This window comes from Vicia villosa, linkage group LG6 (genome assembly GCF_029867415.1).
Source record: "Vicia villosa cultivar HV-30 ecotype Madison, WI linkage group LG6, Vvil1.0, whole genome shotgun sequence".
Lineage (NCBI taxonomy): Eukaryota > Viridiplantae > Streptophyta > Magnoliopsida > Fabales > Fabaceae > Vicia > Vicia villosa.
In genome coordinates, this window is record NC_081185.1 from 108,543,305 (window position 1) to 108,615,393 (window position 72,089).

Here is a 72,089-nt window from a genome sequence, read left to right on the forward strand (position 1 = left end):
ATATTGGATTTTTTGTTACATTGCTTGCACCATGTTAATTTAGCATAAAATATTGCTGATGTGTCAACCTATTTTTTTTTTTTTATTTCAGATTTTGAGCTTTTAGGTTAATTTAATCAAAACTTGGTTTAACGGAAAAACATATTGGGAAGCTGCAAAGACTGTTTAGGGAAATGAACAGCCGCAATTGTATTCATGTGTTTTTTAGTAGTGAAAGGTCACATTGAAAGTTGGAGTGTGAAATTTGCAATCTTTAAAATTAATTCTTTCCACACAATTCAAACAACATCAACGCTCTTTCATTTTTTATTCCTCTTCTTCGCGAGTTTTCTTCTACTTTTTCAATCTCTTTGATGAGAAAGTACATGAAGAAACTCAAACCTAAAACTGATTCTTCATCATTTCCCAGTATTCCTAAATTAAAATCTTATACAGATCTACTCATTTTATCTCTTTCTTCATTCCGATTTCTTCGATCTGAATCACAATTTACGATTCGATCTTTCCTTTTCTCAATTTGTTGCTGCAATCTTCATATTGTGATTTCGATTTCGATTTTGTTTTTCAGCATTGCATTGAAATTAGGGTAAATTGATTTTCATTTGATAATTTTCAATCTTTCTCTTTTAACAGATCCGTGGGTGGTGTTGGCATCATATAGTGGAAATGGAACAGAAGGATGAAACTAAGCTCAATCGTGCAACTGATCCGTGGAAAACACGAACACTAGGTGCCGATTTTAAAAAACAAGTTTAAAAGGTTCATTGATATTGAAATCTTTTTGTTTTTTATTTTTGTATGATTTCACTTGGCTTGATATTAGTTATAAATATCTACATGATAATAGTTATGATGGATAATCCTTCAGATTCTACATGACTTATGTTGCTGATAATTCAGGTTGGTTTGTGAATAATATGTGTGTTAATGGACCTATAAATTAAGGTTTTGAGTTAGACACTTTTTGTTTGGACCATGTCAGTATTTGAGTTGGACACTTTTGGTTTGTGATAATGCTACTGTTGTGAAAAACGATACCAATAACAAAGTATAATAGGGAATTAGAGAGGAGAAGAAGAACACAAGAATTGGTTATAACTGCTATTCTTTCTCTTTCTCTTAAAACAAGATTACAAGTTTACAAGAATAACAAATAACCTCTCTCACCCTGAATTAGGATTTGCAGCTTAGCAATGATGAGAGACTAGTATGTTATTTATAATAAAACCTAACATACTAACTAATGGGCTTTTTCAGCAAGGCCCATTACACAAGCCAACTTAATAAACAAGCTAACTTAACAAATTAGGGTTTAAACACTAAAACCTAATTTAACATGCTAACAACCCTAGCATCTTCGACATCTGCATGCTAGACCCATCTTCGACTACAGCATGCACACTTCGACACCAGCATGTGAACAACCTTCGACTTCATGCTTAACTCTGTCGAACTGTCGAACCAAGAAGCTACCCTTTGGCCATACTAGAGTTCGATCTAATATCTCACAAATCTCCACCTTGGATCTAACTCTACTACATCAAGGAAACAAACTAGCTTTCTTCATGAAGCTTTATCAACTGCATACAGTGGAAAAACTTGCAACTCGGCAATGTCTTGGTGATCATATCAGCAGCATTGTCTTCAGTCAAAACCTTCAGCACTTGGACTTCTCCACGCTCGATTACTCCTCTAACGAAATGCAGCCTCACATCAATGTGCTTACTTCACTCATGATAGGCTGAATTCTTCGATAGGTGTATTGCACTCTGACTATCACATTTAACAGTGATACCTCGACCTTGAAGTTTCAGCTCCTTCGCAAAACCTTCAAGCCACAATGCTTCTTTCATAGCTTCGGTTAGGACAATATACTTCGCTTCAGTGGTTGATGGAGCAACAACCTTCTTAAGTGTTGCTTTCCAACTAATTGCAGTGCCAAACATAGTGAAAACATATCCAGAAATAGATTTTCTGGAATCCATACAACCTGCATAATCAGAGTCGACATATCCTTCTATTACTGCTTTACTATCTTCACCCAAGGCTCCACCATAAATTAGGACTCTATTCAGAGATCCATTTATGTACCTTAAAATCCACTTCAATGCTTGCCAGTGAGCCTTTCCAGGGTTCGCCATGTACCTGCTTACAAGACTTACTGCATATGCTATGTCGGGTCTAGTACAGACCATATCATACATCAAAGAACCAACTATATTAGCGTATGGGATGCTATTCATATAGGCTCTTTCGACATCAATACTGGGACACTGATCAATACTCAGCTTGAATTGAGGGTTTGTTGGAGTCACAACTGGCTTCGAATTCGACATACAAAAATTTTCGAGAATCTTTCGTAGATATGCCTCTTGAGATAAGCATAACTTTGACTTCTTTCTATCTCTTTGAATGTCAATTCCCAGAATCCTGGAAGCAGCTCCCAGATCCTTCATATCGAACTTCTTATTGAGTTCAGCCTTTACCCTCGTCACATCTTTAACATTGTTGCTTGCTATGAGAATATCATCCACATAAAGCAACAAAATAACAAATGAATTTCCAGGTCGAAATCTGAAGTATACACAGTGGTCGAAATGACTTCTAATGAAACCTATGCGTGCCATGAACTTGTCGAACCTCCTATTCCACTATCGAGGAGATTGTTTCAGCCCATAAAAAGATCTCTTTAACTTGCACACATAATCTCCCTTCCCCTTTTCGACATACCCTTCAGGTTGCCTCATCAGGATCGTTTCATCTAGATCACCATACAAGAGTGCAGTCTTCACATCCATCTGTTCCAGTTCAAGATCGAACTGTGCCACCATGGCAAGCAATATTCGAATGGACCTATGCTTCACAACAAGAGGAAACAAATCATTAAAGTCGACACCTTCTTTCTGAGTGAAACCCCTTGCAACTAACCTTGCCTTGTATCTTTTCGACGTCACTCCTTCAATTCCTTCCTTAACTTTGAAAATCCATTTACAGCTGACTAACCTTGCCCCAGTAGGTTTCTTGATCAGTTCCCAAGTGTGATTATCATGAAGAGATTTCATCTCATCATCCATGGCCTTCAGCCATTCAGTATTATTTCGACTCCTCATAACTTCCTTGTAGTCTCTAGGTTCTTTGTCTAGAACCTCACTTGCAGAGATTATGGCATAAGCTATAAGATCTGCATACCCAAGTCTCTGAGGTTCCTTGATGGCTCTTCTCAACCTATCTCTCGACAATAGGTAGTCATCGTCAATTTCCTCAACTTCCTCAACATCTTCTGCTTCTTCTTCGACTTCATCAGGGATATGCAATTCAGCATCAACATGCTCCACCTCAACAGGAATCTCTACTTGTTCCAGCTCTTCGTCAGATGTTTCTGTACTTCGACCAACATCATCAATTTCTTAAAAGCCATTTCAGCTTCATTGAAAACTACATCTCGACTGGTGATACACCTCCTGTGACCTGGCTCTAAGCACCATAGCCTATAAGCTTTGACCCCTTCAGGGTATCCCATGAACATGCATTTCAGAGCTCTAGGTTCGACCTTGTCTTGCCTAATGTGAGCATAGGCTTCGCAACCAAATACTCTCAGTTTGTCGAGATCTGGTGGATGTCCCGACCAAACTTCTTCAGGTGTCTTCATATCTAACGTTGTCGAAGGACATCTGTTTATCAGATATGTTGTTGTCGAAACAACCTCAGCCCAGAACACCTTCTTTAGTCCAGCACTAGTCAACATGCATCTGACTATGTCCAAAATAGTTCGATTAAACCTTTCAGCCAAACCATTTTGCTGTGGAGTACCTGCATTAGTTCTGTGCCTTGCAATACCAGAGGCAGCACAAAAACTGTCGAATGCCTCATTGCAAAATTCAAGGCCATTGTCGGTTCTCAACCTCTTGACCTTTCTGCCAGTTTGATTTTCAAAGAGAGTCTTCCAACTTTTGGAATTCTCAAAAGTTTCATCCTTAGTCTTCTGGATGAATACCCATAATTTTCTAGAATAATCATCTACTATGGATAGAAAATACCTTGCTCCTGAATGTGATGGACACCTTGCAGGCCCCCAAAGATCAGCATGGATGTAATCAAGGGATCCATGTGTTCTTTGTTTTCCTTTGTTGAACTTCACTCTGCAAGATTTTCCAAGTACACAGGGTTCACAAAACTTCAGCTTTTCGACTTTGTCTTCACCAAGCAGATTTTGTTTCCCTAATTCGACCAGACCCCTCTCACTGACATGGCTAAATCTCATGTGCCAGATTTCTGTCTTCGACAAAGGTTTCGTGGATGCAACATTTGTCGAACCACTTACAACTTCAGCCTCAAGGGTATACAAGCCTTGTTTCTTCACGCCTCTCAAGACTTCCTTCGAACCCTTCATGACTCTTAGGATACTTTTCTCTCCTTGGAAAACATATCCATTCTTGTCGAATTCACCAAGAGAAAGTAGATTTCTCTTCAAATCAGGAACATACCTGACTTCAGTCAACAACCTTATTGACTCATCATGGAGCTTGAACCTCACAAATCCAACACCTGCAATCTTACAAGCCTTGTTGTTTCCCAGCAATACTGATCCACCATCTTGATCACATAATTCCTCTGTCGTCCTCGGTTTTTTCGTGGGATACAAACTGACTCTTCTTTTATTTTTTGAGTTTTTGAAAATCAGAGAGTCGCCACCGACTTTTATTTTATCCAATTAAGGAAAGGTTTATAAAAGAAACAGAAAAATACCTTTAAGAGATTTTGGGTTCGGGGGTAGGTTATACAAAGGGAAGGTATTAGCACCCCTTTGTATCCATGGTTATCCATGGGCTCTTAATTGCTTAGCTCACTTGTTTGAATCATTTGTTTTTGTTAGACGCTGGCCTATAGATCTAGAGGGGGGGTGAATAGATCTCACTAAGTTTTTACAGATTTTTCTACAGACTCGAGCGAAAGCGGTTCTGAATCGACTTGCGTCTATTCTGGACCGCTATTGCAAAGGTCGTATGTGTTTCAAAACCAAAAAGTAAGTGGAATTGATGGTGAAGTAATATGATAGCTAACCAATACGTTTAACAACTGAAATCCAATTAACTTCTAGATTGACAACTTTGATTTGCAATGCAGTAAGATTGGATAAAGCAAAAACACAAACACTTGGTGATAGGTTCAAATTGATAGTGATTCAAGTTGTGGTGAATTGTGATGTTTGTGCAGAACTTTAATTCACAATTTTAACACTTGAATCATTGATCAATTTTGCACTTATAACCAATTATGAACAGAAAGTAAAAGAGAAAGTAAAAGCGACAAGAACACGATATTTGTTTAGGCAGTTCGTCGATCGTCCTCGCTACGACTACGTCTGCCCCCAATTCCAAATTGAAATTGGGTAATCTTTCATTTATGTTGAAAGTAGTATATACAAAGAAGATAACAAAGCGATAAACGATAAACCAATTATGTCGATCCTTTGAATCTTCTTCCCCCTTAATCTTGAGCCAGATCAAGGTTATCCAAGAGCTTCACTTTGATTCCCTTCTGCAGTGTCTTGATTCCTTGAACTCCCCGTTCCTCAATCGTTACACTCAGCCGAATCCTCAATGAACGCCTCTTGATAAAAACCCCCAAGAACCACCCGTCGTGGAGGACAAAACCCGCAGATTTTATTCACCAACAAACCCCACAAACCTTCACCCACTAGGAATCTTCAATTCCGTTCCATGGACGTTATCGAACTCATCACTAACCCGCAACGCAAGAATGATTATGTGTAATTGTGTTGGAGATGATGAAGAACGAAGATGAGAAGCGTTTGTGTATCTTTCAGTCGTTGGTATTTCTTGAATGATTACCCTTGCACAATATATATGATTGCATAACAGTTAGAACCAAGAAAAACTGATTTTTGAACTTTCTTTATCAGTTAGGTCGACCACTTGTAGTGCTTAGGTCGACCTAACAGAGCTTGCAGAATTTTGCTCCCAGTTAGGTCGACCTGTTGAAGGAGTAGGTCGACCAGAATCCTCTTCTGATGCATTCTGGGGACATTTTCACAGATTAGGTCGACCTAGTTGATGTGTAGGTCGACCTAACAGACTGATATGTAGAATTCATCAATTTAGGTCGACCTAAATGATGTGTGAGTCGACCTAGCAGGGACATATGAGTTTTTCTCCATTTTAGGTCGACCTGGGTTGATAGTAGGTCGACCTAACTGCTGTTTTTCTGCATTCTTCTTGTTCTGCTTGTGTTGAGGCAACCTATAAACATATAAACATAATGGGTTGACCTATGAGTGATCAATGCTTGCTTTTCTTTAAGTTTTGTGCTTCCGTCTTGTTGTTTGAATGCTTATTTGAGTTTGCCATGAATCAAAAACATCTTTGAGTGTAATCTTGTATTCACATACTCCCCCTTTTTGATGATGGCAAACCATTCGACTAAGCTTTGGTAGTAAATGATAAAGACTCAGCAGAGCTCCCCCGTACATCCAGCATCTATCTCTCAACAGGGCAATCTCTCAACAAAGCTCCCCCGTACATCCAGCATCTATCTCCCCCTTTGTCAACATCAAAAAGAGAAAACAGGAGAATAGACGAGTAACAAGAGAACCATGGATAATAATGCTAGCATGTATAGTATAGTAGGTAAAAGGTAGTTAATGGTAGAATGAGACACATATGTGAGCAGGAGCAGTTTTTATGCATGATGTCACTATAAGCATGTTAATTGATAGCATATTATAGTATCAATAATATTTTTGGAAATGAACAACAATTGCGTTACCGCTTTTTCAATATGACGCCTGGCTTGATGATGAACTACCTTTATGCTAAAAAATTGTTAGCAAGACAGATAGATATATACATAAAGTAAAGAAATAATATTAAGAGAAAACAAACGTAATTAGCCCAAATTAGAGATATCGAGTATCCCTAATTCCCTACGAATGTTGAAATATTGCTCCGTTGCTAGCGGTTTGGTGAAGATGTCAGCTAGTTGCTTCTTGCTTTCTACATGTTCAAAAGTAACGTCTCCTTTCTCTACATGATCTCGTAGAAAGTGATGCCTTATTTCAATATGTTTGGTACGTGAGTGTAAGACAGGATTTTTGCTCAAGTTTATGGCGCTTGTGTTGTCGCACATGATAGGTATGTGATCAAGCTTAATGCCAAAGTCAAGAAGTTGCTGCTTGAGCCATAATATTTGTGCACAGCAGCTTCCAGCAGCCACATATTCTGCCTCAGCAGTGGATAATGCAACCGATACTTGTTTCTTACTATGCCAACTTATTAATGAATTTGAGAATAAATGACACGTTCCACTAGTGCTTTTTCTATCGGATTTGCAGCCAGCAAAATCTGAATCGGAGAATCCTACCAAATGACACTCATTTCCTTTTGGATACCATAGACCATATGTAGTAGTTCCACGTAAGTATCGCAGAATTCTTTTGACAACTTTCAAGTGAGATTCTTTTGGACAAGATTGATATCTTGCACACATACACACACTGAACATAATGTCTGGTCTTGAGGCAGTAAGATATAATAGTGAACCTATCATACCTCGGTATAATTTCACGTCAACCTCTTTACCTTTCTCATCTTTGTCTAGATTTGTATTTGTTGCCATAGGTGTGTCAATTTCCTTTGCTTCACTCATTCCAAATCTTTTGAGCAGCTCCGTACAATATTTAGTTTGATTCACAAACGTTCCATGACTGAGTTGCTTGATTTGTAGGCCAAGGAAGAAATTTAGCTCACCCATGAGACTCATCTCAAATTCACTCTGCATAAGCTTAGAAAAGTCTTTGACAAGTTTTGCATTAGTGGACCCAAATATAATATCATCTACATAAATTTGGACTAAGAGAATATCCTTATCTTTTCTTTTAATAAAGAGAGTAGTATCAACTTTACCTCTAGAGTACCCTTGACTAAGGAGAAATTTGCTCAAACGTTCGTACCAAGCCCGAGGGGCTTGTTTAAGACCGTATAGAGCACGTTTCAGCTTATAAACATGAGTTGGATACATGTAATTCTCAAAGCCGGGTGGCTGAGCAACATAGACTTCTTCATTTATATAGCCATTTAGAAAGGCACTCTTAACATCCATTTGGAATAGTTTGAAGTCTTTGGAACAAGCATAAGCAAGTAAGAGGCGAATAGCTTCGAGACGTGCTACAGGAGCGTATGTCTCTTCATAATCAATACCTTCCTCTTGATTGTAACCTTGGGCAACTAATCTAGCTTTGTTTCTAGTAATAACACCGTTTTCATCAAGTTTGTTACGAAAAACCCATCTAGTGCCTATTACTTGATGATCTCCCGGATGAGGGACTAAGTCCCAAACATCATTCCGTTTAAATTGGTTTAATTCTTCTTGCATGGCCATTAGCCAATGCTCATCAAGTAATGCGTCCTTAGCGTTTTTCGGCTCAACTTGTGAAACAAAAGCAAAATGATGGCAGAAGTTACTTATCTTTGAGCGTGTTGTAACGCCCCTTGAGATGTCTCCTATTATATTGTCAATTGGATGGTCTTTTACGTTTGTCCAGGCCTTGGGAAGTTCTTCATTGTTTGAGATGCTTTCTTTTTCATTTTCATTGTGAGACTCATCTTTCTCTCTGTCAGCATCTTTCTTTACAATACTTTCATCCTCATCTTCCTTATCCTTGACAATGTCTTCAGTGGATGGGCCTGCACCATTAAATGAAAGACCTTTCTCGACATATTTTGCATAAGATTCATCAAAAGAAACGTGTACTGACTCTTCTACTATAAGTAATCTCTTATTATATATTCGATATGCTTTGCTAGATTGTGAGTAACCAAGGAATATGCCCTCATCAGCTTTAGCATCGAATTTGCCAAGATTATCCTTACCATTGTTCAAAACGAAACACTTGCAACCGAATACATGGAGATGAGATACATTTGGTTTTCTACCCTTTAGTAATTCATAGGGAGTTTTGTTCAGTATAGGACGTATTGTTATCCTATTCAAAACATAACATGCTGTACTAATCGCGTCAGCCCAGAAATACTTTGGTAGATTACCCTCATTCAGCATTGTTCTTGCCAGCTCCTCTAGAACTCGATTTTTACGTTCAACTACTCCGTTTTGTTGAGGTGTTCTAGGAGCTGAAAAGTTATGCTCAATTCCATGTTTATCACAGTATTTTTCAAAAAGAATGTTTTCAAATTCTCCACCGTGATCACTTCGAATTGCAACTATTTTGTTGTTCATTTTGTTTTGACATAATCTTGCAAATTGTGTAAAGGCTGGAAAAGATTGATCCTTACTAGGTAAAAAAATTGTCCAACAAAATCTCGAGTAATCATCGACAATGACAAAACCATAGGTGTTTCCACCTATGCTTTTAGTCCTTGAAGGGCCAAAGAGATCCATGTGAAGTAGTTCAAGAGGGCGTGATGTTGAAACCACGTTTTTAGATTTAAAAGAGATTTTTGTTTGCTTTCCCTTTTGACAAGCATCACATAGATGATCTTTTGAAAACTTCATTTTGGGTAAGCCGATTACTAAATCTTTTGAGACAACTTTATTTAGTAAGTCAAAATTTATGTGGGCGAGACGTCTATGCCAAAGCCATGAGTCATCGCCAAGAGCAACTAGACATTTGGTACTAGACTTAGATACCTCATCCAAGTTTAGCATGTAGATGTTGTTTACTCTTAATCCCTTAAACATAATGTCTCTTTTCTTAGTATGTTCAATTGTGCATCCAGAATTTGTAAACATTACTTTAAAATCTTTGTCGCACAATTGACTTATACTTAAAAGATTATGTTTAAGACCTTCTACTAGCAGCACATCAGTTATAGTAGTGGTAGAAGGGTTACCTACACTTCCTTTACCAAGTATGGCTCCCCGATTGTTATCTCCATAGGTGACATACCCCTTTTTCTTTGCTTGAAACTCAACGAAAAGAGATAGGTCTCCAGTCATGTGTCTTGAACATCCGCTATCAAGGAACCACAACCTTTCGGCAAAGTCAAGACACTTTTCCTGCAAGATTAATTTAAAGAGGGAGGTCCCCAATTTTCATTGGGTCCTTGGTAGTGAGTACACAATTTGTTGCACTTAGGCAACCATTGAAATACTCCTTTAGGAACTAAAATTCTCCTAAATTTGCATTTTTCAATGGTATGTCCCTTTTTGCAACAATAATGACAGGTAATATGATGAGAATATGGAGTTTTGCTAGTTGATACTTTTGGTACAAAAGTGTATTTACTATATAAAGGAGTATACGATCTTTTGAACTTGTTTGGATCAACTGCAAAAGTCACTTTTGGTTGTAGAGCCTTGTCTAACTTGGCTTTTAGATCTCTCACTTCTTTTTGCCAAATGTGACATGTCTCACAACCAAACCATGATGTAGGATCTAATTCAACTTTGTCCTTTTGAATGTCTAGCATAGATTGTTTTAAAGCTTCCATATCCCTTTCGGTTTTCTCAACTTTTGATTCAAGATATGAAAATATTTTCTTATTTGAGGCCAAAAGTTTGAAAGCTTTAATTGCATCTCTATGTAATTCTTCAAAAGCAAGTTTTAGTTGAGAATGAGATACCTTATCTACGAGTTCAGGTTTAAGATGACTTACAGCTTTCTTTTTCTTGTTTTGATGGGCCATGAAACATAGGTTTGCTGATTCTTCTTCATCGCTTGACGAGCTTTCACTAGATGAATCACTTTCCCATGCTATGTAAGCTCTTTTAGATTTGTTATGACCTTTGCTTTGGTTCTTCTCCTTTTCTTTCTTAAGGTATGGACAATCCGGTTTGTAGTGACCGGCTTTCCCACAATTGAAGCAAAGACCTTTGATCTTTCCTTTGTTGTCGTCATCTTGTTTGAACATGTTTGATTGCTTTCTATAGTTGATCAATCCTTTGTCGGAATGTTTTGCTCCATTTTTCTTTAGATATTTGTTGTATCTTCGCACAAACAGTCCCATTTCCTCATCATCGGAGTCTTCGTCACTACTTGTGTCACTATCCTTTGGCTCTCGTTTTGAGGTCTTGGAGCTCGAAGCTTTTAGAGCTATTGACTTCTTCTCTACCTCTTTCTCCATGTTCTTTTCTTTCTTTGTCCTCTTCTCATGCATGTCAAGGCATTTAAGATGCTGTTCATGTTCCTCTAGTTTACCAAAAAGAGTGGTAATGTCTAAAGTGTTGAGATCATTTGCTTCCTTAATTGTTGTAACTTTGGGCTGCCATTCCCTGTTCAAACACCTTAAGATTTTGTTAGTAGCAACTGCATTGGAAACAGGTCTATCAAGAGAATTTAATCGATTTTTCAGGTGAACGAATCTTTTCTGCATGCTTTCGATGGTTTCACCATCTTCCATGTGGAAAAGTTCGAACTCTTGAGTTAACGTATTGATCCTAGCTAGTTTGACATCATCCGTTCCCTCGTGGGCAACTTGCAATGTGTCCCACATAGCTTTAGCTGATCTACAATGGGAAACGCGATAGTATTCATCAACTCCTAGAGCTGAGATTAGAATGTTTCTCGCTTTCCAATCGTATGCATATTTCTTTTCATCTTCAGCATTCCAAGTATCTTCTGGTTTTGGAACAACTGCACCAGCTGCATTTGTCATAGTGATCTGAAATGGACCATTGACAATAGCTGTCCAGATGTTCCTATCAATTGCATTGATATGGACACACATACAATCCTTCCAATAGCCGTAGTTTTCTCCGTTGAAAACTGGAGCTCTATTATGAGCCCCTTTAGGTCCAGAAGCCATCTTTCCAATAAGTGTTTCACGTAGCACGGAATAAACCAGAGCTCTTGATGCCACTTGTTAGACGCTGGCCTATAGATCTAGAGGGGGGGTGAATAGATCTCACTAAGTTTTTACAGATTTTTCTACAGACTCGAGCGAAAGCGGTTCTGAATCGACTTGCGTCTATTCTGGACCGCTATTGCAAAGGTCGTATGTGTTTCAAAACCAAAAAGTAAGTGGAATTGATGGTGAAGTAATATGATAGCTAACCAATACGTTTAACAACTGAAATCCAATTAACTTCTAGATTGACAACTTTGATTTGCAATGCAGTAAGATTGGATAAAGCAAAAACACAAACACTTGGTGATAGGTTCAAATTGATAGTGATTCAAGTTGTGGTGAATTGTGATGTTTGTGCAGAACTTTAATTCACAATTTTAACACTTGAATCGTTGATCAATTTTGCACTTATAACCAATTATGAACAGAAAGTAAAAGAGAAAGTAAAAGCGACAAGAACACGATATTTGTTTAGGCAGTTCGTCGATCGTCCTCGCTACGACTACGTCTGCCCCCAATTCCAAATTGAAATTGGGTAATCTTTCATTTATGTTGAAAGTAGTATATACAAAGAAGATAACAAAGCGATAAACGATAAACCAATTATGTCGATCCTTTGAATCTTCTTCCCCCTTAATCTTGAGCCAGATCAAGGTTATCCAAGAGCTTCACTTTGATTCCCTTCTGCAGTGTCTTGATTCCTTGAACTCCCCGTTCCTCAATCGTTACACTCAGCCGAATCCTCAATGAACGCCTCTTGATAAAAACCCCCAAGAACCACCCGTCGTGGAGGACAAAACCCGCAGATTTTATTCACCAACAAACCCCACAAACCTTCACCCACTAGGAATCTTCAATTCCGTTCCATGGACGTTATCGAACTCATCACTAACCCGCAACGCAAGAATGATTATGTGTAATTGTGTTGGAGATGATGAAGAACGAAGATGAGAAGCGTTTGTGTATCTTTCAGTCGTTGGTATTTCTTGAATGATTACCCTTGCACAATATATATGATTGCATAACAGTTAGAACCAAGAAAAACTGATTTTTGAACTTTCTTTATCAGTTAGGTCGACCACTTGTAGTGCTTAGGTCGACCTAACAGAGCTTGCAGAATTTTGCTCCCAGTTAGGTCGACCTGTTGAAGGAGTAGGTCGACCAGAATCCTCTTCTGATGCATTCTGGGGACATTTTCACAGATTAGGTCGACCTAGTTGATGTGTAGGTCGACCTAACAGACTGATATGTAGAATTCATCAATTTAGGTCGACCTAAATGATGTGTGAGTCGACCTAGCAGGGACATATGAGTTTTTCTCCATTTTAGGTCGACCTGGGTTGATAGTAGGTCGACCTAACTGCTGTTTTTCTGCATTCTTCTTGTTCTGCTTGTGTTGAGGCAACCTATAAACATATAAACATAATGGGTTGACCTATGAGTGATCAATGCTTGCTTTTCTTTAAGTTTTGTGCTTCCGTCTTGTTGTTTGAATGCTTATTTGAGTTTGCCATGAATCAAAAACATCTTTGAGTGTAATCTTGTATTCACAGTTTTGCTTTGAAATGCTTGTTTGTGGTTTTAAATACCTTTGTAAATTAACTTTGTAATGATCCTTGTGCGGATGTATACAAAGTGTTCTATCTTTCGAAAGATGTTTTGAAAAAAAGATCTTTAACTTCGTAATGATCCTTGTTTGGACATATACAAAATGTTGTCTTTTTTGAAAGTTTTGTTTTGGAAAAACAGTGATATGTGAAACATTTGTTGTTTTGTTTGATTTGAGCAAGCAATTAGGAGATCTACCCTAAATTTATAAAGTCCTTTCCTATTTTCTTTTAGAAAATTTTCTTTGACTGAATACAGAAAGAATTTATTTGAATTGTATTTGAAACAGTAGAATTGATTTTGAGCAGAGCAACAGAGGGATTACCCTAAGAGGTGCAAGTGTGATTGTGTTTTATTTTCAGATATTTTTGTCTTTGAAATTAGTGATCTAGCGCTTCAGTTATTATTTTTGTCATACACGCAATTTTATATGTACAGAATTTAAAGTGCAGGAATGTAAAATGCGGAAAATAAAATCTACGCTATTACATCGATTGTGCGAGAAATGTAAACTACGCTATTTACATGAATTTGACAACCTATACACTTATCTATGAATTTAAATTGGGGTTAATACTACTTTACGCCCCTGCCATATATGCGAGATTCGGTTTACCCCCTCTAAAAAAAAACTTATTGGACAAACCTTGCAAAATAAAGATTCCATCAAATTTGACCGTGATCAATTTTTTTGACCAAGATTCTTAGAATCTTGCCTACATGGCATTTTTGGTAGTGCTGACTGTACAGCACATAAGCAATGTGGCACAGTCAGCACTGCCACGTGGAATTTAATTTTTTTTAATTTTTTTTATTTTAAAAAAAAATTATTGATATTTTTTAATTTTTTTTTTTGTTGATTTTTTTTTTTAAAAAAAATTTAATATTTTTTTAAAAAAATATTTGACAGTACCTGCGGATTTACATACGAATTTGACAATACCCGCGGATTTACCTACGGATTTAAAAATACCTGCGGATTCACCTACGGATTTGACAATACCTGCGGATTTACCTACAAATTTGACAATACTTGGGGATTTACCTTTAAAAATACCTGCGGATTTACCTGCGAATTTACCTGCGGATTTACCTACGAATTTGACAATACCTACGAATTTAAAAATACCTGCGAATTTACCTACGGATTTGACAATACCTGCGGATTTACATACGGATTTACTTGCGAATTTACCTACGAATTTAAAATTACCTACGGATTTACCTTTAAAAATACATGCGGATTTACCTGCGAATTTGACAATACCTGCGGATTTGAAAATACCTGCGAATTTATATATAATAAAAATAAATTTTAAATAATAATTAAAAAAAATTGGAAAAAATATTAAATTTTAAAAATTGGAAAAATATTAAATTGGAAAAAAAAATTTAAAAACGTAAAAAAAATATTAAATTTTTTTTTTAAAAAAATAATAAAATTTTTTTTTAAAAAAATCAATAAAAAATTTTTAAAAAAATTAAATTCCACGTGGCAGTGCTGACTGTGCCACATTGCTTATGTGCTGTACAGTCAGCACTACCAAAAATGCCATGTAGGCAAGATTCTAAGAATCTTGGCCAAAAAAATTGATCAGGGTCAAATTTGATGGAATCTTTATTTTGCAAGGTTTGTCCAATAAATTTTTTTTTAGAGGGGGGTAAACCGAATCTCGCCTATATGGCAGGGGGGTAAAGTAGTATTAACCCTTTAAATTGCAATAAGATAAAGGGAAGTATTTTTGGATTTTTGATGGTTGATTTTAATTTAATTTAATTAAAAGGTTAGGAATTAGAAATAAAATTTAAACCTAAAAAATTAAGTCTAAAATATGTCCAAATTGTGTGTCAATTAATTTTAAAATAAAATTAATTTTTTTGGGATTTTTGAATTTGTTTTGGAAATTATTAAGCTAATTAACATATAATTATATAAACAATTATACACATAAATTAAACTTAATGAGAAAAATATTCTAATTATGTACAAAATTAGTATATAATATATAAACTTGATTAAATAAAAAAGAAAATATTTTTTTGATTTTTTGATAGGTTAGAAATAATTAAAAGATGAATATAACAATATTATCTAATTAATTAAACAAAATATTTCAATTATGAAGAAAAATAAAATATTTTTGTGTCAAAAATTAATTAAGCATTTTATCAAATTAATGGTAAAAAGAAAATATTTTTTGTGTTTTGTGATTGGTTGATTTTAAATTAAATGCAAAAACTAAAATTATTTAATTAAATTAAACAAGGGGGTGTATTTTGTAGTTTGAAGATGAACTGATTTTAGTTCAAAGTTATATATGGGCCAGAAACGACGGGTGTGAGTAACAATACGCAGGCCCAGTCTGATTCAAATTATTTTTTTTGTTTTATTTAAGTCATGTGGGTCCCATAACTTAAACCAGAGCCAATCACGTTATGTCGTTTTGCCACGCATGCTTCCAACGCTTTGAATGGCCAATGAGAGAGAGGGAGAACGCCACGCGTGCATTGACTCTCCCCTAGGACTTTCAAACCACCGCCTGCGGTAGTTTCTTCATCTTCTTCGGCGAGAGGGTTTTTTAAAAACTTGCAAAACGAAAGCAACAGAAGATAGAACCACCCAGACTACCTAAAATGGGGGCTGCGAGTTCATTGGTGGTATCGGTTTTGCTTGAAATGGCCTGTAGATAGGAGAACAAAGCTTCTCCGATCCAAAGCCTTAACTATGGCAAATCACGTTTTGGTCATTATGAGCTTCATGCGATCGTTAAAACCTGTCCTATGAGGTCTCAGGAACACAATGATGGGGTTAGTTCAAGTTAAAACATGATGAAAATAAAAATATGAAATTCAAGAATGTAAGGTGATCGGAGTTCATGATGCCAGTGATTTAAGGTCTCTTGTCCATGGATATAGACACCTACTTACTCAATAATCACCCAGGAGCACGATGGGATGTTTGAAATTGATTGTAAATAGCTGCAAGAGTGAAAACGACAATTCACTTGTTTTTGAATATTTTGGTATTTTTGGAGAGAGTTTGTGCTATTCTTCTTGATGGATCTTTGTGTGTGTCTTCCTACTGAAGTGTACTAAGTAATATATAAGCAATAGAGTGCTGCAAACTTAAGCTAAGAAGCTTTGATTGCTTTTGAACTTTTGGTTTTTTTAATATTAAAAAGTTTGAATTCTTTGGCAATGGCTTGATTTTCTTCATCCCTCTTGCTCTAGGCCTGCCATGTACTTCTATGCTGTAGAGTTTGGATCAACTTTGATGGCTCATGCTAAGGACAAAAGCCTTGAATCATTATCTTGCACCATTTCTCTTTTAATTTAACTTTAAATGGAATAAAATTAAATTAAAAAAGAAATAAAAATGCCATGGGCCTCAAGTTGGTCGTGGGAGCCCTTTAGTATCATTAGAAACATGTTTGGATCATGAATACTTGGCCTCTTTTGAAAAAAAAACATTTTTGATCAATGTTGGTTTCATGCATTTTCCCAAAAAATAGCCAACTTCAACAAGGCATATCTCCCTCAATTTTGATCTTATGAAGGAGTTCTTGTACTTTTTAGAAACCTCAAGATGTCCTCTACAAGCTACTTTGGAAACTTTTTTGCATTTGGAGAAGTTATCTTGATGTTATGGCCTTTGACAAAAAACCACTTTTTGTTGACTTTGAAAATGACCTGTAATGTCCTAGCTCATATTTTTCAAATGGTGAATCCAATGACCATGGGATCAATTTCATTTGAAAGATAATTGAATTTCCTTCAAAACAAGCTTTGGTTGGAGTTTTTTGAATGAACGAGGAGAGAGTTATGGCCGGTCAATGTTCAGTTGACTTTTTAGGAGAAAACCCTAATTTTGAATCTTAGGGTTTTGTTAATTTCTGATCTTTTCTTGATGAATTAAGATCAACCATTGATCAAATGATGAATCTTTTGACAAAATATGGATGTTGACAAAAAATTTCATTTTTGACTGTCTGTTGACTTTTCGGTCAAACTGGTCGTCTGTTGACTGTTTGAGCTGCTGATTGTGCGTTTGAGCGAATTGAACTTTGAAAATTTGTCTGGTGGTACTTTGAGACATATGGAGGTCTATGAAATCCATTTGAGGTCTCAAAAAAACTTGTTCTCCTGAAAAAAACAAAAACCCTAGTTAGGGACTGTTTGTGTAGGAGACAGTTAGGCGTACCTGATTTTTGTGCAGTGTTGAGTCTCTGCTGATCATGTGATTATCAGAAGACTTCTAGAACAAAAATCTTGGAATTTTGAAATGCAAAAGATTGATTTGGATGGTGATACAAAACACAAAGAATCGTGCTGTCAGCGGGTTTGACTGTTAACTGGCTGTCCGGGCATTAACGTAACAGTTAAAGTGAAAATTCAACAGTTAAAGTTAATTTTTTCTTTTTGTTTTTTTGTTGTGTTAATGGTGAAAATTTATTTACCTGAGCTGTTAGAAAAACACAAACATTATAAATAAATAAAATATACTGTACGCGAACGAAATTACCGATAATAACCTTGAAAAATATTTAATGCACAGAAAAATAAATATTTAACTAGCAGAAAACACACATAATATTATCTTAATAATTAAATGACAGTACGACAGATAGTACGACATTTAATACTGACAGCACAAATATTACATAATATAATGAATAGTACGACAAATAAAATAAACGGTACATTATTTGAAAGCGAAAGATACGACAAACTTTAAAAATGACGATTAAAAACCCATGCTATAAATAACAACATATAGATGAACGGGAGTGTAAGCAACCCAGGTCCGCATTTTTCAGGACTATGCAGACAGAAAAAGGACATGATCACCACCAAAACAGTGATGACCATAAGAAAAAACGTATCCATCCACTTTGCCATTTTTGCCGGGGAAGAAGAGAAAATAATTATGAGGTAGAAGTTTGAGAAATGAGTGAAATTTGATGTGAGAATTTATGGAAAAAATGAGGGGTATTTATAGAGTGAAAAGAAGGATAGAGACGTTGGGGAATGAAGTGATACCGTACAAAAAAAGGAAAATTTGAGTGGTAGTAGGATTTGAAAGAAAGTGTATGGTAGGGTTTGAAAAGAGAGATGTATGGAATAAAGTTAGGATTTGATTTGAAAGAAAGAGATTTGAAAAGAAAGGGAAAAGATTTGAAAATAATAATATAGTACAAAAATTAGTGGGAAACAAAACCAATAATAAATTAATTGTTACCAGTACAGTCTGAATCACCGGAATCTGCGCCTGCAAAATTTAATTTTGTACCAATTGCGTCAGTACTATTTATCTGCAAATAAATCTCAAATAAATAGCGTGTGTGAAGTGATAAACAGTACTTGGCGTTTGTGTAAGAATAAATTCAACAGCGAACCAAAATACCGTATAAGAAATATTCTAAAAACCGAGTATTCATAAAATCAGGATATTTATGAAATAAAATCCAAGATTATATGAAACTCCCAATTTTTAGACAGAAGTCTATTGCCTTCTTTTTGAAAAAGATGCGGGCAAATTTTGGGGTATAACATCCTCGAACAAGTCTTTGTTTGGAGTCATGTGCCAAGTGCAACCTGAATCCATAATCCACTCTCTTCTCGAGTCACTACTTGAAACCACAAGAACATCAGATGATTCGAAATCATCTTGAATAATGGCTGCATTGCCATTATCCTTACCTCCACGATCTTTCAGGCGTTCAGGGCACACCTTTCTTGTGTGACCCTCCTTCTTACAATGATAGCATCGAATGCCAGATGCTTCGCCACTATAAGACTTCGACTGGCTTTTGCCCTTCTTCTTGTCAAACTTACCATACTTTCGTAAGAGTTTTGCTTTAACGGCCAAACCTTCGCCAACAGTCAAAGGTTTATGCTCCTTTCGTTCGTTCAAGTCCTTAGAATACAAGGCTGATTGAACTTCTTCAAACGTCAGGGAATCCCTTCCATACAAGAGAGTTTCTTTGAAGTGAGCATGTGATCGAGGCAACGAACACAATAGTAACAGCGCTTGATCTTCATCATCGATCTTCACATCAATATTTTCAAGATCCAGAATCAACTTGTTGAACATATCCAACTGCTCAGCCAACACTTTATCTTCAATCATCTTGAATGAATACAGAGCTTGCTTCAGGTAGAGTCGATTTACCAGCGATTTGGTCATATACAAACTTTCAAGTTTCACCCATAACCCTGATGTCGTCGTCTCCTTTGATACCTGCCGAAGAACCTTATCACCAAGGCTCAACAAAATTGCGTTGTGTGCTTTCTTGATCATATTCGTCTTCTCCGCTGCCGTCAATTCTGCATTCATGGCTGCCTCTCCCTTCAACGCTTCCAAGCAACCCTGCTGAACCAGTAGGGCTTTCATCTTCAAGCGCCAAAGACCGAATTCATTCACTCCGGTGAACTTTTCAATCTCATACTTTGTTGAAGGCATCTTCTCCACGCTCACCGCACCAATTTGTTGTGAAAAACGATACCAATAACAAAGTATAATAGGGAATTAGAGAGGAGAAGAAGAACACAAGAATTGGTTATAACTGCTATTCTTTCTCTTTCTCTTAAAACAAGATTACAAGTTTACAAGAATAACAAATAACCTCTCTCACCCTAAATTAGGATTTGCAGCTTAGCAATGATGAGAGACTAGTATGCTATTTATAATAAAACCTAACATACTAACTAATGGGCTTCTTCAGCAAGGCCCATTACACAAGCCAACTTAATAAACAAGCTAACTTAACAAATTAGGGTTTAAACACTAAAACCTAATTTAACATGCTAACAACCCTAGCATCTTCGACATCTCCATGCTAGACCCATCTTCGACTACAGCATACACACTTCGACACCAGCATGTGAACAACCTTCGACTTCATGCTTAACTCTGTCGAACTTTCGAACCAAGACGCTACCCTTCGACCATACTAGAGTTCGATCCAATATCTCACAGCTACTGCTGCTATAAGTTTACTCATATTATGATAGTACTTTACTGATACTATTTTAATTTAAGTTTACTCATACTATGATTCTTCAGTTTAATTGAAGTTTTTTAATTTTCATACACTTGTAATCTCTCTTTAATTTGCCTGTTAGTGAATTTGTTTATTTATTGTTTGGTAAAATATTTTTGTTGTCTTTTACAGTCTTAAACCAGACACCACTCAGACAAAGGAAAGAAAAAAACAATGAAGAGAAAATACAGATATTATGGTTAAAGGTTTAATTGAATCCCTTGAAGGATAGAAAAACACTTAGAAAGGGGGGGATTGAATAAGTGTAACTTTAAATCTTGGACGATAAAAATAAAATGCACAATTATTTTTATCCTGGTTCGCTGTTAACGAAGCTACTCCAGTCCACCCCCGCAGAGATGATTTACCTCAACTGAGGATTTAATCCACTAATCGCACGGATTACAATGGTTTTCCACTTAGTCCGCAACTAAGTCTTCCAGAGTCTTCTGATCACACACTGATCACTCCGGGAACAACTGCTTAGTTCACTCCTAAGACTTTTCTAGAGTCTACTGATCAACACGATCACTCTAGGCTTAGTTCACTCCTAAGACTTTCTCTAGAGTCTACTGATCAACACGATCACTCTAGGCTTAGTTCACTCCTAAGACTTTCTGCTCAGCCAACTGCTAAGACTTCCTAGAGTATACTGATCAACCGATCACTCTAGTTCCTTACAACTTAATGTAATCAGTTCAAGAGTTTACAAATGCTTCTTAAAAGCGATAATCACAACTGTGATATTTCTCTTACAGTTTAAGCTTAATCTCACTAAGATATTACAACAGCAATGTAGTGAGCTTTGATGAAGATGAAGATTCTGAGTTTAGATTTGAACAGCGTTTCAGCAAGTTTGATATAAGTTGTTTTGGTGCAGAATCGTTAACCTTGCTTCTCATCAGAACTTCATATTTATAGGCGTTGAGAAGATGACCGTTGAATGCATTTAATGCTTTGCGTGTTCCGTACAGCTTTGCATTTAATGTTATACGCTTTTGTCAACTACCTCGAGCCTTGTTCACGCTGTGTCTACTGACGTAGCCTTTAGTAGCTTTAACGTTCCTTTTGTCAGTCAGCGTAGTCTGCCACGTGTACTTCCTTCTGATCTGATGTTTGTGAATACGACGTTTGAATATCATCAGAGTCAAACAGCTTGGTGCATAGCATCTTCTGATCTTCTGACCTTGAAGTGCTTCTGTTGCGTGATACCATCTTCTGATCTTCAGTGCTTCTGATCTCATGTTCTTCTGATGCTTTCATAGACCCATGTTCTGATTCTGCTTCGACCATCTTCTGATGTCTTGCCAGACCATGTTCTGATGTTGCATGCTGAACCATTTGAGACACATCTTCTGAGCGCTGAATTATGCGTACTCTTTATATATTTCCTGAAAGGGAAATTGCATTGGATTAGAGTACCATATTATCTTAAGCAAAATTCATATTATTGTTATCATCAAAACTAAGATAATTGATAAGAACAAATCTTGTTCTAACAATCTCCCGCTTTTTGATGATGACAAAAACATATATAAATGATATGAATTTGCGATCAGAAAGAGTAGACGGCAAAAGACAAATTACACAGCTATAGCATAAGCATATGAATATGTCTCCCCCTGAGATTAACAATCTCCCCCTGAGATAAATAATCTCCCCCTGAAATAAATACTCGAAGAACTTTAATAAAAGACTTCCCTGATTATTTCGGTAGAGACGATCATATAAGCTTCTGCCTTCAGAGAATTCATAGCTTCTGACTTCTGCTTCCATTGGACAGCTTCAGAACTTGAATTTCTTTAGATCCTTAGAACACTCACAGCTTCTGACTTCTGCTTCCATTCAGGACAGCTTCAGAACTTGAATTTCTTTGATCTTCAGAACATTCACAGCTTCTGATTTCTGCTTCCATTCAGGACAGCTTCAGAACTTGAATTTCTGGATCTTTTAGAACATTCACATCTTCTGATTTCTGCTTCCCTCGGATAGCTTCAGAACTTTGAATGTCTACCAACATCACTTCATGCTAGATTTGTATCAGAACATTGTTGAATGTACCAGAGCATCATCAGAGCATCTCTACATCCTGAAATGTTACAGAACAAAAACTAAACGACAAAAGTCAGCATGAACGAGTTAGAACATAAAATGTATATTCAAATACATGATATGTATCAGAGCCAAATGTATCAGAGCATTTAGGCTAAAAACGTGTATCAGAGCAAATAATGTATCAGAGCCATAACATTATATGTATCAAAGCAAATAGAATTTTGTCAGAACAGGATAGACAATGATATTCAAATTCTATTATCAGTGCTTCTGATTCATTCTTCTTTCTTGCTTCTGATCTCTGAAGCTTGACAGCACTCAGCTTGCTTCAGTTTCCAAGAGCTTATTCCTTTTACAGAATAACGCTTCTTATGGTTTTGCTTCTGAAGATTCACTTCACTTCTCTGTTCCTGCAAAACACTTAAACCATATAGAACTTGCAGTTCTTGTTAGTGAATGCAACTGATTAAATCAAATCATTTATCACAGTATTTCTCCCCCTTTTTTGTCATATCATCAAAAAATAGAAAAGATTCAGATGAATAAAACAGACCACATGGAGGAAGAAGATGATTTCATTAAGGTTCAACCAAAGAGTACAAAAGTACAGGATGAAAAAATCAGATGCACAGAAACAAAACAGATGCAAAGAAAAGAAAGAAACAACATAGACTCAATCTAAGATGGCCCTAGTCTTGACAAGATCTTGGCCAGCATCTGTTTAACATCGTTGTTGTGTCCTTCTTGCCTCTCAATGAAAGCATCATACTTGTCATTGAGTGAGCTTTGCTCATCCTGTCTCCTCTGAATCGCTTCTAGAGTCCTTGCAAGACGAGAAGGTTCATCAGAAGAAGCTTCACCGCTTTCAACCACAGGAATGGCATGTTGATCAGCAGCTTCCATAGAAGTATCATCTGCTGGGATATCCTCAACAGGGTCTGATTCAGCAACCTGATCTTCAGCATCTGCTTCTTGCATAGAAGCATCTCCATACTTTGCAGCAGGAATTTCAGAGTCTCCATTCTCTAGTGCCTGAAGAATGGCAGCTAAATTCCTGGGAGCAGAGGGACCTTCAACTTCTGGTGGGTCAACAACTTCTGGAATGACCAGGCTAGGGTCTTTCTTAGAAGGGTTTTCCCTCAGAAAGTCAAATAGGGTCTTGAAGTCTCCAAGCAGAACAGGATACTCAGGAATCCAGATAACCATGTCCCTGCATGGGTTTGCTTCCATTGCAGCATCCAGTCTCAACTGTTCCATTTCATCCACAAAGGGCTTCTCTTCCAAAAGATATCTTCCTTTGAGGCGAGCAAACCAGAAGTCTTCATAATTCCTCAGAATTCCACGAGGCCGTGGGGCAGCAGCTACACAGGCTTCCTGAAGTTCTAAAAACAGAGCATCTGATTTTCTGCGAAAGATCCTCCAGAAGTTCCGCATAGCAACATCATTCAATCCAGAACTTTCAGCAATTCTGAGAGTATCAAAGGTACTTCTGAGATTCTTCTTTATGTTTTCAAAAACTACACCAATAGGATATACAGGGCGGGATTTTAATTGGGTTTTTGAAAAGGCAGGGTTGGAGGTGAAGTATGGAAGAGGTTCGCTATTCAACCTATAAGAAGATTCTGCTTCAGTATCAGAATCTAACACTACCACTTCAGCTTCAGGACGAGGCTTGGGAGTGTAGTTGCAATCACGGAGCAGCTGCTCATGTGATGCAGAGGTTGGAAAAGGAGAATCACAAGGATTGTTTTGAGAGATGGAGGGAGTATGTTCAAGAGTGGTATTGAGAGAAGGTTGAGATGGAAAGAGAGTTTGAAGGGGTTGTATATTCAAAACAAGATTGTCAACAGCTTGGTCAGAGACAAGATTAGTGGAGGGTGAAGGAGACGGAATGGATTGAGGAGATGGTGGAGTTTTTGTGAGGGGAAATGGTGAGGGAGGAAGAGAATTGGATTTGTTTGCATGTGAAGAAGGAGTGGTTATAGGGGAAGATGGTGGTGTAAGAATATGGACAACAACGGGTGATTCTGATGAGGCTTTTTCTGGTTCAGGGGTAGGTACAACTTCTATTGGTGTAACTTCTGAACGAACAACAGAAATAGGTTCAGAGATGCATATACCTTTGGAACCTTTCAGAAGCGCTTTGGTCACATCCTCCGTTTTCTTCAGCTTTTTACTCTTCGGCTCTTCAATAATCTTTGCTCTGCCTCTAGAGATTTCTTTTCTTCTGGCATAAGCCTGAACTTCTTGTTGGTTTTCAGCTTCTTGAGGGATATTGTCTTCATCAGAGCTTTGAATAATCATCTTCCTCTTCTTGGTTATCTTCTTTTCAACAACTTCAACCATCTCATCATTTTTGTTTGACTTCTTCTTCTTTTTCTCTTTCTCAAAGTCATCAGATACGGCCTTAACAACATTAGCAATCACCTTTTTAGAAACCTCTTGTTTCTTAGAGACAGCAGAAGGATAATCATGCTTTCTTTTAGTCCTTTCTTCCCTCTTGCGATTTACTTTGAAAGGGGCACCTTTGTCTTGATCTTTAAAACTCTTATTCTCTTCAAGAGATTTCAGATAAACAGTTTTGACTTCAGGTACCTCACTATTGAAGAAGGTTTCAAAGTCAGCCAGAACTGGTTCTCTTATGGTTCTTGTTCCAGCTAGAGGTTCAGGAACTTTGAGAAAAGTGTCAATGATTTTCATCTTCTTTAAAAAGAAGGCATTCAGACAAGCTCCAGTGGTGACAGCAAGATCTTTGATGATACCTTCAGACTCCAGACTTTCAACAATCTTGGAATGTACCAGAAGGTTTGTAATAATTCTACCAAAAGGAATGGTTGTTCCAGCATTTTCCTTTCTGAAAGCATTCCTGGAATCCTTTACTGCTTTCCACATATGGTTGAAGATAATGTAAATCGCATCAACCTTCTTCTGAGTGGCAATGCAATAAAGAATATACCTTTGATCATTACTGATGAAGTCCGAGGCATGAGTTGATTTCCTATGGTAGAAACACCCGAGAAGGATCTTTGTCCAGATTCTGTAGATATCTTTCAAATTCTTAACATGTGTAGTTTTCTTGACATTTGAATAGAGAGTGGATAGAATATCTTCCACATCTTCTCTTTGATCAGATTCAAAAGCCCCTTCAGGATTTTTCAGATCAAACATCACTCTTAGGATGTTTTCAGTAACAACGACAGACTTTCCATGGACGAAGGAGAGTATAGCTTTTGGTGCAACCACAGCATGTACCCAGAACTCTTTGACAAGATCCGGATAAACAGGGCCAACGAACTCAGCAAACAACGAGGTCCATCCTTGAAAGATGATGTCTTCTTTAAGATGAAATTGATTTTCTTCAAGGTTATCAAAGTCGACCATGAGTTCACACAAAACTTCCAATTTGTCTTTGGGGATGGAGCATGCAACAACAGGGGTGAGTTCCTGGTGTGTTTCATCGTGCATATGAAGAAGAGTAGATGAACCAGCAAAATGAGATGAAGAAGCAGCCATTGAACCAGAACGATCAAGAGAGAAGAACAGAAATTGGGTTTTCGGTTAGGGTTTCAGAAAAACGGCTAAGAACTTTTCAAACGAGAGAATGCAAGGAGAGAGAGAGAGAGACAAAGGAGCGAAAAAGATGTATGATATGATTTGAAAAACATATATAGAGACGGATTTGAAAAAAAATAAGAAATATAAATTGAACAGTTCCAGAATCAAAGGAAATCAATTTAATTAAATGATGAGTGACGTGAGGAGAGAGAACGTGGTAAATGAAATAATTTAAAAACAGTTACCTAGGTCGGCTTCTTTTCAACTGCACGCTTTGTACAAACCGTACAGACACGTGTTCATCATCAGATAATAGATGACAGCTGTAAATATCAGAGAAATTTTACGCCTTCAGATTCTGATCACTGCTTCTGAGTTGATCAAGTTTCTCTTCTGGAAATACTCCTTCTGAAGTGTGCTGATATAAGTCTGAATGATCTTCTGATCCATTACTTCTGATGTACACAGCTTCTGGAGGTTCACTTCTTTGTTCTGCAGCTTCTGATAAGACACAACTGTATCTGCAGAAATTCTTAAGCTCTTTGTTTCATCAGGGACAAGTTTATCATCAAAACAGATGTTTATTGATTTGTCCACAATCAATGTTTCAAAGTTGTATATTCTGTAGCATTTAGAGCATTCAGAATAATCAAGAGAGAAACATCAAAGCCTTAGAGGTAAACATCAAGGACTATTCCGAGACTAATAAGCTTCTTTTCTGAATTCCTACAAACATAGTCTCTTCAACAGATTTAAGAACCAGAACTTGGAAGACAATCTTTCTTCCCTTCAAGTGTTGAGAGCAACTTGAGTCCAGGTGTCATGTCATGTTGAATGTTGTCTTCTTTGTTATCAAGAGAATCTGCAAAAGAAATAATCTTTTTCTTTGGTACCCACATCTTCTTGGGTCCTTTCTTGTTAGATTTTCTCAAGTTCTGATTGAACTTGGGTTTTACATTATAAGCAATAGGAGGAACAGCATGATAATTCTTAATGTGAGTTTCATGATATTTCCTAGGTTGTGTCACATGCTTCTTAGTGTGTGTAGTGTGAAAACTTTGTGCATGTGAAGTGTGCCTAATATCATGTGAGTGGCCATACTTGAACTGATCATACAATGGCTTGTATGTGATTTTCATCTCATCAACAGGTTCAAGTTTGTATGGGGTTTCACCCTCATAACCAATGCCGACTCTTTTGTTTCCAGACACAGCATATATCATAGAAGCTAGCTGACTTCTGCCAATACTTCTAGATAAGAACTTCCTGAAACTTAAATCATATTCTTTCAGAATATGGTTTAGACTGGGAGTGGATTTTTCTGAATCAGAAGGAGATCCAACATTATTGGATAATTTTAAAAGTTTTTCTTTTAATTCAGAATTCTCCAACTCAAGCTTCTTTGTTTCAAATTCAAATTGCTTTTTCAGCTTTTTGTATTTGAGACTAATCTGAGACTTGAGTTCCAGAAGTTCAGTTAGACCGGAAACTAACTCATCTCTAGTAAGTTCAGAAAATACCTCTTCAGAATCTGATTCTGATGTAGATTCTGATCCGTCATCTTCTGTCGCCATCAGCGCACAGTTGGCCTGCTCATCTTCTGAATCATCTTCTGACTCATCCCAGGTTGCCATAAGACCTTTCTTCTTATGAACCTTTTTCTTGGGACTTTCCTTCTGAAGATTTGGACATTCATTCTTGTAGTGTCCAGGCTCATTGCATTCATAGCACATGACCTTCTTCTTGTCAAATCTTCTTTCATCAGAAGATTCTCCACGTTCAAATTTCCTTGAACTTCTGAAGCCTCTGAACTTCCTTTGCTTGGTCTTCCAGAGTTGATTTAGCCTTCTGGAAATCATGGACAGTTCATCTTCTTCTTCAGATTCTGATTCTTCAGGATCTTCTTCTTTGGCCTGAAAAGCGTTAGTGCATTTCTTGATATTTGATTTTAATGCAATAGACTTACCTTTCTTTTGAGGCTCATTTGCGTCCAGCTCAATTTCATGACTTCTCAAGGCGCTGATAAGCTCTTCCAGAGAAACTTCATTCAGATTCTTCGCAATCTTGAATGCAGTCACCATCGGACCCCATCTTCTGGGTAAGCTTCTGATGATCTTCTTTACATGATCAGCCTTGGTGTATCCTTTGTCAAGAACTCTCAATCCAGCAGTCAGAGTTTGAAATCTTGAAAACATCTTTTCAATGTCTTCATCATCCTCCATCTTGAAGGCTTCATACTTCTGGATTAAGGCTAGAGCTTTTGTCTCCTTGACTTGAGCATTTCCTTCATGAGTCATTTTCAAGGACTCATATATGTCATAGGCCGTTTCCCTGTTAGATATCTTCTCATACTCAGCATGAGAGATAGCATTCAGCAAAACAGTTCTGCATTTATGATGATTCCTGAAAAGCTTCTTTTGATCATCATTCATTTCTTGCCTTGACAGCTTTGCGCCTCTGGCATTTACTGGATGTTTGTAACCATCCATCAGAAGATCCCATAGATCACCATCTAGACCCAGAAAGTAACTTTCCAGTTTATCTTTCCAGTATTCAAAGTTTTCACCATCAAATACCGGCGGTCTAGTATAACCATTGTTACCGTTGTATTGCTCAGCAGAGCCAGATGTAGATGCAGGTGTAGGTGTAGTCCTTTCACTTTCATCAACCATCTTTTAAATGAAGCGTTTTTCTCTTCCTGAATCTTTTCTAAACACGGTTAAGTGCTTGCACCTTAGAACCGGCGCTCTGATGCCAATTGAAGGATAGAAAAACACTTAGAAAGGGGGGGATTGAATAAGTGTAACTTTAAATCTTGGACGATAAAAATAAAATGCACAATTATTTTTATCCTGGTTCGCTGTTAACGAAGCTACTCCAGTCCACCCCCGCAGAGATGATTTACCTCAACTGAGGATTTAATCCACTAATCGCACGGATTACAATGGTTTTCCACTTAGTCCGCAACTAAGTCTTCCAGAGTCTTCTGATCACACACTGATCACTCCGGGAACAACTGCTTAGTTCACTCCTAAGACTTTTCTAGAGTCTACTGATCAACACGATCACTCTAGGCTTAGTTCACTCCTAAGACTTTCTCTAGAGTCTACTGATCAACACGATCACTCTAGGCTTAGTTCACTCCTAAGACTTTCTGCTCAGCCAACTGCTAAGACTTCCTAGAGTATACTGATCAACCGATCACTCTAGTTCCTTACAACTTAATGTAATCAGTTCAAGAGTTTACAAATGCTTCTTAAAAGCGATAATCACAACTGTGATATTTCTCTTACAGTTTAAGCTTAATCTCACTAAGATATTACAACAGCAATGTAGTGAGCTTTGATGAAGATGAAGATTCTGAGTTTAGATTTGAACAGCGTTTCAGCAAGTTTGATATAAGTTGTTTTGGTGCAGAATCGTTAACCTTGCTTCTCATCAGAACTTCATATTTATAGGCGTTGAGAAGATGACCGTTGAATGCATTTAATGCTTTGCGTGTTCCGTACAGCTTTGCATTTAATGTTATACGCTTTTGTCAACTACCTCGAGCCTTGTTCACGCTGTGTCTACTGACGTAGCCTTTAGTAGCTTTAACGTTCCTTTTGTCAGTCAGCGTAGTCTGCCACGTGTACTTCCTTCTGATCTGATGTTTGTGAATACGACGTTTGAATATCATCAGAGTCAAACAGCTTGGTGCATAGCATCTTCTGATCTTCTGACCTTGAAGTGCTTCTGTTGCGTGATACCATCTTCTGATCTTCAGTGCTTCTGATCTCATGTTCTTCTGATGCTTTCATAGACCCATGTTCTGATTCTGCTTCGACCATCTTCTGATGTCTTGCCAGACCATGTTCTGATGTTGCATGCTGAACCATTTGAGACACATCTTCTGAGCGCTGAATTATGCGTACTCTTTATATATTTCCTGAAAGGGAAATTGCATTGGATTAGAGTACCATATTATCTTAAGCAAAATTCATATTATTGTTATCATCAAAACTAAGATAATTGATAAGAACAAATCTTGTTCTAACATCCCTAACTTCAGTTGTTATAATATTTAAGCTCCAAATTTAGTCACTAGCAGTTTCTTGAATTAAGGTTGAGGTGCGACTTCAGTTAACAGGAGCAGTACACTACTTGTTTTCATCAAATTTGATAATATACCAAGAAGACATGGTAAATATCTTGCACCAATATTTTATAATGTGGAAATCCAATTCAGAACTTGCAAAAATATTGAAGAGCTAATGCTGCTTGAGTCCCATTTGCCAATAGTAATAGTATGAAGTATGTGTAGCATGGTTTGGAGTGAAACTAAAAAAAAATTTGTGTGGTGCTTTATGTGACTGTAAATGTTATTTTGAAGTATAATTTTTATTGTGGAGAATCATTTCAAACTTTTAAACATGTGAACATCTGTTATACCCCAAAATTTTCCCGCATCTTTTTCAAAAAGAAGGCAACAGACTTCTGTGTAAAAATTGGGAGTTTCATATAATCTTGGATTTTATTTCATAAATATCCTGATTTTATGAATACTCGGTTCTTAGAATATTTCTTATACGGTATTTTGGTCCGCAGTTGAATTTATTCTTACACAAACGCCAAGTACTGTTTATCACTTCACACACGCTATTTATTTGAGATTTATTTGCAGATAAATAGTACTGACGCAATTGGTACAGAATTAAATTTTTCAGGCGCAGAGTCCGGGGATTCAGACTGTACTGGTAACAAGTAAATTATTATTAGTTTTTGTTTCTCACTAATTTTTGTACTATACTATTGTTTTCAAATCTTTTCCTTTCTTTTCAAATCTTTTCCCTTTCTTTTCAAATCTCTTTCTTTCAAATCAAATCCTAACTTTATTCCATACATCTCTCTTTTCAAACCCTACCATACACTTTCTTTCAAATCCTACTACCACTCAAATTTTCTTTTTTTGTACGGAATGTCATACCCCAAATTTGTCCTACCCTTTCAATTTTATCTGGCTTAGGCTTATGCATTTCATAGTCTCATGTACATACCTCCCATTAGGTCATTAACATAACTCATGCATTCATTGATCAATAACTTGGCTCTGGAATCAAGGATTTTGAAAGCTTAAGGCTTCTTCTTCACCAGGTTATAAGGTGTGAGTCCATCAAAAGCTTGACTGAGGATCGATGAGTTAGGGTTCTTATTCATGGTGTTCGAGTTTGTCAAAGCCCATCAGCAAAGGTCAGAGGATCCCTCAGGGTGTTAGGTTAAAGTTGTTTATTAAGGAAGACATTTCGATCGAGACATGATGCATCCTTGGGTGTATTAAGGATTCGACTTTGTTAACTCAGAATACTTCATCTGATCAATTGTGCTACTTATGGTTCAACAAGTTGATTAAAGATTGGCTAGGTTCAAGTACAATTGTGGGTTCAAGGGGAGTGTTCATGCAATACAAGATTCAAGTCTTCAGGCAGTATCCATTTGAGTATCATTCGCAATTCACTCATAGGAAATTTCTATTCGAAGTTGCAAGCATAAACTCAAATATCCCTTCATTTCGAAATCCCTTATCAAATCTCAAATTCATCCAAAGGTCCATAGTTTCGTTCAAATGTTCATCATAAAATAAATTGAAAAACCCAAATCCAAATTCCATCCATTATTCAACATTCAAGTCCAATTGTTTAAGTGTTCAAATCCATTCAAAATTTGTTACAAAATTACACAAAAATTGTCCTTGGCCTGTTGCTTCTCATCTCTAAACATCATTCATCAACACCATGTTACAATGTCCAATTCATACATTACAAAGATAAATTGATTCACCAAAAGAATTTCACAAAAAAAGGAGTGCACCATTTAAATTCTTTATCTCCAAGCTACACAAAATTACAAAAAAATATTCCATAAGCTTTGATTCCTAATCTATGCCAAGGGCCATTTTTCCTTCATGATAATCCAACTTGCAGCATATCACCCCAAAACTGTCACGGCACCCGAACCAAAATACCGTCCAAAACAGTCAGTTATTCAATTGTCACCTATTTCAAACTATATAACACTTCCACTAACCCACTAATTAACCTCCTAATTCACCTAATTGTCAGCTAACATTTCATACATACCAAAGTCAAGCTGCAATCCTAAACCTACAGCCAAAGAAAAAAAAAGCCCAAGTTGCCACACTTCTAACTACTGCGCTCCATCTTGACCTCATTGTTCTTCTTCATGACCAAACAATGCAACATTGCTTCTACACATCCAAAACTTGCACATCATGAATCAAACATCATCAAGCCATTCACGAATACATACATATAATCTATAGCAACTAGCAGGTCATGAATAGAGGAATTCAAAGGCAAACCAAAAAGACAAGTCAGTTTACGATTCGAATCCGAAAGCCAACCCTGCTGAATCGAATCTTTCCACCAAAAAGCAATGCATCAAGTTCAAGCCCCATAAACACATACAACACAGCCACATTCATAATTCAAACACCATCCAAAATTCAAACAGTTACTCACAGTTCCATTCAAATCAATTAGAATCCAAATCAGAACCTCAAAAATAAACTAACAGCAGCATTTGAAATACACATTCAGCATTTAGTTTGTTCAAGTTCAGAATTACAGTCAACTAACCAATTCTGGAATAACCAGTCTGATTCCCTAACTGCTGAACTGTGACAGTTATCTCTCTCTATCATATTAGATCCAGAAATAAATAAAAGGCCGCTGTACATTTTAACTAATTCAGAGTTCACCTTCGCCCATGTACATATCCATATAAACCAAATCCAAATCGTAACTAGTTGCCAAAATAACTTTACATTCACTGCAGCTAACAATTCAAAACAGAACCCCACACTTCAAATTCTTCAATAACCTGCATACATGAGCCAAGAGAAGTTCTATTCAGATTCAAAAAAGGAAAAACAAATAACCATAACAGAACTTCAAACCAACATTTCCCAACTGCCATTTAACAAACTCCTAACTTCCCAAACTAATTCAGTTTTCATTCATAACTAACTAACCAACTTTTATAACAGAATCATAACCAATATAACTAACCTCTCAACCCTCAATCTCCTCCATCCAATTTCCTAACTAACTCTTCAATCCAAGGGCTCATAAAGCTTCTCAATCCCTAACTGATTCCTCACTACCTCAATCTATATATAACTTCTACTCCCTCCATAATTCAAGGCTTCACGCCATAATCATCTTCACCACAACACACACCATTTCACACACGCTCATTCTCACCCTTCCCTCTCCATTCTCCCATCTTCAATCTTCCATCTTCATCACCTTCACCCTCTCTCATCTTCCCCATAACCAATCTTCAATCTCCAATCCCTCCACCACTCTCAATCCACCACACCAAATTCGCAGAAATAACAGAAGAAGATTTCAGAGAAAAATGACAGATTCAGAACGTAACAGAATTGGATAAGAAACTCACCGGAAAAACGTAAGAAACTCTCACTCGAGCTCTCTCTTGATCCTCATCTTCAATCATCAACCACATCAATCTTCAATCTTCAAGCTACATCTTCATCATCTCTATATCTTCATCATCTTCGAGCTCCAACCGATTCTTCACTCTTCGATCATCTCTTCATCAATCACCAACATCCAGTGTTCTTCATCGCCTCTAAATAATCAATCTTCATCTTCGCATATTCAGTCCTCATCACGCCTTGATTTCAACCATCATCGTCGTCTCATCATCATCGTCAACCTGCAAAAATGATGACGACAACCACGCAACATCACGTACAACACAAAAACGCAGAAGACGAAGATAAAGCGAATCGGAGAAGATGAAAGAGGTATCGATAATAGTTAAAGATTGAGAGCATAACGAATCGTGAGAATGAGACGATGAACCGCAAGGGAAATCGGAGTTGAATCGGGGATTGATTCAGAAAGAGATCGAGAGGTGGCCGGAATTTCCACCGGAGAGAAAGAGAAGGAGCCGCTGCGTTTCGAGTAAAGAGAGGGAGAAGTTTGCTTCGCAATTCCAACAGTCACAATACAAGTAACCCTAAAATCCCTCTTTTTCTTTTCTTTTTTTTTTATTTCCATTTTTAATTGTTTTAATAAATCTAATAACTGGAAATTGAATAATAAAAAATTCTGAAAACAAAAATGGATCATGTACACAAAATCATCCCTGGGCCGAATTTCAGCTCTCACCCCCCTTAGAGCCCATGCACACCATGTTTTTGGCCAAAAATCTGAAATAAAAACTCCTTGGGCCAACTCTGGACCAGGCCTGCGCCCATGCTTTCTACACCATTAAAATCAACATACACCCCCTGACTCACATATAATTGATAGTTTTTTTTAGATTTTTTACTTAGCTTTTTCACTACCTTTTTTTAGATGATAAAAACATGATGAAAATCCCTTAACTTTTGTTAGATTTTTTGATAGCGATAACATGTAGAATCATTGATTTTTGTTTGATAATAAAAATGACATAAAAACCTCAAGAAAAAGAATAGTAGTTTTAGGCTATTTTCTTTTAGTCTTTTTACTTGACTTGTAATTCAAATCCTCCCTTAAAAATCAATATAAAAAATAGTAGTATTTTTAGTCTATTTTTGTACTATATTCTTAACTTGTCGCTATGTGCTTGTATGCTAATTTTTGTACCATTGTGTTACTCACTATTGACTTCTAATTGCGATCTTTATTTTCATGTTTCTTTTATTCCTAACCTTAGGTAGAAACCATGATAACATTAGGTAGAAATTCCCTTCATACTTAGGCTAGTTTCTTTTCCTTTTCAACTCTAAAACATTTAAAAATATTCAAAATAAAATCCCCTTTAAAAAATACAAAGAAAATACTTGAAAAACACTAATAATCAAAGTGAAAATCATTAAAAAGGGAATGGAAGCTTGGATCTCCCTTGCTTTAGGGAATCATTCGAGTGCCTGGATTTCCCTTGCTTTAGGGTTCCATTCGGGCGTAAGTTCCCAAATTCTAAAGACAGAAACCAAAGAGTAACTCGAGTTTCCCTTGCTTTAGGGATTTCCTCGAAACACTCAAACTCTCTCTCTCTTCTCTCCTTTCTTAAGGGAATTGTTATCTCCGCTCTATTGCATCCTAGGTTGTTCCCTTATGCAAGAGCGCGAGCGTTAACTCCGCCCAACTAAAAAACGCAAAAACAAACAAAATTATGGAGCCGAACTACGGCGCTCTGATTCCTGAAAAGGATACGTAGGCATCAAGTCGCGGGGCTTGAACGAGCACATTTGTAAATAATTCCTTCTTTTCCCCGTATTTCTTTTGCATTCATTCGCATGTAGACATAGACATAGTACACACCCTTTAGATAGAAACAAACATAGGTGGATACCATCGAATACGATGGGCGCGAGGGGTGCTAATACCTTCCCCTCGCGTAACCGACTCCCGTACCTTGATTCTCTGGTCGCAAGACCTTGTTCTTACCCTTTTTTAGGTTTCCTGATATTCCTTTCCCTTATGGGATAAATATATTGGTGGCGACTCTGTTCATTTTTTCGCGAGCGTGCGACAACTGGCGACTCTGCTGGGGACACCTAAGCAAGTCGATCCTAGCCTTTGTTTGTATTATTTTATTGGGTGTTTATTTGTTTTTTTGTCTATATCTTGTATATATGTTTGCATGTTTATTTTCTGCTTGCATATCATGTTTATTTCTGCTTGCACATCATGCATCTGGACTATATTATGGGTCCCCGTGGGGGCCACATATTTTTCTGCTTTGTTTTGCAGGTGGGGGGTTTGTGTGAGGTAAAAGGCCCACTACCCAGGCCAGTGACACATAGGATTAGCGTGGATGCTCATGTTGACTCCCGTGGCTCTTGCTACGATCGAGCTTGACATGGGGTACCACAACTGGGCGAGGTTCTTTCATGGAACACTGTGTCTGGCACGCTTGTTGCCTCAAACACTTTGTACCCCATGGGAACTGTAGACCCTGGTGACCATTAGGGACCACTTGTCCGTGTCTAGACTTCATACCCGTGAGATTGGGGTGGGACAGGAAACCTTGACTCCTATATACCTTTGGCTCTTCATATTTGAGGTCAGACCTTTATTTGGTCTGTTCTCATGGTGCTTGATATGCTGGTGTTCCAAAAAGGTGTCGAACCTTTGATCCTGTGACATTTGACCTATATAGAGGTTTCACATCAGTTAGTCAGAGGATTGTGCGGTGGTTACTAAGATTATATGGATCTTGATCCCATGCTTTTGCATTGCATAACATCATTGCTTTATCCACTTCATTTATGGGGGATCCTAAAGTCTATTTCAAAAAAAAAAGAAATAGAAAAACAGAAAAAAGAAAAGAAAAGATATTCTATGCGAAAAAACAAGGCTTTGATTCAAAAAATAAAAAGAAAAAATAAAAAGTGTGAAAAGACTTTAGGATTCTCCATAAACGAAAACATGCATTCATATTATCATGCATTTCATGGTTCTCTCAAAAACCTATTAGGGTCCTTTCTGCTCAAATTCTGACTTCAGCAACACAATTGACTTCTCACCGATAAGTGCTCGAAGGTTAACATTGGAACAACTCCGTGAGGTTTTTGGACTAAAATGAGAACAAAAATGGGAACTAACATGAATTAGTGTGTGGAGGTTATTCAAGCCTTTTCTCTTTGACAAGAAGAATTGAGACAAGTTCCTTAGAGAAAGTTTTATGAATCGGAATGTTTGATTGTTGAGATTCTTATCACTCTTAAGGAGGAAACACATCATGAGAACAATTTGATCATTGAAGTCTTCAAGTTTCCAATTATTAAAACTGACAAAAGGTTCCACCTCTTGGAGAAAAGATTGAAAGCCATAAAAAGTCGTGACGCCACTGATTCAGACATTGTGTATTTATGCCTAGTGCCTGATATCAAGAGCTATAAAGGTCATTTACTCTCACTCTGATTGGTTTGGATATTGAAGCTAGGTAATCATCTCTTGTACATGTGTGGAAGTTGCTTGGGGCTCCTGATCGAGGGATAAGCAAGACGTACTCTTATCTTGAGCATTGCATCATTCGCATTGCTCGAATCCCTAAAGCATTACAAATTCTTGGGTGACTTCGTCAGAATCTTCTTCCGTGTGATAATCAAGAGTGTTCTTCACAATGCTTCTCATTCTCAAGGTGCTACTTCATATATCAGTTGCCTCTTCCCAGGATCTCCTTCTCAGTGGCCTTGCTAGTTAACAGAGACAAGAAGAATATGAGAAACAAATTGATGTGATTCTATTGCCTTGTGCTCATTCGTTTCCTTGTTTGTTGGAATCACAATTGGTTAAGATTCTAGTATTGGGTCTTCTTCACCACAAGTGGCTCTCTTGAGTTGATGATCATACAAGATTCTTCCCATTTATGATGGCGATTACTACTCTAGCAACTATGCTTGGGGCTCCCGCACGAGGGATAAGCAAGACGTACTCTTATCTTGAGCATTGCATCACTCGCATTGCTCGAACCCCTAAAGTAAGACAAAAATTACAACTCTTGGGTGACTTTGATGAAGTTTTTCTTTTGAGGTAATCCGAAGTGTTTGGAAAGAACTGCCAAAAGTATTCAAGATCAACAAGTCCAGACGGAGTCAAGCCTCCTCAACAATGGCAATCATCAATTCATTTCTGCATTTTCATTTGTAATTTTCCTTGTTTTGTTAAATGTTACTTCCATGTAGAACTTGTTTTGTTTTTAAATGAAAATAAAAAATGCATTGCATATGCTAGTTTTGAATCAATCCATTCGTGTTCACTCATATATTTTTGTCTATCGATATCAAACTCTGGTTTAAACAAAAAATATCAAAAGGAGAATGATGAAAAAATAATAATAATAAAAACGCAAAATCTCTAATTGCGTGCTTTTGAATAAAACCCCGCTGAGGATGTACAGGCATTGTTTCAAATCCCCAAACACTGGAGATATAAGGGAGTGCAACCCTCGTTAACCCCTTTGAGCCTCGAAGTAGGAGTTTCTTTTCTATACAAAAATAAAACCCTCACATTTAACCCAGGGGCAGGGTAGCGTTCAATTAACCTGATCGTGCAATCAAAATTCATCAGGAGTATACATCTGAGGATACAACAATGGTTATCTTTCAAAAGGTTGAGGAAAGTCAATACCACAATGATAATCCCTCATCAACCAAAGAATGAGGCAGTCACAATCACCTCCCGCAAATCAAAGATTCAGGATCACACGACTTGTTCAAAAAAAAAGTGAATAAAAAAAAAGAAAGAAAGAAAAGCCCGCTAAGTCAACAACTTGAAAACAAGTGACTTAGGCAGAAATTAGGGCATCCCGCTGGACTCCAAAATAAAATTCAAAAGAATTTGTCCAGGCAAAAGTTAGGGATACAACCAAAAAAGCAAAGCAGAAGCGAAAAACAAGGATTACAAAATAAAGATCCTCATCAAAAGAACAAAGTCGTGTGATCAGACACAAAAACTGAAAGGTAAAGTGACCGCCATGTCTAGAAGGCATCATTGGTTCCTCAATCATCTCAAACTCCTATTGAAGGATGAACGCTCGTATCAGGTTAAGTTGAACTTAGGACTGGAGAACATCACGAAGAATGGGTGGGTTAGGTTAGACTTTGAGCCTTAAATCCTTCCTTTCTAAAACCGTGAACCAGGCCACGTTACAACCCTTAAAAGACCTAATTGAAGCAGGGTTTATTTCAAAAGCAAGATGTGTAAAACTGACTCCTAGATGTTTGCTTACCATTTATGTTGATATCAGTATGACAAATAATTCAAACACTGAATGTCACAACTTTGTTTTAATAACTTTGATTTCGAAGCTAGCATAAGCATTGCATTAATATTAGCATCTTCAAAACAAATATCTTTTACTTGTGAATAAATACTTGACATCAAGGAAGATTAAACAATGAACAATTGCAGAAAAAGTTGATCGATTCTATGAGCCATTCACTTCAAAAGCTGATTACTCCAAGGGGCAAGTTGTATGAAGACTCTGTCAATTGAAGCACCCATTCAAGCTTCCATCAATCTGGGGCAATCAAGTCGAGGAATCTCTCTTGGGTTCAACCAATCTGGGGCAGTTACGTCAAGATTTGACAAATCTCTCCAAGGATCCTTTGGGGCAAATTCCCTCGTAGTTCACGAAGCTTGGGGCACAATCTTCTGAGTTTTATTGCCTTCTCCCCGATCATAGGAGTTTATTTCTCCTGGAACCATGGTTTCTCCCCAAGCACATGAGTTTATTCTCATGAGAGTTGTCCCATTCCCCCGACCTGGTCTCCTCTTCTGAAGTTCTCATCCTCAACATGGTGAATCGAGGGAATCTCCTCAAGCTCACCATCCCCAAGCAATTCAAGATGTAGGGAAAATTAGATGAAGTCACTTCCTCCCCAACAGAGCTATATTCCAACCCTCAAGGTAGTTGCCAATAATCTTTGGTACTGTAGGTTTTCCAACACCGATTCATATTGGTAGCTCAAAACCACAAGCAACGGACCCCAATAATCATGCTTCTCTATCACTCTAATGCCTTTATTTGGCATCATGCATATAGTGTTCACTGCATATAACATTGCATCCTCAAAAGCGTAGCATATCCGTCAAAGCGGAACATTACGCCATAGAAAAATTCAAACATGCATACAAAGCTTAAGCCAGATAATACAAATCAGCACTCAATCAAGACGATGATACTTCCCCACATAAAATGTTGCCCTTACAAACTCCGATTGATATCTGCTACTACATCACAAATCTCCTCAAACCATGGTGCCAATACCTGGTATCCTCAATCCCCAAAAGAAGTCTCATGTTCTCTCCCCAATGTGGATCGGATACAATGTCTTTCTTCGTCAGAATCGTTGTCTCCGAGGTTATTTCCCGTGTGCTGCGTGAAGATTAGAGTGTGAATGAGGGTGGGCATTCAACCCATCTCATTTTTCAATCATTTGAATAACCATACTTGGTGTGTGGCAATTCGAACGATTGCCGCTCTTGAAGAGTTACACCCCGCCTTTGGCCTGAGGGATTAATGTAATTCTTATGCTCCGCCAGCATCAGCATCTCCGTGAATCTCCAATGTTTACCGATGTCTTTTGATCGAGTCTAGTCGTCACTAGTCTCCGTGATCCCTTCCCCCGTATGGGAAAACTTTTTAGGTTCAACCCCCGTGTTGTGAATCCTTTATCTTCCAACCTTCAAACAATTTCAAAGCCCAGTTCTCGCCCTGGCAAATCAAGTCAAAGCCCTGGTTCTCGTCCTGGAAAAACTATCAAAATCCAGTTCACGTCCTGGTAATCATTTTCAAAATCCAGTTCACGTCCTGGTAATCATTTTCAAAACCCAGTTCACGTCCTGGTAATCGTTTCCCAAAATCCAGTTCCCGTCCTGGTAATCATTCTTCAAAGTCCAATTCTCGCCTTGGCAAACTCTTTTCAAAGCCCAATTCTCGCCTTGGCAAACTTTCTTCAAAGTCCAATTCTCGCCTTGGCAAACTTTTTTCAAAGCCCAATTCTCGACTTGGCAAACCTTTTTCAAAGTCCAGTCCTCGCCCTGGCAAATCATTTCCATCATTTTCAGTCCTCGTCTGATATCTTATGGTGAAGTCAGTTCTCGCCTGACAATCACCATTCATCCATAATTTCTTACCGTAAAACTAATTCCCCATCCCCAACAAGTCATTATTCTCTTTCCCCATTCGACCATAACATCCATAAATCATTCCACCAGAAAAAACAAAAATTCTCTCTCCCCAGCAGATATCAAAACAAAACAAAATAAAATTAAAAAAAAAATAACACTTACACCATCTTCTCTTCAGGACAAATTTCTGGTACTTTGATATTTAATCTTCTTCTACCACGAATGTTCAAAAGGCTAACGCCAATTTCACCTTCAGGTTTAAGACGATTAAATAGGGGCAGCTGTCATACCCCAAATTTGTCCTACCCTTTCAATTTTATCTGGCTTAGGCTTATGCATTTCATAGTCTCATGTACATACCTCCCATTAGGTCATTAACATAACTCATGCATTCATTGATCAATAACTTGGCTCTAGAATCAAGGATTTTGAAAGCTTAAGGCTTCTTCTTCACCAGGTTATAAGGTGTGAGTCCATCAAAAGCTTGACTGAGGATCGATGAGTTAGGGTTCTTATTCATGGTGTTCGAGTTTGTCAAAGCCCATCAGCAAAGGTCAGAGGATCCCTCAGGGTGTTAAGTTAAAGTTATTTATTAAGGAAGACATTTCGACCGAGACATGATGCATCCTTGGGTGTATTAAGGATTCGACTTTGTTAACTCAGAATACTTCATCTGATCAATTGTGCTACTTATGGTTCAACAAGTTGATTAAAGATTGGCTAGGTTCAAGTACAATTGTGGGTTCAAGGGGAGTGTTCATGCAATACAAGATTCAAGTCTTCAGGCAGTATCCATTTGAGTATCATTCGCAATTCACTCATAGGAAATTTCTATTCGAAGTTGCAAGCATAAACTCAAATATCCCTTCATTTCGAAATCCCTTATCAAATCTCAAATTCATCCAAAGGTCCATAGTTTAGTTCAAATGTTCATCATAAAATAAATTGAAAAACCCAAATCCAAATTCCATCCATTATTCAACATTCAAGTCCAATTGTTTAAGTGTTCAAATCCATTCAAAATTTGTTACAAAATTACACAAAAATTGTCCTTGGCCTGTTGCTTCTCATCTCTAAACATCATTCATCAACACCATGTTACAATGTCCAATTCATACATTACAAAGATAAATTGATTCACCAAAAGAATTTCACAAAAAAAGGAGTGCACCATTTAAATTCTTTATCTCCAAGCTACACAAAATTACAAAAAAATATTCCATAAGCTTTGATTCCTAATCTATGCCAAGGGCCATTTTTCCTTCATGATAATCCAACTTGCAGCATATCACCCCAAAACTGTCACGGCACCCGAACCAAAATACCGTCCAAAACAGCCAGTTACTCAATTGTCACCTATTTCAAACTATATAACACTTCCACTAACCCACTAATTAACCTCCTAATTCACCTAATTGTCAGCTAACATTTCATACATACCAAAGTCAAGCTGCAATCCTAAACCTACAGCCAAAGAAAAAAAACGCCCAAGTTGCCACACTTCTAACTACTGCGCTCCATCTTGACCTCATTGTTCTTCTTCATGACCAAACAATGCAACATTGCTTCTACACATCCAAAACCTGCACATCATGAATCAAACATCATCAAGCCATTCACGAATACATACATACAATCTATAGCAACTAGCAGGTCATGAATAGAGGAATTCAAAGGCAAACCAAAAAGACAAGTCAGTTTACGATTCGAATCCGAAAGCCAACCCTGCTGAATCGAATCTTTCCACCAAAAAGCAATGCATCAAGTTCAAGCCCCATAAACACATACAACACAGCCACATTCATAATTCAAACACCATCCAAAATTCAAACAGTTACTCACAGTTCCATTCATATCAATTAGAATCCAAATCAGAACCACAAAAATAAACTAACAGCAGCATTTGAAATACACATTCAGCATTTAGTTTGTTCAAGTTCAGAATTACAGTCAACTAACCAATTCTGGAATAACCAGTCTGATTCCCTAACTGCTGAACTGTGACAGTTATCTCTCTCTATCATATTAGATCCAGAAATGAATAAAAGGCCGCTGTACATTTTAACTAATTCAGAGTTCACCTTCGCCCATGTACATATCCATATAAACCAAATCCAAATCGTAACTAGTTGCCAAAATAACTTTACATTCACTGCAGCTAACAATTCAAAACAGAACCCCACACTTCAAATTCTTCAATAACCTGGATACATGAGCCAAGAGAAGTTCTATTCAGATTCAAAAAAGGAAAAACAAATAACCATAACAGAACTTCAAACCAACATTTCCCAACTGCCATTTAACAAACTCCTAACTTCCCAAACTAATTCAGTTTTCATTCATAACTAACTAACCAACTTTTATAACAGAATCATAACCAATATAACTAACCTCTCAACCCTCAATCTCCTCCATCCAATTTCCTAACTAACTCTTCAATCCAAGGGCTCATAAAGCTTCTCAATCCCTAACTGATTCCTCACTACCTCAATCTCTATATAACTTCTACTCCCTCCATAATTCAAGGCTTCACGCCATAATCATCTTCACCACAACCCACACCATTTCACACACGCTCATTCTCACCCTTCCCTCTCCATTCTCCCTTCTTCAATCTTCCATCTTCATCACCTTCACCCTCTCTAATCTTCCCCATAACCAATCTTCAATCTCCAATCCCTCCACCACTCTCAATCCACCACACCAAATTCGCAGAAATAACAGAAGAAGATTTCAGAGAAAAATGACAGATTCAGAACGTAACAGAATTGGATAAGAAACTCACCGGAAAAACGTAAGAAACTCTCACTCGAGCTCTCTCTTGATCCTCATCTTCAATCATCAACCTCATCAATCTTCAATCTTTAAGCTACATCTTCATCATCTCTATATCTTCATCATCTTCGAGCTCCAACCGATTCTTCACTCTTCGATCATCTCTTCATCAATCACCAACATCCAGTGTTCTTCATCGCCTCTAAATAATCAATCTTCATCTTCGCATATTCAGTCCTCATCACGCCTTGATTTCAACCATCATCGTCGTCTCATCATCATCGTCAACCTGCAAAAATGATGACAACAACCACGCAACATCACGTACAACACAAAAACCCAGAAGACGAAGATAAAGCGAATCGGAGAAGATGAAAGAGGTATCGATAATAGTTAAAGATTGAGAGCATAACGAATCGTGAGAATGAGACGATGAACCGCAAGGGAAATCGGAGTTGAATCGGGGATTGATTCGGAAAGAGATCGAGAGGTGGCCGGAATTTCCACCGGAGAGAAAGAGAAGGAGCCGCCGCGTTTCGAGTAAAGAGAGGGAGAAGTTTGATTCACAATTCCAACAGTCACAATACAAGTAACCCTAAAATCCCTCTTTTTCTTTTCTTTTTTTTTTATTTCCATTTTTAATTGTTTTAATAAATCTAATAACTGGAAATTGAATAATAAAAAATTCTGAAAACAAAATTGGATCATGTACACAAAATCATCCCTGGGCCGAATTTCAGCTCTCACCCCCCTTAGAGCCCATGCACACCATGTTTTTGGCCAAAAATCTGAAATAAAAACCTCCTTGGGCAAACTCTGGACCAGGCCTGCGCCCATGCTTTCTACACCATTAAAATCAACATACACCCCCTGACTCACATATAATTGATAGTTTTTTTTAGATTTTTTACTTAGCTTTTTCACTACCTTTTTTTAGATGATAAAAACATGATGAAAATCCCTTAACTTTTGTTAGATTTTTTGATAGCGATAACATGTAGAATCATTGATTTTTGTTTGATAATAAAAATGACATAAAAACCTCAAGAAAAAGAATAGTAGTTTTAGGCTATTTTCTTTTAGTCTTTTTACTTGACTTGTAATTCAAATCCTCCCTTAAAAATCAATATAAAAAATAGTAGTATTTTTAGTCTATTTTTGTACTATATTCTTAACTTGTCGCTATGTGCTTGTATGCTAATTTTTGTACCATTGTGTTACTCACTATTGACTTCTAATTGCGATCTTTATTTTCATGTTTCTTTTATTCCTAACCTTAGGTAGAAACCATGATAACATTAGGTAGAAATTCCCTTCATACTTAGGCTAGTTTCTTTTCCTTTTCAACTCTAAAACATTTAAAAATATTCAAAATAAAATCCCCTTTAAAAAATACAAAGAAAATACTTGAAAAGCACTAATAATCAAAGTGAAAATCATTAAACAGGGAATGGAAGCTTGGATCTCCCTTGCTTTAGGGAATCATTCGAGTGCCTGGATTTCCCTTGCTTTAGGGTTCCATTCGGGCGTAAGTTCCCAAATTCTAAAAGACACAAACCAAAGAGTAACTCGAGTTTCCCTTGCTTTAGGGATTTCCTCGAAACACTCAAACTCTCTCTCTCTCTTCTCTCCTTTCTTAAGGGCATTGTTATCTCCGCTCTATTGCATCCTAGGCTGTTCCCTTATGCAAGAGCGTGAGCGTTAACTTCGCCCAACTAAAAAACGCAAAAACAAACAAAATTATGGAGCCGAACTACGGCGCTCTGATTCCTGAAAAGGATACGTAGGCATCAAGTCGCGGGGCTTGAACGAGCACATTTGTAAATAATTCCTTCTTTTCCCCGTATTTCTTTTGCATTCATTCGCATGTAGACATAGACATAGTACACACCCTTTAGATAGAAACAAACATAGGTGGATACCATCGAGTACGATGGGCGCGAGGGGTGCTAATACCTTCCCCTCGCGTAACCGACTCCCGTACCTTGATTCTCTGGTCGCAAGACCTTGTTCTTACCCTTTTTTAGGTTTCCTGATATTCCTTTCCCTTATGGGATAAATATATTGGTGGCGACTCTGTTCATTTTTTCGCGAGCGTGCGACACGGAATCACTTCATTCCCCAACGTCTCTATCTTTCTTTTCACTCTATAAATACCTCTCATTTTTTCCATAAATTCTCACATCAAATTTCAACTCATTTCTCAAACTTCTACCTCATAATTATTTTCTCTTCTTCCCCGGCAAAAATGGCAAAATGGATGGATACGTGTTTTCTTATGGTCATCACTATTTTGGTGGTGATCATGTCCTTTTTTTGTCTGCATAGTCCTGAAAAATGCGGACCTGGGTTGCTTACACTCCCGTTCATCTATATGTAATATTTGTACTGTCAGTATTAAATGTCGTACTATCTGTCGTACTGTCGTTTAATTATTAAGATAATATTATGTGTGTTTTCTGCTAGTTAAATATTTATTTTTCTGTGCATTAAATATTTTTCAAGGTTTTTATCGGTAATTTCGTTCGCATACAGTATATTCTATTTATTTATTCTGTTTGTGTTTTTTTAACAACTCAGGTAAATAAATTTTCACCATTAACACAACAAAAAACAAAAAGAAAAATTAACTTTAACTGTTGAATTTTCACTTTAACTGTTACACTAATGCCCGGACAGCCAGTTGACAGTCAAGCCCGCTGACAGCACGATTCTCCGTGTTTTGTACCATCAATCAAGTCAATCTTTTGCATTTCAAAAATTCCAAGATTTTTGTTCTAGAAGTCTTCTGATAATCACATGATCAGCAGAGACTCAACACTGCACAAAAATCAGGTACGCTTAACTGTCTTCTACACAAACAGTCCCTAACTAGGGTTTTTGTTTTTTTCAGGAGAACAAGTTTTTTGAGACCTCAAGTGGATTTCATGGACCTCCATATGTCTCAAAGTACCACCAGACAAATTTTCAAACTTCAATTCGCTCAGACGCCCAGTCAGCAGCTCAAACAGTCAACAGACGACCAGTTTGACCGAAAAGTCAACAGACAGTCAAAAATGAAATTTTTTGTCAACATCCATATTTTGTCAAAAGATTCATCATTTGATCAATGGTTGATCATAATTCATCAAGAAAAGATCTGAAATCAACAAAACCCTAAGTTTCAAAATTAGGGTTTTCTCCTAAAAAGTCAACTGAACTTTAACCGGCCATAACTCTTTCCTCGTTCATCCAAAAAATTCCAACCAAAGCTTGTTTTGAAGTAAATTCAATTATATTTCAAATGCAATTGATCCCATGGTCATTGGATTTACCATTTGGAAAATATGAGCCAGGACATTACAGGTCATTTTCAAAGTCAACAAAAAGTGGTTTTTTGTCAAAAGCCATAACATCAAGATAACTTCTCCAAATGCAAAAAATTTTCCAAAGTAGCTTGTAGAGGACATCTTGAGGTTTCTAAAAACTACAAGAACTCCTTCATATGATCAAAATTGAGGGAGATATGCCTTGTTGAAGTTGGCTATTTTTTGGGAAAATGCATGAAACCAACATTGATCAAAAATGGTTTTCTTCCAAAAGAGGCCAAGCATTCATGATCCAAACATGTTTCTAATGATACTAAAGGGCTCCCATGATCAACATTAGGCCCATGACATTTTTGTTTCTTTTTAATTTAATTTTATTACATTTAAAATTAAATTAAGAAAGAAATGGTTCAAGACAATTATCCAAGGTTCTTGTCCTTAGCATGAGTCACCAAGGTGGCTTAATTTCTGCAACAAAGAGATGGTACAGCAGGCCTAGAGCAAGAGGTTGAAGAAAAATGAAGCCATGGTCAAAAATTCAAAGCTTTATATATTAAAAAATTCAAAAAATCAAAAGCCATCAATAATTGTTAGCTTAAGATTTAAGCACTCTTGTTGCTCATATAATGCTTAGAATACTTCAGTAGGAAGAGAGACACGAATTCAGAGCCAATCCTATGCTTGTATCATACTTGTATGAACTTGAAATTTTCAAAGAAAACTAAATTTTGAATTTTGAGTTCAAGCTAGTTTCAATCCAAACTAAACATTCAAACATCATCCCTGAACATCATTGAACATATCCAAATCAATTTCAAGCCTCAAAGCCTCACAAATCGAGCCATACAAGCCACGGTTTGTCAAGAACTAAATCAAGTTCTAACACATACTTACATGTTTATTTAATTGAATTTAACCTTGTATTTGTGCTTATGATGAAGTATAGATGCTTTCTGGGTGGTTTAATTAAAGTTTAAGTGCAAAACGAAGTATACACCATTTTAGGGTTTTTGAGTTCAAAAAGAGGGGTCTTCGTTTTAAGCAAAATTTCAGGAAACTAATGGTTCTAATGAGTTCGTGAGGTCCATACGAGCTCAACCATGGTCTCATATTAGATTTATCATGCTTGTGTGAGATTTTTGAATTTGCAGGAGCTTTAGTGATGGAAAAAACCGTAGGTAAAACCTTTACCTACAGTTGCAGGTATTTGAAATGAAGAAGACGAAGACGTGGCTTGTTCTGATTGGTTGGTTTGCGCGTGCGTGTATTTTGAAGTTCAGACCAATCATATGCTTAGCGTTCCACTATCATATCATGTGCCTTATGATCTCAGCCATCAGATTTCATTAATTCAAGATCCAACGCGCTTGAATGCTCATCCTAACCATAGACCTTCCTATCAACCAAACCAGATCATTAATTATATATTTTCCATTTTATTTTATTTACTTTGCAAAATTAATTTAAAATAGTTTAAAAAATCAAAAAAATATAGTAAAAATATTTTTAGGTTTATAAAATAATATATTATTTTTTGTATTTTTTAAAGCGCTAGATCACTAACCTCAAAGACAAATATATCTGAAAATAAAACACAATCACACTTGCACCTCTTAAGGTAATTCCTCTGTTACTCTTTTCAAAATCAATTCTACTGTTTCAAATACAATTCAAATAATTTCTTTCTGTATCCAGTCAAAGAAAATTTTCTAAAAGAAAATAGGAAAGGACCTTATGAACTTAGGGTAGATCTCCTAATTGCTTGCTCAAATCAAACAAAACAACAAATGTTTCACATATCACTGTTTCTCAAAACAAAACTTTCAAAAAAGACAACATTTTGTATATATCCAAACAAGGATCATTACGAAGTTAAAGATCTTTTTTTCAAAACATCTTTCGAAAGATAAAACACTTTGTATACATCCGCACAAGGATCATTACAAAGTTAATTTACAAAGGTATTTTAAAACCACATACAATCATTTCAAAGCAAGACAAATGATTCAAACAAGTGAGCTAAGCAATTAAGAGCCCATGGATAACCATGGATACAAAGGGGTACTAATACCTTCCCTTTGTATAACCTACCCCCGAACCCAAAATCTCTTAAAGGTCTTTTTCTGTTTCTTTTATAAACCTTTCCTTAATTGGATAAAATAAAAGTCGGTGGCAACTCTCTGATTTTCAAAACTCAAAAAATAAAAGAAGAGTAAGTTCGTATCCCACGAGAAAAAACCGAGGACGACAACATCCATTTGTTCACTTTGAGCTTGGTATTGTTTTTAAGACATAATCATTTCATTCCAGTATCACCATTCCATTATTATGTCCACTAATGCTACATTGCATATAACTCTCATTTTGTATATTTGATTACTTCTTTTTTTCAATAATTACACAATCTAAATTGTGTTTAATTTGTTGAGAATTGTATCTTGAGCTATATTCGTGCCCTCATTTCAACACTGTGGTGACAAAACAAAAATTATTTTGAAATACTTTGACAGCGTTATAAATAAAAAAGTTTGTTTTATAATTGTGTTTTGAATATTATGTGTGTTAGAAGCCAAATTTGTACATATATTTGTTCATAACTTTTGTGATATTTTACAACTCTTTTCCTAAGTTTCTACTTAATTATGCATTATATTCATGTAAAAAAATAAAATCGAGTTTTGATTGTAAATATTATGTTTTTGACTCTTCCTTGAAATTTATAGGTGCTTATATTTATGGCATCATTGGAATTCAAATGGTAAAAGATAAAGGCTTGGAAGAGGTTTGGAAACAAAATCAAGAAGTGGAATTTCAGCAAGCTCGCTAAGCCAGCTTCTAGCGGGCTTATCCAGACTAAATCCAGTAACTTCCCAATTTTAATAGCGCGCTTAGCGGACCAACCGCGCTAAGCAGAGTCAACTTGAAGGAAGATATTTTCGCTAGCTTGCTTAGCGCGCCATGCTGGCTAAGCGAGATCACTTTTTGAGGCACTTGTGGAAGGAGACACTTGAAATATTTTTGGTGTTTTTATCCTTATCTTTCTTACCAACTTTTACAACACAAGTTCTAGGGCAAGAAAGAGGATGTGAGAAAAAGAAGTTCAAGAAAAAATATTCAAGATTTACCATCATCTTTTCTTCATCTTTTGGGTTTTGATGTTTATAAATCTTTTATGGTTACTTGTTGTTGAAGCTTCCATGGCTATGGAGAGATAAACCTCTTTTGTGTCAAGATTAGAGGTAGTTAACTTGTATAGTGTGTATTTCTTTTGATCTTTTGATGTATGAACTTGGTTGATGATTATTATATGGTGAATACATTGTTATCAATGTTCTATTTATTGTTTTGAATCACTATTGAGAGATATGTTTCAAATTTTGATCTAAAGATATTCATCTATCAATAAACAAACTCTAGAGATAGATTTGTGAGTTGATAACCACATGTATCAAGCTTTAGGGATTATTATGTTGATTGTTGGCATGAGAGATCATATAATAGTTAATATGATAATATTCACAATATTGTTTTAGAGATAAACAGTATCGAGAGGATACGTGGTTGTATCGATCATTAATAAGTTCATATTGTTGATTAATCGAGTATATATGAACCAAGTTAACAAAAACTAATCTTGACACGGTTTTCTCAAATCTTTTAAAACCCTCTTTTACCATCTTTGTTTACTTTCCATGCAATTTACACTTTATGTCACCAAACTCTTCCAAACACTCTCTCTCCAAACATATAATAATGTAGAACGGCGGTAATATCACACTAATCCATGTGAAAACGATAAAGGAAATACTTACCCTTCTAACAATGTGTATATTAGATTGAAATTTTATTAATTATTTTAGCTTATGGAGCTGTTACTAAGAAGCCAATTGATATTTTAAACATCCGTATGGCACATATCAATTATTTTTGACTTAAAATACTAATACTCAATTACATTCTTTTCTATTATCTAACCTATATTTCATATAAATCTTATTAAAAAATAAAGCATCCCGATAATACATCAAAAGGATATACATAAATATCGTATTTCATATTACACACGAACTTTAAATTCTTTCTCCTTCATATCTATTAAATTTATTGATTTTTTTAATAGGTAAAAAATATTACGAATACTTATAATTAATATAATAAAAGATGGGTTAGAGATTACAGGTACTTTTTAATTTTATAAAAAATTAATAATTTATTTAATAAAATATAAATTTTTTAAAATTTATATTATTCATTTGCATTGCATAAATTTTATTTAATATGTTTTATTATGAATCAAATATTTATGAGAATAATTAATAGATTAGTCAATTTACTCTATATAAGTAAATGGATTTTAAGTTATGTCGGCAAGACATCCTAATATTTCATGTTATATTTTAATTTGATATTAAGAATATACAAATCATACCTACCTACCTATGTATTAAATTTATTGATTTTTTAATTTTGTAGGAAAAAAATTAATACGAAAGGATATAGATTACAGGTAATTTCTATTTATTAATCACCTAGTTACCCTAATTTAAAATTTAAAAGTATGCAAATCAAAGCTACACTTATTAATATATAAATATGTAAATCAAAATTACAAATCAAAATTTAATATTTCATGTCATACTTTAATTCGGTCTTAAAAATATGCAAATCAAAGTTATAATTATTAATATATAAGTAATATTTTTGAAAGATTACTAAATAAAATAAATATATTAAATTTATTAATTACTTTTTTAAATATGAGAAAAATATTACAGGTGATTATTATAAGAGAAAATAATATATTTTTTATCTTTTATAAGAATCAATTATATACCTATGTAAAATATAATTTTTTAATGATAAAATAATAATATTCATACTAAAAATTGCTGTAAATATTTGTTTTAATAAAAAACATGAGACAATTATGATATATGAAAAACACAACTTTCTAATAAAAAAACACATATTTAAGCATAATTTTAGGGAATTTCTAACCACACCCCATACATCTCTCACGCACCTGCGAATTGGCAAAAATGTCCTTCAGCTTCCGTAGATGCATATCCGGAAGAATTTATTTTTGTTTAACGTTGTTTTGTTTCGTAGATGCACATACGGAAGCGTTAAAACATGGTGAAACTTGGGAGAATCACGGTTGCGCGGTGTATGAGAGAATCATGGGGTGCATTGAGAAATTCTCTAATTTTAAGAGTGAGAATATGTTAATTTTTAAAAATATCTCTAAGAAGTTATTATAAACAATTAATTTAAGTTTTAATTATTATCATTATATATTATTATCAAGCATACTAAAAATTTTTATATAAATTTAAAATTATTATTACTAGTTATATATTTTTTTTTTAAATTATCTTATTTTTATTTGAAATTATTCAATGAAATATCAAAAAGTTTAAAATTTTTAAAATTTTATAGAGTTAAACTTCTATTATGAAATTCTCCTAGACAAAAAGATAGAGAAAATATTCATTTAGAACTGAAAGTTCAAGATACCATAGAGTGTAGATATTCATTTAGAACTTAAATTTGACGGAAATCTGTCATATATGGTAGGTTTGTAAAAATGGTAAATATGATATATTAAGAATGATTTAAAACTCATATTTGACGGTAAGCTATTATAATTTTAGGTTTGAAAAAATTGACTAATATCTAAATGTTATTTGAATTGGAAAAATAATTTTATTCTGTAACAACCTGCTTAAAAATTAGAGCCGCCACCCTTTATTTAAAGGAAAAAAGGGTAAAACTTTAAAATTAAAGAAAAATTAAGATTTTGGGTAAGTAGGTTAACTAGGCAAAGGAAAGGTGTTAGGCACCATTTGTCTCCCTTGTACTCAAGGGGACCCATTTAGCCTTTAGGTTTTTATAAAAAAAAATTATAATTGTCAACTAATAGATTTTAAAAAAAGGTAGACCTTTGGCCAAAGGGCAAAACCTTAAAGGTTTTGATAGAATCATTGTCAGATCGAGACAACAATGACTATAGGCCAAAGACCATGTATGGCAAAGAGGGCAAAACCTCTCAATGCATCATTGGCCAAAAACCTTTAAAAGATAAAAAAAACATTAAAATTCAACAGAAGCCTCAGATGTTCATCATTGGGCAAAACAAAGATTTTTAAAAGGGGGGCCTCGTATTAAATCATTGGCCAAAGGTTTTGAAAAAAAAGGTTTTCAAAAAGGAGGCCTCATAGATTAATCATCAGCCAAAAATGGAAAACCCAAGGGACAGAGTCATTGTCAGATCGAGACAACAATGACCAAAGGCCAAAAGCCATGTATGGTGAAAATAGGCCATTGTCAGATCGAGACAACAATGGCCAAAAACCCTTTTTTGGGGAGGCCTCATAGGTAATCATCGGCCGAAAATGTTTGAGTTTGTGATTGAGTTTGAATGATTTGAAATTGCATTTGAGTGGTTTGAAAATTGCGTTTGAAGGGGGAAAGGGTTTGTCGGCTGTTGTCAGTTGATCGACAATGGCGGATTAGGGATGTTCAAGACAAACCCTCAAAAGGAGAAGAGAAAAAGCGTAAAAAACGTAGTTGTGTGAAAAACGTAGTTTTTGGGTGTGTGTGAATTTGTGAAAAAAATACGTGAAAGTGAAAGAAGGTCCCCCTTTCAGGGTTGCCAAGACTCCTTTTTATAGAGTTAGAGAATTAGGTTAAAATCTATAAGAGGGAATAACCCATATCCGAAAACCCAATTTGATATTTTATAAATTAGTAATAATAAAATAATTATTATTATCTAAATAAAATATAAATAATGCTTAATCCAAAATGACCAAAATAGGTTAGAAATATTTAATTGATGATTAAATAAATTGTAAAAATTGACAAAAAACCCTAAGATAAAATAGATGGGCCAAACATTTCAAGATTCAGCCTAGTGTATTTCAATCACACCCCTTTTCCTTTGTATGCACCCCTTAGTCAATAATAATAACCATTTATATTTAAAATAGGTTGTGAGAATTAAAAAACCAAAATAAAATATGTGGGCCAAATGTTTGGGGCCCCAGTATCTACTAACCACACCTCTATTTTAATTCTAACCAATTTATAAGAGAATGGGTTTAACAATAGAGATGTTAAACCCCATGGCTCCTATTTTTTTGGTATATCCTTATGGAATTAATTTTAACCAGACGTAAAACAATCGGGTAAATTTTGGGGTATGACATATTCAAATCTGTAGTTTTAAAATTAACTAATCTAGATTCAACTGAGTTTTGTTAACTCATATGGATTCATGGGTAGATGTAAACGTATCTAAGAGATATCAGTTGTAGATTGTTCATTTTAACGTCAATCTTTTAACTATTTCTCTTGGTGTTGTTTTATATAATTGAAGTTAGATAATCAATTGTACGATTTATTGTAAGTATGAATCAATAATTAAAAATTGGTATTTGATAGACATGTGATGTGAATCCAGACGGGACCCATGCGATAGCACGAATTTCTTACTAGTAACAAATTTTTAATGAAGAAATAGTGTATTAGAAATGTCAATTAGGTTATTGTGGCATTTATCATATCCTTGATGATATAATAGAGAAAAATAGTAATAATACTTTTTAATAGTCGTGGTACAATATGAATTAACATGGTAATTAAATTTCTTTCAACTAGTCGTTCACTCGTGCGATACACAGACATATAGTATTGAATTATCATATGTATGTATTAAATTATTTTCTAATTATTATTAAAAAATTGTCTAAAAATATTGTTAGAACATGAAATGTTCTGATCATATTTTCTAGTTTTGATGATAACATTATATATGAATTTTGTATAAGACAATGTGGTACTCTAATAAATTGCGTTTTCCATTTCAGGAAAAGTACAAAAGAGTATCCACTACATTAGCTTTCAGATGCTCTAACTCAGATGTTCTGGATGGCCACTGTAATACGGTGAACTGACTTTTTATAATCGAAAATGTTGCGGTAAGCAAGAGTCGCCACCGACTTTTATTTTATCCAATTTTAGGAAAGGCTAAAAGAACAGGAAAAGACCTTTTAAAAAGATTTTGAGTTCGGGGGGTAAGTTATACAAAGGGAAGGTTTAAAAAGCACCCTTTGCATCCATGGTTATCCATGGGCTCTTATTTGCTTTAGCTCACCTCGTTTGTTTGAAATGTTTGATTGTTTGAAAAAGCAGTGTGCAAATAGAAATTTTGAATAAGAAAAGATTTCGAAGAAGAACTTTAGCTTGTAAATAAGCGTAGTCTTTTTGAAAATATTCTTTGAAAAGAAGTGGGAAAAGATTTTGAATTTTTGAATTTGAATTCGAATAGAGCAAGCAATCAGGAGCAACTACCCTAAGTTTGAAAAATTGTTCTTTTAGTCTTTCGGGTGAAAGGGTCTATCCATACCATAAGGGGTAGGAAGTCTTTCAATTGGATGTTGAAGGGTCATCGAGTAATCGTTCGCCATAAGACTGTCCCTTGCCATAAAGAGGGCAGGTAGTCTAAGGGAAAGATTTAATAGTCATTAATCTTTTTAGGCATCATGCGAGGATACCTTAGCAATAGGACAATCATCTTTATTTTTCCGAGGCAGCATCGAGGGACAACATTGATGATAATGAACTTAAGGCAACATTTGTTTTGCTTTAGGTATCCTCGGAATCGAGGGACGTTGACTATTTAGTAACTTAGAGGCAACAGACAACAGATGATAAGGCAACAATAAGGCAACAAGAGGGATTACCCTAAAGGTGTGTGTGTGCACCAATCACGTGATTAACTTCGATTATATTTATCTGTAGATTAGTGATCTAGGTTCAATTTAATTATCTTGCCACTCCCTAAATTACTAACCACGCAGTAAAAATAATATCACAATTTAAGTGCCTTCAAGGCCAAGCAATACAACCGGTAAACAGTTACATAATAATAGGGGAAGGGGACAATGAAACCAGCGGATCCCTTAAAAGGGTTTGACATAAGTAATAATGAAAACAGGGTTTAGGATTACCAATGTTAGTAGCTTTGGCAGTTTGACAAACCTTTGGCTTTGATTGATGAAGGTTGAGGGGGGCAGAGATTTGCCTTGAAGCAATGAAACATATGAAGCATTGACCATGACCATCGGAGAATTGACGACAGAGAAAGAAGGCAATGATGAGTATATTGACTATTCAAGGCAAAAATAATACAGATAATATTTAAACAAAAATAAATAATAACAAGAAAAGAAAAGTTTTAGGAGCTTATCTTTTTTTGATGGGCATGGTGCGCAGTCGGAGTATTTTGATTAAACCTGAAAAGTCAGACAAAGAAGAAAAATTTTAGTGTATGAATGTTCTACAAACCCTAGAAGGTTTGCAAACCCTGAACCTAAAAAGGTTTGTTTAAGAAAACTTATTATGACCCACAAGGTTTGTAATGCTAGAAAATGCATTTAGTGGATAACACCTACCAATTGATCATGATAAAAATAAAAGTTTTAAACATTAAACTATTACCCTAAAATAATTATTTATAAAAACACCTATTTTTAATGTTATATAAAAATCGAGTTTTCGATTAAAAAAAGGAAAAATAAAATAATTATAGAATTATTATATAATTTTGTGTAACAAGTGTTAATAAAAAAAAAAACATTATTGATATAGAATAAAAGAGGAATAAATATAACATAGAAATTATATAATTAAAATAAAATAATAATAATTAAAAAAAAATTAGAGAACACTTAGCTGCGATTCTGTGTGGCTGTCCTGTGAGGGAGTATGGTGGGGCTGCAGGCTGTGGGCGTTTGGATCTGATCCGTATGTGATCCAAGGGAGGAAGCATGATGGTGCATCATAGTCTCGCATATGGGTGTTGTATTGAATCTGTAACAAAGCAAATTCAAAGAAAAATGAATGGCACGCCTGGGTTCGAACCCAGGACTTGTCACTGAATAATAATCCCTTGCTTACCACCTGCGCTGGGACCCTTTTCTGTTAGTCAATTAACTTAAACATAATAAATATAAAACAATAGAATAATGGCATAAGTCAAAAGATGAATGCGCGTGGCCCCCCACTTCCCTGGATGGACGAATCAGAGATGAGAGAGAGTCATTGGACTCTTTGACCGTCCAATAGAATGGAGAGAGAATTTGTAAAATTCTGACCGGCCAATCAAAAGCCCCCGCGTGCGGCATCCTGCTATCATCTTCTTCGTGAAGACCCTAGCCCCACTTTCCTGCGGATTTATCCGCCCATTCACCTACGGATTCAGCCGCGAAAAATCCTTCAAATCCTGCAAAAAAAAACTGAAACTCAAATAAAACGCATGGATCAAGACGAACTAAGAGCCCAGATTATGTTAAAAGTGTCTCCTGATCATGAATATCGCATCTGTTTGGATCGAATCCTCCTGAGTCATGGAAATCGAAGGTGATCCTTCTTTATGCCCTAGCAATGGTGAATGTCGCCCTATGCGTTATGGCTCTGTTTCGATGGCTCAGATCTCTTCTATATAACACCATGAACTCATACAAGTGATTAGTTAGAATTTAAACACGCTTGAAGGTCAAATACGAAAGTCATGAGAGTTATGAACATGATGAGCGTGAAAACGAACCCTGGGCATTATAGGCCTTACCTACCGGTGTGTCCTTACCTCCTTGCACCTTAGAAGAATGATAGTATGACTGGTTTCACATGGGAGTGGCTGCAATTCAAAATATCGTACGCCCTAGCTTTTTGAAGTTTTTTGTAACTTGGAATCCTAATGTTTTCCTCTCAATTTCGTCTCCTAATGATTGGTGTCGTTCAGCCTTATATAGAGAGTGTATTTAGGGTTAGGACTTGGCAAAAGATTGAATGATTTGATGATGTGGAAATTTGAGAAGATTTTGCATTAAACCTTTCTAATTTTGTATCAATTCTAAATCATGCATATTTTCTCTTTAGCCATGGCCATTTGATTGATTCTATATTGATTGAATTAATAGAGATTGGATCATAAAGTTTATTTCATTTAAATGTGATTATATTTGATTTAATTTGAATTTAAATGGATAAAATCAAATATAAATAAAATAAAATCATGAAATAAAATTTTAATGATAAATGGGCCTATCTTGAGCTTAAAATTTCGTGCATAGTCCAAAATTGTAGGCCCATTACTCAAGAATTGGAGTTTTGTCAATTAGGGTTTTATCCATCATCCAAATTTTGCCCAACTTCTAACAGTTGTAACTCACCCAATTTTTGTCATATGAAGGTGTTCTAGGACTTTTTTAGAAACCTTAGAGAGTCCTCTAACCAATTTCTTTGGTCTCATATCAAAATCATTTTCCATTCTCATTTTATGACCTTTTGAAAAATGTGTCTTTTTGTTGACTTTTGAAAAGGACCTATAATGTTTTGGTCCATATCTCTTGAATGAAGCATTTTTAGGCTTGGCATGTGAGAGACAAAGTTGTAGAGAATTCAATTTCCTTCAAAGTGAGCTTTGGATGGGAAATTTCTGATGTTCCATGTGAAAGTTATGGCCGGTCAAAGTTCAGTTGACTTTCTTCTAGAAAACCCTAATTTAGAAACTCAGGTTCTTGAAGATTCTGGAGCTTTCCTTGATGAATCATGATCAACTTTTGATCAACTGATGCTTTATACTTCATAATGAGGATGTTGACCAAAAATCAGAAGTTTTGACTGTGGCTTGACCATAGTTTGACTTTTTAGGTCAACTAGTCGATTATTGATCGTTCGGGCCATTGAGTGAGCAATCTTATGAAGCAGAGCTTGAAACTTGGCATGAGGATTATTTGAATCATATTAGAGACTATGGAATCCACTTGAGGCATCAGAACCTGATTTTTCTTTGAAAAGATCAAAACCCCAGTTGGAAGGTTGTTGTTTAGGAGAGTGTATACTCAATCGAGTATTGAGACTTTGGTATTCAAATGAGCTTGAGTATGAAAACGTAACGGGCAAATTTTGGGGTATGACAGCTGCCCCTGTTCAATCTTCTTAAACCTTTAGATATAGAGTGGTTTGTGTGCCAGTCGGTATCTGAAGGTGGAAGATGATTGAACACTAGAATACCAAGAAATTTGCCCTAGCTGAAATAGGGACTTTTGTCGGAGATGGGCTTAAAGATGCCATCCAGGTGTTTGGAAAAGAAGTATGATTGAGATGGGCTTAAAGATGCACCCAGATGTCGTGACTGAAGTGTTTGAGAAGTAATTGTTTGAGTGTTGATCGTGTCATTACTGTTCGTAGTAGATGAGTTAGATCTTTGAGAGATGATCGTGTCTACACCGTTCGTGATGATAGAATTAGATCTCTGAGCGTTGACCGTGTCAGTACCGTTCGTAGTAACTGAATTAGATCTTAGAAGCAGTTGATCGTGTCCACGTCGTTCGTGATGATAGAATTAGATTCTTTAGAGGTCGACCGTGTCAGCACCGTTCGTAGTAACCGAATTAGATCTTGGAAAGATAATCGTGTCCACACCGTTCGTGATGATGGAATTAGATCTCTGAGATTTGATCGTGTCAGTACCGTTTGTAGTATCTGAATTAGATCTTGGAGAGATAATCGTGTCTACATCGTTCGTGATGATAGAATTAGACTCTCTTGTCGTGTCAGCACCGTTTGTGGTAACTGAATTAGACTGGGGACGTCAGTGATCGTGTCTACATCGTTCGTGATGATAGAATTAGATCTCTGAGAGTTGATCGTGTCGGTACCGTTCGTAGTAACCGAATTAGATCTTTGAAAGTGATCGTGTCATTACCGTTCGTGGTAAATGAATTAGATCTTCGAGCGTTGACTGTGTCAGTACCATTCGTAGTAGCTGAATTAGATCTTGGAGATTTCGTTCATTTGTCGGTACCTGTGTTCTGAAAAGGTAAGGTTAATCTTTATGCAATGTCATGATGCATGGGTTATGTAATGAATCCCTCAAAATAAATGAGAGCTTTTGCATGTTATGTATGAGTTCATTATGAGGTAATGTATGCAATGTATGAATATGTTTATGACATATGATATGTGAATATGATTTATGTTGTCTTGATTGGGAAAATAAATCTCTATGTCTTTGTGATTTTGATGTCTAATCTTGCTTTGGAGATGCTCAGCTGGGAATTTATAATTTTTGCTTGGGGATGACCAGTAAAAAGTATTTGGAAGAGAGCAGAGTGTTGGAGAACCAGCAGTGTTGAAGATGTAAACTCTGTTGGGGAGTCATGTCTTTGTCGGGACGAAAGTATTTGAAGATGATTACTCTGTGGGGGTGTGAAAGTTGCCCCCAGTATTATAGTAACTACCATTCCTGGATGTCAAACTGGATTTGCGCAGGTTTGCCCCAGTTAGTAGGAACTTTGGAAAGATTCGCCTCGCGAGGACTTTATGAGATGTGCACTATGGGCGACATGCCCCTAGTAATCATAATCTTAGGACGACACCCCTGACTATTTTTGCTTTTGAGAGATTCTTGGAATCTTGACTTGATTGCCCCAGATTGATTGGGCAAAACGTACCATGCCCCTTGTTTGCGTAGGATACATTGCTTCTCGGCGTAATCTTGTCTGTCGGGATAACTTTCAGTCATTAGTTGTACCCTGTGCAAGTTCTTTCTGATGCTAACATTTGAAATTATGTAGCAGAATATGTTTAATAATGAATTCATGAGATGCAATGCATACGTTTGTCTTGAATTTTTGAAAAACCTTTAAAGCATGAGATGCAAAAACACGACACTTGTAAAAAAATGATATTTGTAAGAATGAAATACCGACTCCTCGTTTTTGGTAAACCTTAAGGAGTCAGGATACCTTTTTTTTGGTGACAGTATGCTTTCGAACTAACCATGCTTCAATTAGGACTTTCAAGGGTTGTAACGTGGCTTGGTTCACGGTTTAAGAAACAAAGGATAAAGGCTCAAAATTTGATTGTACCCACCCCTCTTCGTGATGATCTTCAGTCCTAAGCTCAGTTAATTCAACTTATGCATTCAGGTTCCAAGAGACTTTTGGATTTGCACCTTTGAGAATGATGATGGTTCACAAGCAAAGAGAACTTTTGAGATGGCAGTCACTTCTTCCTTTTGGTAGTCACAACATTGTGTTGTTCAGGAATTTATTGACTTCTCTTTTTTCATCTTTTTGATACCCCTAACTTTTGCCTGAACTGTCTATTTTGAGCTTACAGTCAGCGGGATGCCTTGATTTTTGCCTAAGTCTTCTTTTTGATTTTTGACTTAGCAGGCTTTTCTTTGTATATATGTTTTTTCATCTTTTTTCTTTTTGAAAGATATTGACTGCCTTGCTTAATGATTGATGAACCATCATTGGCTTTTGATTGACCAACACTTCTTTGATGTGTGCGGATGAACGCTTGTGATTGAAACCTTTGTTGAAAGGTGTACTGAATGATTCTCTTAAAATAGAATGCACAGTCAAATTAACTGAGAACTACCCTGCCCCAGGTTATGATCAAGGGTTTTAATTAGTACAAGAAAGAAACTTCTACTTCTTAGGCTCAACGGGGTTGACGAGGGATTAACATCCTTATATCTCCACTGTTTAGGAATTGAAACAATGCCTGTACATCGTCAGCATAGTCTGCTCAAAATCATACTGTATGAGGTTGCGGTATCATTTTCGTCATCCTCCCCCAAAAGGCATACAACTTTTAGTAGGAGTCGAGTATCACAAAACATATGCAAAGTAAAGACATAATTTAAAAAGAGTGATAGCGAAATAAATTACTCAAGACAAACATATGCAATGCACTGATGATGATTATTAAAACAAATAATGTCTATCATAAGTCGAATGTTTAAACAAACAGAAAAGAAGCTTGCAAATGAAAGTAGATCTAATGATCCAAAAGTTCGTCCGTCTAGACGTCAATCAATCTTGTCATGACTAGGCATATGGGCGGTGATCACCACAGGGATTTCAGGAGGGTTGAATTTTATTTCCCCATCACCGATCAGATCTTGAATCTTATTCTTCAATGTCCAGTAATTGTTTTGTGTAATGTCCAGGAATGTTGGAATGGTGCGCTCACCTCACATTGAGTTTATAGCCAGGAGCGGAAGTGTTATAATTCTTAGGAGCATCCCTCCGAGTAATTAATCTGATCTTCAACAGATGTCGTAATGTTTGAGCGGAAGGCTCTGGATTTTAGTGAATTGACGCTTAGGTGCATCTGGCTTGCGTCGTTGTTGTAGGACTTGGTGTAGAGATTCAGAGTATCCGGGGTTCGAGCTTCCGGAATGTGTATCTAATTGAGAAGACCAGAACGGGTCATGCTTTAGACCATATCTGTAGAGGAGTGTCAGAACGAGTCATACATTAGACCATATCTGAGGAGGAATATCAGAACGATCCATACATTAGACTATATCTGTTGAGGAATAGCAGAACGAGTCGTATGTTAGACCATATCTGTTGGAATGTCAGAACGAGTCATACATTGGACTATATCTGTTGAAGGATATCAGAACGAGTTATTCATTAAACCATATCTGAAGGGGAATGTCAGAACGAGTCATACATTAGACCATATCTGATGAATAATGCCAGAACGAGTCATACATTAGACCATATCTGACTGAAGATACCGGAACGGGTCACACATTGGACCATATCTGATAGGGAATACCGGAACGGGTCGCACATTAGACCATATCTGATAGGGAATGCTTGCTTGTTAGAGTCGATGAGTTATTTGACGAAGTTTTGGAATGTAAAAAGGGCTCGTCAGAATGAATCTCCAGCTCGATTATATCTGAGAGGAATGATTGTCGAGGCGGAACCTGAAAACAAGGTTAGGAATATGCGATGTCATGAATGCAAATGTAATGTTTTCAAGGATCTATAGGAAATTTAGATTGGTTGCATTTTCGTCTGAAGAATTCTGAATTCCGTTTTTGAACATCCTTCTTTGAGAATCGAGCTCACCATATCGAGTGGGTCATCGCCTCTGATTCGGGATACTTCTGAATTTGAAGATACATGGCCAGAGGAAAGTAAATCCTCTTGCCCCTTGTCAGGTGCTAAACCTTTGAATCGGAAGGTATGTGGCTAGAGGAAAATAAATCCTCTTGCCCCTTGAAAGGAATTTAGTCCTTGATAAGAGTACCTGAAATTATGTGTCCTAAATCCCTAAGATCCTTGAAAGGGTTAGCTAACATGCTATGTTATGATGTCATGATGTAATGCAGATGCAATGCATTAAGTAAAGCATAAGGTCATAAGGACTAGGTGTCCTACAGACAATCCCTGCAAGGAAATAAAAGGGTTAGAGCATAAGGTAATGAGGATGAAATGTCCTACGAGCGAATCCTGCAAGGAAACAAAGGTTAGTATGTTATGCAACTTATTAGGAACAACATGGAATAGTGAGGGCAAACAAGTCTTTAACAAAACCTGCAAGAAAACCAAAGGGTTAGTAGCCAGCACAAACAAGTCACACAAGTGCCCTTAGGTTTAAAGGCTTGCGTGAAGTTCGTAGGTAAGTACACTCCCCACTGAAGTTTAGTTGGTTCAACCTGTCCTAGATAAAGATCGGGTTCTACGGTGCTCATATCCCTGATCTTTCTCGTGGGCATTGTCTCAACATAGCGCACAATCGGCCAGCCAAAAGCATCCCTTGAGTCCAATCTCAATGAGTGTAGCATCGAGTATCAACCAGCTTCAGTCAGGAATCCAAAGCCAGCCATCTCGCTACTTCCTATAGGCCAAGGTCAAGTTCAACTAAGGTTCTAAGGGCGAATTAGTGTTTGTGACACCACGCGGTAGCCAAATGTCTCCTCGATCATATTCAAGGGCCATCAGGACAAACCAAAGCATCGCACTAACGGTGGCCACCAGTTCAACCATAACGATACATGTCGTACAGCCTCCTTGGTCTCATGCCACATACCTAAGGTACACTAGATCCGGGTGTAGGATCTTTCACACAGTAGAATACCAAAAACAGCCTTTAAAGATAAAGCAAACAAGTCAAACAAATTTAAAGTGATCCTAGCTCTAAGGTAACCCCTCTTTTATTCGAAAGCATCCCCAGCAGAGTCGCCAGTTCTGTAATACGGTGAACTGACTTTTTATAATCGAAAATGTTGCGGTAAGCAAGAGTCGCCACCGACTTTTATTTTATCCAATTTTAGGAAAGGCTAAAAGAACAGGAAAAGACCTTTTAAAAAGATTTTGAGTTCGGGGGGTAAGTTATACAAAGGGAAGGTTTAAAAAGCACCCTTTGCATCCATGGTTATCCATGGGCTCTTATTTGCTTTAGCTCACCTCGTTTGTTTGAAATGTTTGATTGTTTGAAAAAGCAGTGTGCAAATAGAAATTTTGAATAAGAAAAGATTTCGAAGAAGAACTTTAGCTTGTAAATAAGCGTAGTCTTTTTGAAAATATTCTTTGAAAAGAAGTGGGAAAAGATTTTGAATTTTTGAATTTGAATTCGAATAGAGCAAGCAATCAGGAGCAACTACCCTAAGTTTGAAAAATTGTTCTTTTAGTCTTTCGGGTGAAAGGGTCTATCCATACCATAAGGGGTAGGAAGTCTTTCAATTGGATGTTGAAGGGTCATCGAGTAATCGTTCGCCATAAGACTGTCCCTTGCCATAAAGAGGGCAGGTAGTCTAAGGGAAAGATTTAATAGTCATTAATCTTTTTAGGCATCATGCGAGGATACCTTAGCAATAGGACAATCATCTTTATTTTTCCGAGGCAGCATCGAGGGACAACATTGATGATAATGAACTTAAGGCAACATTTGTTTTGCTTTAGGTATCCTCGGAATCGAGGGACGTTGACTATTTAGTAACTTAGAGGCAACAGACAACAGATGATAAGGCAACAATAAGGCAACAAGAGGGATTACCCTAAAGGTGTGTGTGTGCACCAATCACGTGATTAACTTCGATTATATTTATCTGTAGATTAGTGATCTAGGTTCAATTTAATTATCTTGCCACTCCCTAAATTACTAACCACGCAGTAAAAATAATATCACAATTTAAGTGCCTTCAAGGCCAAGCAATACAACCGGTAAACAGTTACATAATAATAGGGGAAGGGGACAATGAAACCAGCGGATCCCTTAAAAGGGTTTGACATAAGTAATAATGAAAACAGGGTTTAGGATTACCAATGTTAGTAGCTTTGGCAGTTTGACAAACCTTTGGCTTTGATTGATGAAGGTTGAGGGGGGCAGAGATTTGCCTTGAAGCAATGAAACATATGAAGCATTGACCATGACCATCGGAGAATTGACGACAGAGAAAGAAGGCAATGATGAGTATATTGACTATTCAAGGCAAAAATAATACAGATAATATTTAAACAAAAATAAATAATAACAAGAAAAGAAAAGTTTTAGGAGCTTATCTTTTTTTGATGGGCATGGTGCGCAGTCGGAGTATTTTGATTAAACCTGAAAAGTCAGACAAAGAAGAAAAATTTTAGTGTATGAATGTTCTACAAACCCTAGAAGGTTTGCAAACCCTGAACCTAAAAAGGTTTGTTTAAGAAAACTTATTATGACCCACAAGGTTTGTAATGCTAGAAAATGCATTTAGTGGATAACACCTACCAATTGATCATGATAAAAATAAAAGTTTTAAACATTAAACTATTACCCTAAAATAATTATTTATAAAAACACCTATTTTTAATGTTATATAAAAATCGAGTTTTCGATTAAAAAAAGGAAAAATAAAATAATTATAGAATTATTATATAATTTTGTGTAACAAGTGTTAATAAAAAAAAAACATTATTGATATAGAATAAAAGAGGAATAAATATAACATAGAAATTATATAATTAAAATAAAATAATAATAATTAAAAAAAAATTAGAGAACACTTAGCTGCGATTCTGTGTGGCTGTCCTGTGAGGGAGTATGGTGGGGCTGCAGGCTGTGGGCGTTTGGATCTGATCCGTATGTGATCCAAGGGAGGAAGCATGATGGTGCATCATAGTCTCGCATATGGGTGTTGTATTGAATCTGTAACAAAGCAAATTCAAAGAAAAATGAATGGCACGCCTGGGTTCGAACCCAGGACTTGTCACTGAATAATAATCCCTTGCTTACCACCTGCGCTGGGACCCTTTTCTGTTAGTCAATTAACTTAAACATAATAAATATAAAACAATAGAATAATGGCATAAGTCAAAAGATGAATGCGCGTGGCCCCCCACTTCCCTGGATGGACGAATCAGAGATGAGAGAGAGTCATTGGACTCTTTGACCGTCCAATAGAATGGAGAGAGAATTTGTAAAATTCTGACCGGCCAATCAAAAGCCCCCGCGTGCGGCATCCTGCTATCATCTTCTTCGTGAAGACCCTAGCCCCACTTTCCTGCGGATTTATCCGCCCATTCACCTACGGATTCAGCCGCGAAAAATCCTTCAAATCCTGCAAAAAAAAACTGAAACTCAAATAAAACGCATGGATCAAGACGAACTAAGAGCCCAGATTATGTTAAAAGTGTCTCCTGATCATGAATATCGCATCTGTTTGGATCGAATCCTCCTGAGTCATGGAAATCGAAGGTGATCCTTCTTTATGCCCTAGCAATGGTGAATGTCGCCCTATGCGTTATGGCTCTGTTTCGATGGCTCAGATCTCTTCTATATAACACCATGAACTCATACAAGTGATTAGTTAGAATTTAAACACGCTTGAAGGTCAAATACGAAAGTCATGAGAGTTATGAACATGATGAGCGTGAAAACGAACCCTGGGCATTATAGGCCTTACCTACCGGTGTGTCCTTACCTCCTTGCACCTTAGAAGAATGATAGTATGACTGGTTTCACATGGGAGTGGCTGCAATTCAAAATATCGTACGCCCTAGCTTTTTGAAGTTTTTTGTAACTTGGAATCCTAATGTTTTCCTCTCAATTTCGTCTCCTAATGATTGGTGTCGTTCAGCCTTATATAGAGAGTGTATTTAGGGTTAGGACTTGGCAAAAGATTGAATGATTTGATGATGTGGAAATTTGAGAAGATTTTGCATTAAACCTTTCTAATTTTGTATCAATTCTAAATCATGCATATTTTCTCTTTAGCCATGGCCATTTGATTGATTCTATATTGATTGAATTAATAGAGATTGGATCATAAAGTTTATTTCATTTAAATGTGATTATATTTGATTTAATTTGAATTTAAATGGATAAAATCAAATATAAATAAAATAAAATCATGAAATAAAATTTTAATGATAAATGGGCCTATCTTGAGCTTAAAATTTCGTGCATAGTCCAAAATTGTAGGCCCATTACTCAAGAATTGGAGTTTTGTCAATTAGGGTTTTATCCATCATCCAAATTTTGCCCAACTTCTAACAGTTGTAACTCACCCAATTTTTGTCATATGAAGGTGTTCTAGGACTTTTTTAGAAACCTTAGAGAGTCCTCTAACCAATTTCTTTGGTCTCATATCAAAATCATTTTCCATTCTCATTTTATGACCTTTTGAAAAATGTGTCTTTTTGTTGACTTTTGAAAAGGACCTATAATGTTTTGGTCCATATCTCTTGAATGAAGCATTTTTAGGCTTGGCATGTGAGAGACAAAGTTGTAGAGAATTCAATTTCCTTCAAAGTGAGCTTTGGATGGGAAATTTCTGATGTTCCATGTGAAAGTTATGGCCGGTCAAAGTTCAGTTGACTTTCTTCTAGAAAACCCTAATTTAGAAACTCAGGTTCTTGAAGATTCTGGAGCTTTCCTTGATGAATCATGATCAACTTTTGATCAACTGATGCTTTATACTTCATAATGAGGATGTTGACCAAAAATCAGAAGTTTTGACTGTGGCTTGACCATAGTTTGACTTTTTAGGTCAACTAGTCGATTATTGATCGTTCGGGCCATTGAGTGAGCAATCTTATGAAGCAGAGCTTGAAACTTGGCATGAGGATTATTTGAATCATATTAGAGACTATGGAATCCACTTGAGGCATCAGAACCTGATTTTTCTTTGAAAAGATCAAAACCCCAGTTGGAAGGTTGTTGTTTAGGAGAGTGTATACTCAATCGAGTATTGAGACTTTGGTATTCAAATGAGCTTGAGTATGAAAACGTAACGGGCAAATTTTGGGGTATGACAGCCACATCAGAACATGACCTTGAAGACATCAGAAGAAGGTCTTGAAGTTGTCAGAACATGATCTATGAGAAGCAAGTTCTGAAGCTCTAAAGGTATCACGCTCTAAAGAACTTCCAAAAGCTGAAGCGCTGAAGTTCTTACACTGCACCAATCACTGGAAACTCTGATATTCAAAGAGACTTGCAAAGTGTGGATCAAGTACAAAAGCAAATGATGAAAATCTAGAAAGTCTAGTCTGTGTGTCTGACAAAAGGAACGTCGGAAGTATGGCTACAAAAGGCAAAGTCAAAAATAGCAGTTAATGCAAGGCTCGAGGTAGTTGACAAAAGTGTGAAACATTAAATTCAACGTTGTACTGTACACGTAAAGCATTAAATGCAGAACTGTTCAACGGTCATATTCTCACACCTATAAAAGGAAGATGTCAGCAAGGAAAAATGTTAGAAAGCCTACGTTCATTTTTCACATTCTCATCATCTGACTCTGAACCTTTCTCACGCTAAAAGCTCAAGAACAAAGAAGTAACTTTCATCTTCAAGCTCACATAATTTTGTATACTTAGTGAGATTTAGATTTTAATCTTAAGAGAAAAATCACTTAGTGATTACAGCTTTATTAGAAGCAACTTTAATCTCTTGTATTTGATTATATCTTTGTAAACCAAAATTCCTTGAGTGGTCAAGTTGTGATCTGTAGACTCAAGAAGACTTAGAGGTTGATCTAAGTGGAGAACCATTGTAATCATTTTTTATTAGTGGATTAAATCCTCAGTGGAGGTAAATCACCTGTGAGGGTCTGGAGGTAGTTTGAGTTCAAGCGAACCAGGATAAAAATAATTGTGTTCATTATTTTTAACTGCCAAAAAGAAAAAACCCTTATTCAATCCCCCCTTTCTAAGTGTTTTTCACTCCTTCAATTGGTATCAGAGCGCCTTGGTTCTAGGTGCAAGCATTTAACAGTGTTAGACAAAAGATTCAAGAGAAAAAACACGCAAATGGAAGTTGCAGTACCACCTCATAATGAATAAAACAACAATGGTAGTAATAGTTTCAATGGATACAACAGACCACCAGTCTTTGATGGTGAAAATTTTGAATATTGGAAAGATAGGCTAGAGAGCTACTTTCTATGTCAAGATGGTGACCTATGGGACTTGGTGTTGGATGGTTACAAACATCCAGAAACTAGTGGACTCAAAATTAGTAGACAAGCTATGAGTGATGCTCAAAAGAAAGATTTCAAAAATCATCATAAAGCAAGAACCATATTGTTAAATGTTATATCTCATGCTGAGTATGAGAAGATAACTAATAGGGAAACAACCCATGATATTTTTGAATCTTTGAAAATGACTCGTGAAGGGAATGCTCAAGTCATAGAGACCAAAGCTCTGGCTCTCATCTAGAAGTATGAAGCTTTCAAGATGGAAGATGATGAAAATATTGAAGCAATGTTTTCTAGATTCCATACTCTGACAGCTGGACTGAGAGTTCTAGATAAAGGTTATACTAAAGTTGATCATGTCAAAAAGATAATCAGAAGTTTACCCAGAAGATGGGGACCAATGGTTACAGCTTTCAAGATAGCCAAGAATCTGAATGAAGTATCCCTTGAAGAGCTTAAAAGTGCTTTGAGGAGTCATGAAATTGAGCTGGACGCAAATGAACCTCAAAAGAAAGGTAAATATATTGCTTTAAAGTTTAATAAAAGAAACTATACTAACGCTTTTCAGGCAAAAGAAGAAAGATCTGATGACTCAGAGTCTGAAGAAGAAAATGATTTATCTCTTATTTCTAGAAGAGTAAGTCAACTCTGGAAAAGCAAGCAGAGGAGATTTAAAAGCTTCAAGAAACCTGAAAAGGGAGAATCTTCTAGACCCAGAAGATTTGGAAAGAAAAGCATAGTCTGTTATGAAAGCAAAGAACCAGGACACTTCAAGAATGAATGTCCTAAGCTTCAGAGAGAAAAGCCCAAGAAAAGATTTGAGAAGAAGAAAGGTATGATGGCCACTTGGGATGACTCAAAATTCCTCTGATCAAGAATCTGACTCTGAAGATGAGCAAGCAAATATAGCATTCATGGTAATTGTAGATGGTGAAGAAGAATCTGCCTCTGACTCAGACTCTGAAGAGATCTCCTTAACAGCACAAAAGACAAACATGTCATGGTACTTGGATTCTAGATGCTCACGACATATGACGGGAAAAAGGTCTATGTTCCAAAGTCTGGAAGTTAAATCTGGAGGAGACGTTAAGTTTGGAGGGAACCAGAAGGGCAAGATCATAGGCTCTAGAACCATTGGTATTGTTAACTCTCCCTCTATAACTAATGTTCTTCTAGTAGATGGATTAGCTCATAACTTATTGTCCATAAGTCAATTAAGTGACAATGGTTATGACATAATCTTTAATCAAAAGTCTTGTAGAGCTGTTATTCAAAAGGATGGCTCAATCCTATTTACAGGCAAAAGAAAGAACAACATTTATAAGATTGATCTTTTAGATCTTAAAAACCAACAGGTTACTTGCCTTCTTTCTATTAACGAAGAGCAATGGGTCTGGCACAGAAGATTGGATCATGTTAGCATGAGAAAAATTTCTCAAATTAACAAACTCAATCTGGTCAGAGGACTCCCTGAACTGAAATATAAATCAGATGCTCTTTGTGAAGCATGTCAGAAAGGGAAGTTTTCAAAATCTGCTTTTAAGTCTAAAAATGTTGTTTCTTCTTCAAAGCCTTTAGAACTTCTGCATATTGATCTGTTTGGTCCAGTCAAAATAGAATCAACTAGAGGTAAGAAATATGGATTGGTCATTGTAGATGACTACAGCAGATGGACATGGGTAAAGTTCTTAAAACACAAGGATGATTCACATTCTGTGTTCTTTGATTTTTGCAAACAGATTCAAACTGAAAAGGAATGTAAAATCATAAAAGTCAGAAGTGATCATGGTGGTGAATTTGAGAACAGATTCTTTGAAATTTATTTCAAAGAAAATGGTATTGCCCGTGATTTCTCTTATCCTAGAACTCCACAACAAAATGGAGTTGTAGAACGAAAGAATAGGGCTCTCCAAGAAATGGCCAGAACCATGACCAATAAGACTAATATGTCCAAGCATTTCTGGGCAGAAGCAATTAACACAGCATGTTACATTCAGAATAGAATCTCCATAAGACCTATTCTAAATAAGACTCCTTATGAATTGTGGAAGAATAGAAAACCCAACATTTCATATTTCCGTCCTTTGGGATGTATTTGTTATATTATGAATACTAAGGATCATCTGAGCAAGTTTGATTCCAAAGCTTAGAAGTGTTTTCTTCTTGGATATTCTGAATGCTCTAAGGGCTACAGAGTATACAATATTGAAACTCTGATAGTTGAGGAATCAATCCATGTCAAATTTGATGATAAGCTTGGCATTGAAAAGCCAAAGCAGAGTGAGAATTTTGCAGATATAGACATTTCTGATTCGGATCATGAAGATCCCAGAGGAAAGGATGATTCAGAAGATCAAGTTGCAGCTTCTTTAGAGAATCTCAGAATATCTGAAGAACCAACAGTCAGAAGATCCTCGAGAATCATCTCAGCTCATCCAGAGGATGTCATTATTGGAAAGAAAGATGATCTCATCAGGACAAGATCATTTCTAAAGAACAATGCAGAACCTCTATTTGGATTAATGTCACTAATTGAGCCAACATCTGTTAATGAAGCTCTGGAAGATACTGATTGGATTATTACAATGCAAGAAGAGTTAAATTAGTTTACAAGAAATGATGTTTGGGATCTAGTTCCAAGACCTAAAGGATTTAATATTATTGGAACAAAGTGGGTGTTCAAAAACAACCTAAATGAAAAAGGTGAAGTAGTCAGAAACAAGGCCAGACTGGTTGGTCAAGGTTATAGTCAACAAGAAGGTATTGATTATAATAAAACTTTTGCACCAGTTGCCAGGTTAGAGTCTATAAGATTATTAATTTCATTTGCCACTCAGAATAACATCACTCTGTATCAGATGGATGTTAAGAGTGTCTTTTTAAATGGTTATATAGATGAAGAAGTTTATGTTCACCAACCTCCTGGTTTTGAAGACTCTAAGTCTCCAGAACATGTTTTCAAACTTAAGAAATCATTATAT

At 36.3% G+C, this 72,089-nt stretch overlaps 1 long non-coding RNA gene across 1 annotated transcript; it reads left to right on the forward strand.

The window, feature by feature from the left end:
* Positions 1–20,598: 20,598 nt before the first annotated feature.
* LOC131612063 (uncharacterized) lies at positions 20,599–50,110 on the forward strand. Its single transcript, XR_009287278.1, has 3 exons — positions 20,599–20,679; positions 30,188–30,265; positions 49,547–50,110. It is a non-coding gene; the product is annotated as an uncharacterized LOC131612063 (long non-coding RNA).
* The last annotated feature ends 21,979 nt before the right edge of the window (positions 50,111–72,089 follow it).